The 72,089-nt window shown below is 37.2% G+C and overlaps 2 protein-coding genes and 2 long non-coding RNA genes across 4 annotated transcripts; 2 read left to right on the top strand and 2 right to left on the bottom strand.

Moving 5' to 3' along the window:
- Positions 1 to 27,835: 27,835 nt before the first annotated feature.
- LOC147472736 (uncharacterized) lies at positions 27,836 to 30,707 on the top strand. The gene is made up of 3 exons (XM_086588322.1): positions 27,836 to 28,952; positions 29,047 to 29,150; positions 30,252 to 30,707. The coding sequence occupies exons 1-3, from the start codon at positions 27,836 to 27,838 to the stop codon at positions 30,705 to 30,707; spliced, it is 1,677 nt and encodes a 558-aa protein (XP_086444448.1).
- Positions 30,708 to 32,978: 2,271 nt separating this feature from the next.
- LOC147472735 (uncharacterized) lies at positions 32,979 to 33,471 on the bottom strand. The gene is made up of 3 exons (XR_015210705.1): positions 33,272 to 33,471; positions 33,125 to 33,203; positions 32,979 to 33,044 (listed from the first exon to the last, which is right to left on the bottom strand). It is a non-coding gene; the product is annotated as an uncharacterized LOC147472735 (long non-coding RNA).
- Positions 33,472 to 38,105: 4,634 nt separating this feature from the next.
- LOC147472734 (SUN domain-containing protein 2-like) lies at positions 38,106 to 45,540 on the top strand. The gene is made up of 2 exons (XM_086588321.1): positions 38,106 to 38,912; positions 45,268 to 45,540. Exons 1-2 carry the CDS (start codon positions 38,106 to 38,108, stop codon positions 45,538 to 45,540), a joined length of 1,080 nt encoding a protein of 359 aa, XP_086444447.1.
- Positions 45,541 to 46,054: 514 nt separating this feature from the next.
- LOC147472733 (uncharacterized) lies at positions 46,055 to 47,749 on the bottom strand. Its single transcript, XR_015210704.1, has 2 exons — positions 47,634 to 47,749; positions 46,055 to 46,367 (listed from the first exon to the last, which is right to left on the bottom strand). It is a non-coding gene; the product is annotated as an uncharacterized LOC147472733 (long non-coding RNA).
- Positions 47,750 to 72,089: the final 24,340 nt, after the last annotated feature.

The raw sequence follows: 72,089 nt of genomic DNA, 5'->3' as shown, positions 1-72,089 counted from the left end.
CGTGATTCGGTACCATCCCCGACCAATGTGCAATGGTCTAATAATAAATATTACCCTTAGTACATATGGTATGGCTGACAAACCACCCAAATCACTACATAGAAAACCGATCGGGTTGTCTGAGTGGAATCCATTGTCCGCGACGAACTAGGGAAATGTCCGGATATCGCATATCACGACTCTCTTTCGCACCACGTGGTGCTAAGGGGAAAAAAAAAAGTATATACATGTTGAGTCTTTTACGCCGATCCTCAAGACGAATGTGAGTCTTTTTAACGCCGATCCTCAAGACTTAATCCCAACTTGTGGGAATAACGAGGACGATGAAGTTTATCCCGCCGGGCCGCGGGTGTCGAAAATAATATACCTTATACCGGCCATCTCGGATAATAGATCAAGACCGACGTAAGCCATGTCGATAATTCGATCATACACCACCCCATCCTTCTAAGCACGCCGCTGAAAGCAAAAAGTACTACGCACCATTACCAATTGAGATGGGTGAGATTTACACCAAATGATGAGTTGGAGTTCGCTAAGGAAGAGAATAGGCGGAGGAGAATGAAGGATTTGAAATTTTGCATCCATTGTTTTCCGTGAGGCACGCTTTGCTCGATTATCGTAAGACATTTATACTCGGCCCGGGCAGAAGTTTTGTGGGACTAAGTGTTCGGGCGGCCTTGCAACCACACACTCTAGGATTTGTAGAAAAGAAAATAGAAGAGGGCCCTGCTACCTAATGGCGACTTTTGTTTAAGCCAATCGAAAAAGTACACCAAATAATGTATTAGTCTATGTAGACTAGATCATTGAAGAGTCTCTTCGACATCCGGAGAGCTTAACTCATGATAATGTTTAAGCGCTGGCCATTTTACTTCAAATTCGGCTATCATCATTTATACGTTTTTCAAAGGATAGCCCCATAAGGTGTGACAGAGACAATTGAAAGGACGCACCATCGAAGTTTTAATTTTTCCGAAAAATATGTAATCTCGAAGTTGTACATCAAAAACTTTTGACCCACTTTGAAATCTTTTCTCAATATGTGCTTGTCATGCACTCTTTTCATGTTGGCTTTATAGGATTCTCGAGATCATATGCATCCTCGAATTCCTCAAGCTCATTTAACTACAATTTTCTTCGCTACCGCCACGTTAGTATTATAATTGAGGCTTTTGATGGCCCAGCGACCCGCAGTGCTCAAGTTAACCGGCAGATGATAAGGTTTTTCAAAAAACGAGGCAATAAGGAGACATCCTTATAGGTGTCTTAAAGTTGTTACGTATGCCCACAAGGCATCGATAATTGTAGAGACCAATCTTTTCTAGATGGATTGATGCTTTTTCCAAAATGGATTTGATCTCTATTAGAGACTTTACTACTGACCATCACTGGTTTGAGGATGATATGGAGTCAGCTTAATTTTCATACAAGGACTCCATATTTCTTTTTACTAAAGATTCAAAATTTTTATCAGAGAAATGTTTTCCCCATCACTAATTATAGTTTTGGAACACCAAATCGAGAGAAAATATTTTCTTTATGAACAAAACGACCGTTTATGATCATTAGCACGACATGCCAATGCCTCAATCCATTTTGACATAGTCAACTGCTACTAGTATGTATAGGAAGCCATATGAATTTGGAAATGGACCCATGAAGTCGATGCCCCATACATCAAAGATTTCCACAATTAAAATGGGATTTAAGGGCATCATATTGCGTTGAAGTAATATCGCCCTAGTCTGGCAGCGATTGCATGCTTTGCAATGCTCATATGCATCTCTAAACAGTGTTTGGCCAATAGAATCCACATTGTAGGACCTTGGTCAGCAGTTTTCTTACCACTAAAATGACCACCACAAGATTGTTCATGGCAGAAGGATAACACATCATTGTGTTCCCGGTCGTGAATGCAACGGCGGATTAGTTGGTCGGGAACAATACTTGAAGAGGTAGGGATCATCGAAATAAAATTTCCACGATGGATAAGAACTTTTCCGTCATTACGAGGACCAAGATGAATGGACTTCTTCCGGTAACTAAGTAATTTACTATGTCGCATTGCCAAGGGGACAAAAAATAGAGTACAAGTGTTCATCCGAAAGGAATCACAGGATAGGTTCGATATCGATATCAACATCAGCGACAAGTCGCGGATAAATGGTTTTGCAACCACATTTTTGCAACCTTTTTATCTCTAATTTCTAGAGTAAACTCTTGTAAAAGGAGAATCCATCGGATCAACCTTTGTTTTGCATCTTTTTCGCTTAATAACGGCGAAGTGCCATGGTCGCGTGTAGACAATAGTTCGAGAACCCACTAGGTAAGGACTAAACTTATCCAAAGCATATACAATGGCGAAACTCTTTCAGTGGTGGTATAGTTACGTTGAGCTTCATTAAAGGGTTTTACTCGCATAGTAAATGACAACTGGCTTATCTTCTTTGCGTTGCCCTAGTAATAACTCCAATAGCATAGTAAACTGCATCACACATTAATTCAAAAGGTTTAGAATTATCGGTGGTCAATTATGGGGCCGGTAGTTAATGCGGTTTTAAAATCTCAAAGGCTTGTTTGCAATTGAAACTGAAGTAAAAATGGCATCTTTAAGTAGGAGATTGGTTAAAGGTCGAGCAACCTTTGAGAAATCTTGAATAAATCTCCTATAGAAACACCCGTGTCCTAAGTAATGTAAGATGTCAACCGATTTTGGTATAGGAAGTGAAGTAATTTTTTCTATCTTAGCTTTGGAAGCTTAGATTCGGATCCTTTGAAATGATATGTCCTAAAACTATTCCTTTTGTAACAATGAAATGATATTTTTCCCAATTGAGAACAAGGTTTTCTCTTCACAACGTGTAAAGACCTTTTCAAGATTTGATCGGATTCTATCGAAAGAATCTCCATATATTGAGAAGTCAGTCCATGAATACTTCCATAAAGCGTTCAACCATATCACTAAAATGTGAAGCATCAGCGTTGGAAAGTACAGGTGCATTGGAAAGGCTGAAAGGCATTCGTCTATATGCAAATGTACCAAATGGGATGTGTGAACGTGGTATTTTCTTGATCGGTAGGGTCTATGACTATATGAAAATAACCTGAATAACCATCAAGAAAACAGTAAATATGCATGACCGGCTAAAGCGTTCGAGCATCCGATCGATGAATGGAAGTGGAAAGTGATCCCACGGTGGCGGCATTAAGTTTGCGATAGTCAATGCATATTCGCCATTTCAATGGGATCTGGCGAAATGCATTCATCTTTATCATTTAAGATTTGTAATGCCGATTTCTTGGAACCACGTGTGGGACTCACCCAACACTATTATCGAAATAGGGTAAATAATACCCATCATCGGGTAATTTTAAAACTTCTTCTCGTTATCACATCTTTCATGGTAGGGTTTAGTCGACGTTTAAGGGTTCACGCGACGTCTTAGCATTTTCTTCAAGGTGTATCGCGATGGGTGCAACACAGTAGGTTCAATGCCTTTAATGTCATCTAGGGATCATCCAATAGCTTAACGATGTTGTTGAATGACATTAATTAAACGAGCTTCACGATCGTCGGTCAATTGTGAAGAAATGATAATGGGTGGCGACCATCGGATCAAAGTCAGACATATTTTAATTCGAAGGAAGAGGTTTTAAATCGGGGGGCGGGTGGGTATTAAAGATTCTTGAGGAAAGTCATCATCCATGCAAGAAAACATTAATGTTCATCCAAGTTCTTTGGACATCACAATAGTAGGGTCAAATAATGGTATTGACTCTAATAACTCATTTACTTCTTGTGTATAATCATCGTCCTCAAACTTCGGATTTGCTAAAGGAAAGAAATTGGTACACTTCATCTTACGGAAAAGAGTTTGTTAAATACTCTTTGCGTAATGTCATAACAACCGTTGACCTCACCATCAATGTCGGGCTTTGGAAGTTGTTTCATCAACTTGAACACATTTACCTCGACCGAAAGATTTCGAAGGACATGGTCATAGAACCATCCCTATAGTTAATAAGAGCATTAGCGGTTTGCTAGGAACGGACGTCCTAAGATGATAGGAATGGAATCACATGCAACTTACAGATCCAAAATAACAAAGTCTACGGGATAGAAGAAGTCTTGGACTTTACAAAGGGCGTTTTCCACAATTTCTTTTGGATACTTTATGGAACGATCGACTAATTTGTAGAGTCATTGTGGTAGGTTTAAGCTCATGAAGACCTAGTTGTTTAAATAAGTAATATGGAAGTAAGTTCACTCTAGCTCCTAGGTCTAGTAGCACGCGAGAGCCGTATATTTGTCACCTAAGGTGCATGGAACCGTTGGTCTACCGGGGTCCTTGTATTTGACTATACCATTGTGTTCGGTGATGGATGGAAACCGATTGGGTGAGGAGCGCTTGTTGAGGAACATTAGTTCTCCTTTTGTGGTGCACATATATTTTAGTAATTTTGCATGTTTTGGTAATAGTTTTAAGGCATCGAGAAAATGTAAGTTGATTGTCAAATTTTGAAAAGTCTCGAATTCCAACAAAAATTCTCATCATGTTTATTCTTTTGTTGCGGAGGAAAGCGGTGCCTTAGGGCTGAATTTGGCAAGGGGTCTACTTGCTTGTTTCCTACATTGAGTTGTTGACTTTGTTGGATCACGGGGAATCCTCCGTGTAGGTTCATTATTAAAATAGATTCATTGGACCTTCAGTTCCTTTGGTTGATTATCCGGCATCGTATTTGATTGTCTATAGTTTTTCCGGATCGTAGAGTAGTAATTGCATGCACCTCACCTTGGTTGGGGGTGCTTATACCAGTGCATTGGTGAGTTCAAAGGTCGTGTTTCTTTGGTTTAGGGTTTGGAAACTGCTTGTCTTGGAAACACGCCTTCGACTCTTTTCTTGCGCCAATTGTTGAAGTGATTGTTGGATAGGCGTTAAAATTTGAGACTGTTGGTTCATGTAAGCCAAGAAAGTCTCGTTTGTCCTATCCGTAGCTGGGTGGCAGGTTAAGCAAGTAGTAGTTCTCGATTATTGCTTAGAAGTTGTGATTATAGTTGGGATCTGGATTATTTGGAACAAGGTCATGGTTGGTTTGATAATTATCATTGGAATTATTTTGAAATTGACCTTGTTGGTATTGTTGATTATTTCCTTGGCGGTATGAAATAAAATTGTTGGTAGGTCGAGCGAGTGGTTAGCTTAAAAACGGAGGAGCCCCCATTGTTAGTTATTTTGAAACGCCAAGCGAAATTCGGATGTTGTCTCCCGGTGCATCGGGAATGTTGAATGCACATGCCTCCTTCGATTGTTGAGTAGGGGAAGCATATAACAAGGGACAATATGCATCGGGATGGTCAAGACTAAGACAAAAGGACACATGGGGCAATGTCAACGCGTTTATGGGGTTTTGGTAGTTGATCGTTTACTTGAAGCTGCAAGGGCATCTACTTTTAGTTAGGGATTCTATCAAATTTTTAATTAGGGATCGGGTTTTACCTAAAAATAGATGTGGCCTTTGTAACATTGTCCTTTGATGACCTAGGCGATTTCGGTGTTACCCGGTGTGTACCTTTTCGGCTTGTTTTTCAAGAAAAGTATAAAAGTAGCTCCTTTGTCCATGAAGCAACCTCCGTTATTATATCAAGAGTTTCTTTTTGATGATCGAATGCAGACCATTAAAGAATGAGCGAACAAGGGCGACTTTGTCTAGTTGGTGGTGAGGACATTCTAACGGAAGATCGATTGAAACGACTCCATGCTTCCGTAAAGGATTCATGAGGATTTTGGCGAAAGAATTGAATTTTTGAAGCATTTTCGGTTGTTTTCTTCGAGTGTAAAATTGAAGCATGAAAGCTTGAACTAATTTATTCCATGTGTCTATCGATTGTGGCTCTCGCTAGCCAAATTGGCGCTTTCTCCGCTAAAGTGAATGGAAACAAGCGGAAAGCAAAGAGTTATTCCTTAGAGGCGGCCGGATGGTGAAATGTTGTGGCCACTTGTTGAAGCCTGCGAAGATGATTGTCACGGTTTTTCGTGTTCCAAACCATGATATATAGGTAACAAACTAAAACTTTTGGCGGGGATCTGAAAATCACCGACAATGTCCTCAAGTTTGATCGCGGGGAAGAAGGTCCTTCCTATAATGCGATATAGAAGTCCCATGAGGGCTTCTCGGTAGTGGAGGATTTTTCGGCCATAACAGCCAGTTAATGGCGACGAAGGATCTTGATGAAGGTAATTAACGGAAGAAAGAACAATTTTTAGGTGAGAACTTACGCAATTGCTTATTGTATTTTCTTGACGATAGGTATGTTCAAATTCTTTAGTGGAACAGGACCGTAATCTCATGCAAGCATAAAATTAGATCTAATTGATAGAAGAAACTTATTATTACTTGAATTTTATTATTATCTTTAAGTTGTAGGGAGTTGAACAAGCGTGGGCCTAAGTTAACGCTAGCGTAGCGATTGAAGCTAGGAATACATGTTCATAAACCAACAAACCGGGTCACAAAGAGATATATGAGAGGTTTTTCGTGCAAAGCCGCGGTTCTAATTAAAGTAACCTCAATCTTTCAAGTTTCCTAGACACCGTTGGAATATGATTATGAATAAGATTTATGGAATTAAAATTTATGCAAGGGCTTAATTTATTTATTTATTTTTTTTTTTAAGATTTATGCAAGGATGAAAATATAAACATGCAAATACGATCTACTCATACAATACTAGATGCAGTAGCATGTGAAGATACTCTACTCATACGTATAGCTATACGAATAGGCAAGGTTGTGTTATCGATAAATACTTCCATACGTACAGGCAAATATACATCAGTAATATGTATATGTACGCTAATTTGTAAGTCGATATTACGTAGACGTATATCAACAATAACAGGCAAATTTGAATCACTCATACGTATCAAAATACATTAGCATGTGAATATAGTATACGTATGCAGATAAATACGACAAAACTAAACATACAACATATTATACATAAACTAAAATACGACTCTTGTATTGCATAATATACTCATTGAGATTGCGAGTGTCATATAGAGAGCAGCTTTACCCCGTAGGGTTTAGAAACAACTTACCCAACTCAGATTTTAACCCTCGTTGGAATGTTCTCCTCTTTCTTGACAAAATCGACTTATTAGACAATACCGTTAATGCGTATCGAGAAATACTAAACATGCAATAATAGACACTTATACATATAAATATAGATAACCATGCAAAGCGGTACCATTGGTATGTACATATACATTAATATGCAATTCATACCCACTTAATCGCGATATATAAATATTCTGAGGTGTATTAACATGATTCATGCATATTTCTAGCTTAAAGGCGTAAATAATAATCCATAAACTATTACATTATACTACATACATGGCATTCATGCAAAACACTAAAAATAAAAACAACACTAAAAATTTGGAACCTGTAGCTTCGGCTAGTCCGCCAAAGAAATGAAACAAACGTTTCAATCCGTTGACGTGATTAATCCCAAAAGATATTCGAAATTTAAGGTACAGGTCCAGAGAGTTAGGTCTGGATATGGATCAGGATTTAGCAGTGGATGTTGGGGCTATTAGATGAGCAGCAAATGAGCAAAGTGACCCGCGGACGCGAGTTACACTAGCGGACCGAGAGTCCCGAACCAGCCGCCGCAGCGTGTCAATTATGCCACAATGAGTTCAACTTTTCACAGAACTCTTATAATCGCCTGCAGTGTACTTTCCCAGTCCTAACTTTTGGTACCTGGAAGTACAGCAAAACATCCATGAGTGATCAGGTCTTTTGCGAGACAAAATGTGAAAATAAACCAAAAACGTAAGAAAGAAATGAAAAGGAAGAAAGGAAGAGAGTGGGGGTTCCCCCTTGATGCAACTTCCAATCTGTAGCACAAGTCCTATGCCTTTAGAACAGCAGCGACGCCATTTTGATATTCCTCTTTCTACCACGTTAGTTATTGACTCTCTAATTTGGCGAAAAATGCGAATTCAAAGTTTCCTTACTCACGATCTTCGTGTTAAGTAAAGATTAAAGTAAGGATTGAACCAACCTAAAGTCTAGGACAAACTACAACTTGGTTTTTATTCTTAGGGAACTAGTGAGTAAGTTTAATACTAATACTAGGTTTCTTTACTACACAAACATTAAAAAACATTAAGTTTCAAAATTATACAACTAAGACACAATAAAATTTACTAAAAAAAGGTGGAGAGTTAATCCTCCTCATGTGAAGATAACTTTTGTTGTTGATTTTAATAAGTTCATTTTATTCTTCCTAGAACTCATAGACAAGTCCTAATAGAAGAAAACTTGATCCTAACATGTATGGCTCATCTCTAAGCTCATACATGCTAGCAAAGTGGAACCAAAGCAATGACTTATCTCTAAGCTCATCTTTGATCCCTAACTAGACACTACACCAACTATCATTTTGGGATAGGATGTAGGTCTAGTTGTTCTTCCTAAACAACTTACCAAACCAACAACAAACATTTTCCCTCACATGAGTTTTATTAACTCCCCAAAAAGGGAAGTTAGCTCATGATCCTTGGGATAAAGGATTACAAGTTAGAAAGTAACAAAAAAGAGAGAAAAAGGAAGAAGAAGACTAACTATCTAAACTCACTTGCTTTTGATTTATTTCACTAGAAGAAAACCCAAGTTTCCTCCATTAAAACTATTACAAGCTATTTCTTACAAAACTAAAAACTAAATAATAAAAATGACTAAGGAACTAAAATAATACAAGGTAAGGAAAAAGTCAAGGGAGTAAATGGAGTGTCCCTCCTTGTTTTGTTTTTTCTCCATTTGAGAGAAATCTCATTTCCTCCCACGTGAAACATCAAACCACATTTACTTCATTTTATCCACCACATTAAAACAAAGTGACACCTTGCTTTTTTTTTTTCACTATTAACACCTAATCTAATTAATTACATGCAAGGTGTCAACTTTGCACCAATAATTTGTCATTTTTGTCTTGACATGCTCCATGATTGATGACTCATCCAATCTTCGGGCCCATGATAATGGGTCCTATATGCGAGTCGGTGGCGGTTCGGTCTTTGGGCAATTTTACAACTTCGATCTATCGTAGAGTTCATCATACGATTGTCCGAGCGGACTAACTATGTCGATTCGAGTCTGGTTCAAGAGGTAGGAGCTTTGGAAGTTTGATGCTTAAATGCGGTTGGAAGAATTCATATATATCGTTGTTCCCGTGCTTTATCGCAGGTTTAAATAATATTTCCATGTTTTCTGCGAATACGCAAAAGTATGAAAACATATTTATTTCATGATTATTAAACACATAATTAACCAAATTTATATGTCTCAATGGGGTTTCATAATACACTTTTGGGTGCTTATCAAGAAGCAACCCTACTTGTTACAACATTCTCTTAAGAAGATATCAAAGATGCACTCTTTGATATGGATAATTATAAAGCCCCTAGGCGGGGCGGCTACCACCTGACTCTTTCTTCCAAGTTTAGTTGGAATGTGGTTGGGGAGGATTTCACTAAAGCCATTATGTTTATGATGCGCTCCAATTTTGTCCCTAATGGTATAAACTCTGCTTTCTTATGTTTGATACCTAAAATCCTCAATCCTTCAAAGACATCGGACTACAAGCCTATTGCCTACTGTAATACCATCTACAAGTGCATTACAAAAATGCTTACCAAGAGAATGAAGCCTCTTATGCACTCTTTAATCAACTTGAATCAAGCTGCTTTCATTCCTGAGAGATCCATACAAGACAATCTGTTGATTTCGCATGAGCTTATGAGAAAATATAACAGAAAAGGCATCTCCCCTAAATGTTCCTTGAAGGTTGACATTAGCAAGGCCTTTAACACTGTCAGTTGGACTGCCACTGAGAGCCTTCTCCTCTGTCTCAACTTTCCACAACCTATGGTGCAATGGATCAAAATGTGTTACTCCACACCTTATTACTCCATTCTTGTGAATGACTCTCCTAAAGGCTTCTTCAAAGGCAAGAGAGGATTACGACAAAGTGACCCTATGTCCCTTTACCTTTTTGTGCTCATCATGAAAATCTTTAGTATACTATTGAAAGAGGGGCTCAATTCCAGAATGATCAATGCTCATCCCAAATGCAAGCGGACAAACACAATCAATGTCTGCTTTGTTGGTGATCTCCCTCTCTTCTTCAAGGGAGATATGCAGTCTATGCTCACTATTAAGGTGATCCGAAACACCTTTGCTCAAGTAACTGGTCTTAATATTAACAACTCCAAAACTACTCTCATCACTGGAGGATTGAATCTTGAAGAAAGTCAATTCCTGGCTAACATCATAGAGGTTAACCTTGCTCAGCCACCTGTCACTTACCTTGGGCTACCTCTTATTTCTTCTCGGTTTGGCATAAGGGTATGCCATCATCTCATTGAAAAGGTTACTAACCGTATTCAAAATTGGAAGTCAAGGTGTCTTTCTTATGCTGGCAGACTTGAATTAATTCACTCGGTTCTCTCATCCTTTCATGTATACTGGGCTAGAACCTTTATTTTGCCATTTTCTATCCTTGATAAGGTCACAAGAATATGTAATAGATTTCTATGGAGTGGGCCTAAAATGGAAGGAAGCATGCACCATGCAAGTAGGGCCAGAACTGCAATGAGTAAGAAAGAAGGTGGGCTTGGCATCATGAATCTTAGGCTCTGGAACAAAGCAACATGTCTGGGGCTGGTTTTCAAACTAGTGTCTAAAGAAAACTCTCTCTGGACAACATGGACATGGCACAACCATATTAAACATCAATTTTTCTAGCACCTCAAAGCCCCTAAAGACTGTTCATGGGTATGGCGCAATATTTTGAAGTCTAGGGATGATGCTAAGAGGTTCATTAAATACAACATCTCAATGGAGAAAACACTCATAATGCGGTATGACCCATGGTGCTCACGAGACTTTGCTTATTGACATGCACGAAGGCTAGAAATCTTTTGCATGTGCCTCTTGATGCTAAAGTCGACTCTTTGCTCTCTGGGGGGTCTGGAATGATCATGTTATGTCTCTTCCACTGGGACCTCTTTAAAACATGATTACGGGTACAAATATCAATGATTCCTACATGAAGACAAGATTATTTGGACTCAAGTTCTAAAGACTATTCTCCTCCAAATTGGACTTATGAAGCTATAAGAATCCCTAGAGAGAAAGTGATTTGGTTCAACCTTTATGCAGGGGTGTAAACTTGTCATGCCCAAGCATTCCTTCCTTTGCTTGGCAATTACTTGCCAATAGTCTTCCCACGCTCAAGATAGGTGATTAAAAAAGTCCTTCATTCCTCAATTTGTTGTTTTGTGTAACATGGCTAGGGAGAACTCACATCATCTCTTCTTTGATTGCCAATACTCTATGTACATTTGGAGCTCGTCAAATCTATGTTAAGCGTCAATGCATCAATTTTGAGCTCAAGCGGTGAGGTGGCACCATATCATGAGCATCTGTAGCTCTAACTTCGGCAACCGGTGAGATTATCGAAAGCTTTTGCTTGTCGGCCTATAAGCTTCATTTGGAATGAGAGGAACCGAGAGGCGCTTTGAACATAAATCAACTGCCATGGCCAATTGTCTATACCAATCTCATGAACACCATGAAGGTCTATCTGCAAGAGCTTTTAATTTAGGTGAAGCTCAATCCAGATGCAAAGTCCCTCTTGGACAGGCTTGGCATCGAGGCTTCCTACAAACAATGCATTTAATCCAGTTGCATATGGACCAAACTGAAAGTGGACACTGTCAAGCTCAACTCGGATGCTTCACTGACTGATGATCACACTAGTACTGGAGGTCTTATCAGAGACTCTAATGGAGAAGTACTTCTTGTGTACACTGGCTTAGGAGGAACTAGGTCAGTGTTATATCAAGAGATGAAAGCCATTTATGAAGGATTACTTGGTTGCGACTTGATCCAAAAACAAAAAAAAATTAGTTGCTTCTAACTCCATGAATGCAATTCAAATCTTGATGGGAAAGGAACTAGCGCCTTGGTACTACTGGGACATCCATGCGGCCATCAAAGATGTTGTTTCTAGGATGCAAAAGGTGGATTTCATTCACGTTTTCAGAGAATGTAATCGGGCGCTGATTACTTGGTAGCTCTTGAGATTTATAGTGGCTGCAACTACTTTGTACCTTTGAAGCTAGACTCAAGACATTGTGGGTGAGGACAAAGCAGGACACTTGTATTTGAGACGTTAATTAATGAACAGGGGGGTCTGTAACCCCAAGCTTGATTAAAAAAAAAATCAATAGTTATATAATTTATTTAAGCCAACGTCTTCTTTAATTGATTCTCGTTATTCCGCTAAAATTGGAAATTATAAAATTCAAAAATTTAATTGGAATAAGTCGTAATTATTGTTGCTGAAATTGTAGTTTTTGAAATCCTTAACTATGACTAAATGTCTAAATCCCACAGTGGATGACACATAAAATTGATCAAACTTTATTTGTTAGGCCCATATATATATTGCATACAATACAATTTTATTTGTTTTAGGTGTACACCTGTACTGTTACTTATTTTATGATTAGTTTACATTTTTTTTCCTTTTTTCTCATTCACATGTGTGGTTAACAAATGCATAAAGTAAATGTTCAAGCAACTCCATTTATTTTTTCCTTTGTTCTTTCATAGTTTCATTGTCATTTTCTAAAAAGAAACTTTGTTATGTTAAACTTCACCTGATATTAGTGTGAAAACTATTCTTTGCGGTGTAAGAGTTTTAGGAAAATCGTTTTTGGCTGAAACTATTGTTTTTAGCAATTTAGTTTTTTGTCTATTTTTTTTCCATAATTAGCAATATTGCTTAGAAAAAGTTGGAGACTCTATGAAACTTTAGATGGGATTGGTTCTTTATTTATATCCTACTTGTTCGTAATTAGTAATAGAGTTTAGAAAAAACTGAAGTCTATATGAGTGCTCCAAAAAATAAATTGGTGAGGGTATAGCTATAATATATATCTAAGGATTTGGATTTGGATTTTTTTTTCCCGTAATTATTATTAGAGTTTACAACAAATTGGAGACTCTGTGAAGCCTTGAAAAATAGAGTGAAGAGGGTATAGCTATAACTAAAAAGTAGACACGTGCATACGTACTGACTCTTTTAAAAATGTGCTCAACAATCATAACAAATCGTGATTCTTGTTTTCATCGCTAACCTATTTTAATTTTCTAACAAATTGTTTTAATCACGTCTTAAAAACCCGTTTTAATTTCTTAACAAATTGTTTTAATTAAGTTTTAAGAACCCATGTTTTTTTAATTAGGGGAGGAATCCCATTTTAATTTGAAAATAAAGAGTTTTTATGCTACTATTTGAGTTTTGGTTTTAAAAGGAAAGGAGATTCCCGTTTGAAGTTGGATTCTAAAAGGAAAAGAGTTTCCCTGTTTTAAGTTAATTATTAAGTTGATGACGTGGAATTTTAATAGAGCTTGAAAAATACCTTTTGTGGAAGCTTTAATATTAAGACTAGCTTGTAGGCCCATGCATACGCACCAGCTCTTTTGAAAACATTTAGTTTTTTTTTAGAAAATTGGGACTACCGTTTTAATTTTATAACAAATTGTTTTAAATGAAGTTTTAATTAAATTTTAAAAACCCGTTTTTTCAATTGGGAGAGATATCCTGTTTTAATAGGAGAATAATTCATGTTTTAATTAGATAGGCTAGATTTTCCCTTTTCAATAGGGAGAAATTCCCAGTTTTAATTAGAAGTGTTAGAATCTTTATATATATATAATAGCAGTCCCTTTTCCTGCTCTCTGAGGGTGTCCACGTAGGCTAATTTTAAGTACCCTTTTTACTCACGAGAAATCAGGATGGATTAAGAAAAAAGTAGAGAAAAAACTGGCCGAACCACTTAAAAAGTAAAGTGGAGAAAAAAACTGCGATAGATGTCTCCCCACTTAAAATGGAAACCCCACCTCAAAAATGAAGCATGCTTTTTAGGAACTGCAAGTCCAACAGCGAGCACTTTTGAAGAAGCTTCCTTCTACTACTCTTGGCGAAAGTGAAGAAAACAACATAGATTAAGGCTAATACCAAGATTGAGGGGCCAAGCGATCGGTTGAAATCAACTCCGAGCCAAGTAGCTCAACTTCATCTCTTCGGGTAATGAAGTTTTCAAAATCATGCAGTTATGCCTACTTAATTTCATGTATATTATCTATTGAATAGGTAACTTGATAGGGTTAGTTAAATTTTTTTAGCACTCTAATTTTATTTTGTGCCTCACATATTTTAAAGGCATGGTTTTTCTTTTCATCTCTTGCAATCGTTATCCTACTTTCGGCCAATTCTGGAAGTTCTATTTGGGGTGTTGTCATTGCAGGTTTGTTTTTCATTTAATTTTACATCTTTTTTCTTTGTTTTATCGATGGTGAAAAAAATGAAATTAAACTAGGAGAAATTGTTGGGAAACACGACCATGTTTGTAAACTTAAATTGAAGGGTTGGGGTGGGGAGGGATGATTACTACGTCTATACATGTCCATGAAGGCGGTGATTGGGCACGGGGAATGGGTGCAAAAAGCATCGAGTGCTTGAGAGGGACTCGAGTATATGGATTAGTTTATGGTGAAATAACAAGTTCAAGGTGGATTGCTATATATTTTGCAAGTGGAGTGATTCCACAAAATAGTTAGGTGTGGGCTGACACTCTATTGATCAAGTGTGTGTAGATGACTTCCTTTTCCTTATCTTTATTTATTTTTCAAATCTTTTTTATCCTACTTTGAGAAGGCTTCTTCCGTATTTCGACATTATGTATTTTTTTTTTTCCACTTGTTTCTCAATTGCCTCCTGGTTTCAATTGTGCGGTGATTTGAAAGTGGTCTTTGTTAATTGCTCGCCTCTGTCTTTTTTGGCTGTAATCAATTATCTCGGCATAATTTAATATACATTTTTCCAAAATGTACAAGTCATTGCTCGTGAGTGTGAAAAAGTTTGTTTAGTTACATTTGGCTGTGAGACATATTCTATCATGAAAAGTATAATTAGAAATGAAACTACTCTGCCTGACAATGAAGTTGGTGGGAGGGCGAATTTAGCGATGTAACTTAAGCTCTCTTTCACGAGAGCTCGCCTCTTGAACCGTGTAAAGTTTGTTTTGTAAACTTATTTCGGTTGGGATCAGTTTTGAGTCTGGTGCGTTAGCTAAGAATATTAGCCTTTCAACATTGAACTGAAATCTTTGATTCTTGCGTTGGGTTGGGAAAGTGAGCTGGAATGGTTGTTTGGGGAAAAGACTAAGATAACTGGGACATTTCCACTCGAAGAAAAGGGTTAGACAGGTTATGTTGAGAAAAGACAACTGCTTTGGACGGACAAACATATACTCGGTTGAGGTTGGTACTATTTCTTGTCTTTATTCATTTAGAGATTCCGACATCTTACATCCTTTCTTCTCAAATAAAACAACTTGTAATGGGTAACAAGCTGTTTTGTAATTCTAAATAATATGATTCTCATCGTAAAAGTGTTGCCACAGAGCCTGTAGGCATCTAGAAGATGAGTGATCATCTTTATAAGAAGAGAGAAAGAAAGGCCGATGTGATCATTGGATCTCTAATACATATACTTTTTCTGAATTGACACATGATAATGTATTGATTCCTTTTCATTGTAAAACTTCTTTAGCGATGGCGAAAAAACTAACATTGTTTAGTTCTCTTTTATGAGATGCACTTCAGTCATCATCTTACAAACATGCAATTGTTTAGCTTTGTTTTGTATCCAAATGGATAGTAAGAAGTTCATGCAGTTGGTTGAAGAGAAAAAAGCTCATTTGAAATGGGAACAAAAGCTTGAAGCCATTTGTAAAAGCAAAAGGCGATCGTGAAACAAAGGAGGCAAAGCTGAGAGCTGTTATAAGAAAAGAAGATCTATGTCGATTTCGATGATGATGCGAAGTGATACCGATGAAGTAGGGAAAGAAGGCTAAAGAAAAGGGCCCACAAGAAGTACCGAAAACATAGTCATTTAGACTCTTCATTCCAGCGTGAGAAGGGAAAGGATAAGAAGTCAAGCGAAAAGCTTATGAAATGCTCATCAAGTTCAGGTAATGACAGCGGCAATGATGGTTATGAGAGTGACTCACGGGGAAGGCGAGGAGGAGAAAGAAGCGAGTCTAGAAGAAGAGTCACAAAGATCGGGTTTTGATATCAAACTCCGACTCTTGGACTTTCCAAGTGATCATGTTGAAGGCATGACCAAATATGGTCATGTAGCAAGGCACCGAGAAGAGGGAAGCCACGGACATCAAGTCTCAAGATCTGATTCTAGCCCTTCATATTATACCGATAATCCACGGCGGGGATGGGAAAAGTAAGAGACATGGATCAAGACAACACAAAAAGAAGATAGTCTACTGATTCGGACACATCAAGTGATGATGGTGAGGATGTGTCAAGGGATACTCATAGAATGTCAAGGGATACTCATAGAAGAAGGCATCACAATAGGAGGCAGAAGCACCAATTTTCTCTTCTTTTTGAGACTTACGGTATTGTCGATGGAAGATGGAAAAGGTGGTGGTATTTTGATGAAGGATTTTGTTAGCTATAATTCTTCCAATAATGGCTTATAGTTCTTGGCTTCTTAAAATGGGATTTCTCTCTCTTTGGTTCTTGAAGTTCTCTTTCTCTTGAACTATTAGTGAAGCGAGTGTTTGTTTGTATGATGTGAAACAAAGAAGCATACATGTTGACACCGCTTTTTTTAAGGTAATCCAAAGCAATAATTTGTTGAATGTAGCGTGGAATAGGTGTCGGATGGAATTCTCTTACGGGTCTGTGTAACTTAACTTAGAAAAAGATTGCATTTTTATATGTTTTACGTAAAAATGTCATGCCCCATTGTGAGTTAACTTCGGTGATAATGTTTGAGTGAGTTTTGATATGTTACTTTTGGTTTTAATGCGGTTGTTAGTTGAAGAAGAACTTGAATGGTTATCGAACCAAGGCGCATTTCTTGAGATAGAAATGTTTGATATTCTTCCTATGAAGCCTAACAACAATGTCCCAAAGAACCGAGTCATATATCGGTTCTTAGGAATAGTGACGGTATAATTAGTATTCGGTGCAAGCAAGAAGCAAAGCGAAGAAGACGAAGGCGGAGTTTGTTTTCGGACTTTGCAGGTCGACAATGGTGGTATCAATATGAACCTAAGAAGAAGAGTGCAGGAGTGACAAGAATGGCGGGAATGGCCAATTCGAAAGTGGCTTGGCGATGTCTGCATTGCCAATCGAAAAAAGACTCCATAATGGAGAGCAGGGCAGCTTGGCCCGAAGACACTTTGTAATGCATGTGGTGTGAGGTACAAGTCTGGCCGTCTATTGCCAGAGTATCGGCCAGCGAGTAGCCCGACTTTCTCTGGTGACCTGCATTCAAACTCTCATAGGAAAGTATTGGATATGAGAAAGTAGAAGCAGAAAGATGTGATGTTCTTGCCGTCTTTCATTTAGAGGTAGGTAACGTAGAAATGTGTTATTTGGAACGTAGGACTTTTGTATTGAATTGATATTTTTTAGTTATCATCTTTCTAATGGATTTTAGCGGTTTTTGAAAAGAAAGATTTTGTTGTTACATTTTTTTTCCATATTTAATTTTTGTCTGTCACAGTATTTCACTGTGACAATAAATCTGGTAGTACCACACTATCTACCACCTACTAAGGCACATCCAAATTCTGCGACATAGCTTTGATTGCAATCCAATCAAGCATGAGCAAGACAGAAAGTCTTTGTACACAAGAAAGAGATTTCTGCATGGGAATTTGATGTCCAAAAAACACCTTAAAATGTCGGGGCGCGCGTATTTTCACCAAATCAAGGTTTTCGCAGTTGCTTGGGACATCAACTCTAGGCCGCGCCATGGTTTCTTTATAGTGATCTCTGTCAAAATGATTTGAATAAGCCCGAAAGGTCGAAAAGATTATGTAAAATGTTCATGCTAAAACGTTTTTTCAAGCTACTGTGTTCAATATTGGGTGGAGACTACCCTTCTATATTAGTAAAGGGCAAATTGTTATAACGTGGTGAGGGTTCACCTAAAGGACTAACTAATTAATCAGGGAAAGTAACAAAAAAAAGCCAGTTGATGCAACAAGAATCTGTTTATAACTTCCCAGTCCCCTGTTTCGGTTAGGAATGCCTGGAAGTAAACAGAAATATTGATAGAACAGGTGATGCATGACTAATGAAGAAGAAAGTTGGTCGTCTCAAAACACACTGGAGGTTCAACTCAAAGTAAAATTTAAGTCATCATCAAAATCAAAGATGATTAGTGGCTATAAGTGGATTGTTAATTGAAGACATGGGTCTACAAGATTTTAGTTAAGCAGATGAAACAAGTTTTTGCTGATAACAAAACAGCACCTGCTGAGTGAACTTTAACTTGGCAAGCTTTCAATTAACACACATGACAAATATAAATTATGGATGGCATCCTCCTTCTGTCCAGTTCTTATGCAATCCTAACAATAAAGACTTCTATCATACAATAGAAATAACATATCCCAGCTTCCCAAACTGACAAAACCACATGGAGGAAACAGGTTGGAGCAAAAGATATTCACAACTGATTTGCCGAACTCAATACTTAACGCCCCAAAACTATCTAAACGTTGTCTTGCAGCACCTATATTTTACTTCATTTTGACATTGATTGGTTGATGTCCACAATGATTAGTTGATGCAGCTCAAGACAATATTTTTTATTTTGTAGTTTCAGTAGGTTGCAATAACAACACAATTTTGAATGAGTGAAATGATAGGAGATAATTATATATTGGAGATGATGTTGTGGTTAAAGGAGAAGAAAGGATAGTTTAAACTTTAAACATAGGGGTATATTGTGTATTTTAATTTTGAGGCAGGGACATTATCAGTTGTTGGGATGAGAATATTGACACCCTAAAATGATGCTGATATCAATGTTCCTACCCTCTTCAGATATTTCAATCCTTCAAACTCGCTGAGATATTAGAAATGTATCATCGTGCAAAAAAGAGTAGAATTCTACATTCAAAACGAAAATTTACCGAATGTGGCTAAAGTTTTAACAAAACAAAACTATATTATTTAAATAGGAAAGATAATTACCACCTAAGGTATGTATGTTAGGCAACCCCCACATGTTCTCATCTACAAAGCTATCGTCGTCATTATCACTACTATGGATCCTCCAAGACACGGGAGGCCATTCTAATTTACAAGTTGTTCTCTTTGCTTCAACTGACAAACTTGGACCTATAGCAGCACCATTCTCCATAATAACACCCATCTTCCATGCCTGCCATTGCAGAGTAAAAAACTGCAAGTAGCACCTCTTCTACCTCATCGGTACTTCCTTCAAACGTTGAAGGAGCGCTGTCTGAGAACAGTGTTCCAGATTTATGAGGAAGCAATAAATAGATATGGTATGAGCCAGCACGATTGAAGAATTAAATACAGAATTTTACAAGAATCGTAGGTTGACATCTCTCCATCCCAAACCAGCCTCGAGCATCTACACGAGAGCAAAAAGATATTACCTCAGCATATTTTATGATTTTATCCCTTAAACATGTGTTAATTTAGAGACTGAAATACAATTCCTTAGGACTCTGTTTCGGCAAACAAATGATTCACTTTAAAGGAAATCAAAGTCCTCAGAAATGATATATATAATTTTATGACAGGAGGCGGAGGCTTCTTAATAGGATCAACGAAGTGGTGCATACTGTTGGGGATTACACCAATACCAATCGGTTCCCCCACTACACAGATAACTTATATGAACACACTTCAACTCTAGATAAATCTCAAATATCACAAACTACCTATACTAACATGCCCAACTCGCTAAACAACTATCAACAACAAATAATAATGTAAAAGCGGTTAACAACAAACCACAACACAAAGATTTACCGTGGTTCGGCAATGATGCCTACTTCCACAAGAGCGGTTCTTAATAAAATGGGAAGGAAGATTACAATCTCTCTTTTCTGGTCTCTCACCTTACTAGATCACTCTTATCTCTTTCTGAGGGGTTGTATATCCGTAAAGGTTATCTCTCTTTTGTTTTAGTCGGATTCCAATCCCCGACTTGTTTGGTTACGTTAGCTTAGGTTTTCCAAAACCTTGATTTTGGTTTTATCTCCAAAAACCAAATTAGCAGATGGTCTTGTAGCAAGGGCCCACGAAAATTAGACTGGCTTGCTGGTATCACTCTGGCGAAGTCAGCTGAAGACTGAACTGGCTTGGCGCTTTCACTTTGGCGCTGGTTAAGCCACTATGTTCTTGGAGCTTCGGGCGCGGGCGAGGCGCCTTCTCTTGGCTGGAAAGCGCTCGACGACCGGATGTCGAGTTTGCCCGTTTACGTCGGTTCGGTTTCTCTCCTCATGTGAGGGATAACTCGACAATCTCCCCTCCCGAGCGGTGAGGGGGCTACCTCATGCAATTGCCAAATCAGCGGGGAGGAGTGTCTTCGCCATTCGGCAATAGACAACAAACATCAAACTTACCTTTCGGTAAGACTTTGGTCATCATATCCGACCCGTTCTTGTCGGTATGGATCTTCTCGATACACAAATGCTTGTCTTCGAGTACTTCTCTAATCAATGATAGCAGCGTGTATGTGCTTGGATCTAGAATGAAAACTTCGGATTCTTGCTTTCGAAGTGGATGGTATTTCACACATCACGTAGAACTACAAACTGTTTTACGCTTTAGCCCTAGTTCGTCGAAGAACCTCTTCATCCATAGCAACTCTTTGCAACACTTTCGGTGGCTGCAATATGCACAAACTACGTAGTGGAGAGGGCAACACACTTTTGCAACTTAGATTGCCAAGAAAGCTGCTCCCCTGCCAAAGTAACCCGGATAACCGGAGGTGGACTTCATCAGTCAACATCACCGCCATATGCATCGATCGGTGTAGCCTTCAAGTAAGGGCTTACTTCCACCAAAGCACAAACATGATTTGGAAGTGCCTTTGAGATATCTCGATATCCACTTAACACCTTCCCAATGTTCTTTACCCGATTTGTGAAATCGCTTACCACCCCAATGGGCGAAAGCAATATCGGTCTAGTACACACCATGGCATACATCAAACGCCCGGCTGCGGATGCATAAGGAATCTTTTCCATCGACTCTGCTCATGCTCACCTTAGGACACATCTCTTTGGTCATGCGGGCCGGCCGCAAAGCGGACAAACGGTGAAGCCGGCTTGATCCATGTTGAATCTCTTGACACCTACCGATGTAGCTTTCTTGAAAGCCACAACTTTCCACTCTTTACATCGCGAGTGATCCGCATCCCAGTATCTGCTTTGCTTGACCCGGATCCTTCATCTCAAAGGACTTACTCGAGTCTTTCTTCGGCTTGGATATCTTGTTGATGTTTGGGCCAACTATCAACATATCATCCACATCTGGCAATAGCACTATGAAATCCCCATCGAAAATCTCACGAACAAGCGCCACAATGATGATGGAGGCGGACTTCTTGTATCCTTGCTTCACCATAAAGGAATCAAACTTTATGTACCCTTGTCTCGGTGCTTGCTTGATCCATACAAGCTCTTTATCGGCTTGCATACTAGGTGCTCCTTGCCTTTGACCTCAAACCCTACGGGCGGTCCATGTAGACATCTTCTTCAAGGTCTCCATGAAGAAAAGCTGTCTTAACATCTAGTTTGCTCAACCTCAGGTTCATACTTGCGGCCATACCCAATACCGCTGGGATAGAAGTCATCTTCACTTCGGGAGAGAAAATCTCATCAAAGTCGATCCCTTTCCTTTGGCCGAATCCCTTCCTGACAAAGGCGAGCTTTGTGCCTTGGGTGAGGATTATTCTCCTCATGCTTGACTTTTGTATATCCACTTATTCTTGAGAACTTTTCTCCCCGTGGGTTTCTCAACTAACTTCATAAGTGTGATTCATGCAAAGAATCCATCTCGTCATGCATGGCCTTCAACCACTTTTCTTTATGCGTACCTTCAAGTGCCTCTTGATAGTACATAGGTTCTCCACCATCCGATAGTAGCGCGTGCATTATGTGGTGGATACTGGTTGAAGCTATTCTCCTCTGTCGGACCTCCTTTGCCCCGTCTGGCGGTGCACCGGGAGGATGCACTACTGCTTGCTCGGTGGTGGTTCATGCATCTCATCTTCATCTTCTATACCAATAGGTTCTATCCCATCATGAGCAATAGGATTCTCATCATGAGGCTTCAAACTCATGGTTCTCTGCATTCTCGATGCCTTACGCGCGCGTTCCGCGGTAGGAACTTACGGTTACGAATCAACAAGATCATTGGTGAAAGCTTGTAGCTTCTCACCCTCCTCAAAGTCTGCTATGGTTTGGTCTTCTAAGAACCACAACATCTCGACCGGATTACCTTCTTGTTAATCGGATCATAGAGTTTGTAACCAAACTTTTCATCTCCATAACCCGGAAAAATGCCTTTGCTTGGCTTTGTCATCAAGCTTGAATCTCTCATCGCCGGAATATGCACAAATGCCCGCACCCAAATACCCTCCAGTATCCATAATCAACATCTCTGCGACCATACTCTCTGCGGATAATCACTATTGAGGCTTTCTTCGGTGACGGGTTGATCACATGCTGCGGTATGCGCATTGCTTCTACCCGGTAGCTTCTAGGTAGCTTAGAGTGAGATAACATGCATCTTATCCTCTCTACAATAGTGCGGTTCATTCTCTCTGCTATTCCATTCATTTTGCGGTGTCTTGGGAGCGGTGCGCTCATGGCGAATCCCATGACTCGGCAATACTCTTCAAATGGCCCAATGTACTCACCCCATTATCGGCGAATACACTTGACAACTTCCCGGTCTCTCTTTCCACCCATCTTTGTGGAATTTCTCTCAAACACGCCAAGTACTTCATCCTTGGTCTGCCCGGACTATAGGCCCATATCTTTCTTGACGCATCATCAATGAATGTCAAAAGTCTGAAAACTCCACGGTGGGACTTCACTCTCATAGGACCACGTAAGTGCGTGTGCACTAGTTCAGGGGCGGTGTCGCTTTACGTGAGACGGGAATCTTTGGAAAGACACCTGTGTTGTTGCTTTCTACCAAACAATGAGTACATGTATTTAAATGTGTACCTTTAATAATGCGGCATGGCCTTTTGCTTAGCAAGAACTTCCATCCCTTTTATGCCCGTGTGACCGCGGTCTCTTTGTGCCGCGATTCGGATGAAGCTTCTTAACGCGCGCATTAACTTACGCTTTACACAAACTTTGTGTTTTGTAAAAAGAGCAAGTTTTCTTTCCTCGGCTGCTCAATGGAACCTCTGCTTTCGGTTTCCATACCCGTTACCAAAGCGAGTTTACAAAGCCATCATCATCTAATTTCCCGGCCGAAAAATGGGCTTAACGTATGTCGAGGGGGACATGTCTTACATCCTTGAGTGTCAAGGTGTAGCCGACATTGGTTTCTACATGAACATCTCGATGCCTATAATCTTGAGGCTCGGCATTTACCCATCCTCACTTCACCATATTCACCACAACCGTAGGTAGTGAAAATCCCGATGCGATTGTGGCGTGATAGGATGCTCTGTATCTATCACCCACTCGTATATCGACATGAGGTACTTTCGGGCGGCACACACCACAATCGACCACAATTCCCACTAGGTCGCCGACTAGTGCGGTAGTATCTCGCTTTGTGTTTCCGTTCCTCGCACCATGTCTTCATGTACCGCGGTTATTCTTCTCATCCTCTTTGATTGTTACGCGACTCATATCGGAAGTGGCCTTTGGTGGCACAATAGTAACATTGCCTCTGCGCTTAGGAGTTCTAGCTTCACCCCTAGATTTACTTACATCATCACCACAGAGCGAGATGGTTTTACGCCCGACCTCTCCCCGTTTCTCGTGAAAGGACCTGCGAGTTAGAAGAGCTGCTTCTTGCACTCCTTCTAGTCTCCTCATTCAACAAAGGCGTGGTAGCCATCTCCATGGTAACAATTCCATCCTTTGGCTGCTCCATGTAGTAAACTGCTAATGTCTCCCGACTTTCGGGTAGAGAGCCTAATAGAAACAAAGCCTCAACCGTCTCCCAAATTGATCTTCATCAAATGCATCGATTGATGATATTACGTACTTCATTAAGATGCTTTCGGACATTGAAGAACCTTCTTGGTGCCGTAATGCGCAAACTTCTTAACGACTAGCACTTTGTTTCCACCGGCTTCCTCTCATAAAGGTCTTGAGTTTCTTCCATAGGCGAAGGGTTTGTAGTCTCTTAGGCCACATGGTGAAAGACAACGTCGTCTATCCATTGTCGAATGTACCCGATAGCTTTTACGTCAAGCTTTTTCCCATTCGGCCTCATCGATCTTTTACGGTTTTACTCCTCATTCTCGATGGGAAGTGCCAAGTCCTTTGCGATTATAGCAAGTCTTCCATCTTGGCTTTCGGATGGTGTAGTTCTTCCTATTCGGACTCATCATCACAGTGTTCACGGAATGGTCCATCTCTACAAGTTATTTAACCTCAAATCTTCTCTCGGGAATTTAAATTCAAACACCGCCCGACAAAGATTCGGATAACACCAGGCTATTCTAACCAAGGCTCGATACCACTTGTTGGGGATTACACCAATACCAATCGGTTCCCCACTACACGGATAACTTGTATGAACACACTTCAACTCTAGATAAATCTCAAATATCACAAACTACCTATACTAACATGCCTGATTTCGCTAAACAACTATCAACAACAAATAATAATGTAAAAGCGGTTAAACAACAAACCACAACACAAAGATTTACGTGGTTCGGCCAATGATGCCTACTTCCACAAGAGCCGGTTCTTAATAAAATGGGAAGGAAGATTACAATCTCTCCTTTCTGATCTCTCACCTTACTAGATCACTCTTATCTCTTTCTGGGTTGTATATCGTAAAGGTTATCTCTCTTTGTTTTAGTGCGGATTCCAATCGCCCGACTTGTTTGGTTTACGTTAGCTTAGGTTTTCCAAAACCTTGATTTTGGTTTTATCTCCAAAAACCAAATTCGGATAATCTTGTAGCAAGGGCCCACGAAATTAGATTGGACTGGCGCTGCGGCTCTGGCCTCTGGCAGCGAAGTCGCTGTGAAGACTGGCCTTGGGCGGTAGCTGGCTGGCGAATTAAGCCCTATATTCTTGGAACTATCGGCCTTGGTACGGGCGCCCTCTTCGGCCTAGGTGGCGCTCGACTTACGGATGTCGAGTTTGCCCGTTTACGTCGGTTCGGTTTCTCTCCTCATGTGAGGGATAACTCCAACACATACCTCCGCGATCCTCCAAAGTATTATACGCTCTGTACCACTCAGATGGCGAGAACCAAATCATCGGGCTTCTTCCATATATAAGCTCTAAGCGTGGCTAAGCTCATTTCTGGGGACAAGACACGGAGAAGCAAAATGAGACACATATGACCTTGACTTCAGAGGGCGGTGAATGTCGGATGCGCGACAACTAGATAATATTTACTAGCAACAAACAAACCTAAAGCTGTCTATCAATACTTGAAGTCCGCTTTCAACAGTTACCTATTAAAGTAAACTTCGAGAGGTTTTCTGCAAAGAGCGAACTACTTAAAATTTTCATTTAGACATTAAAAATCAGAAATGAAGTCTCATACACATCATATAGCACACAAAAAGGTGAACTCATATACAAGAGGTCAACTGCTTTTTTTTTCCGGATCCCCCTACATTGCTCGGTCTTTACCCATAGAAACATTTTGCAACAAACATTGGTGCGGCTTCAAAGACTCCTCGCACCATATGCACATGAGTATGTCACTTCAAAGCATAAACACGGCATGTATATTCGTATTTTAGATTATGGTAGTAAGGTCTCAACCGCACACTACGATATCTGCGATCTATAGGAGTGGGCGAAAGTGAGCACAACCACAAAGTTTTAAGATCACACTTTTTTTTCTTCGAGAATCTAACCCTATTTAGGTGCATATCAATTTCGATTTACTCCTTTACCTCGGTGTAAACAACCTTGACAAAAATTGTGCCCTTCCTTGACTTCACTATTGATTTTTTTTTTCAAGTGTAGCTCACGAGTGTTTTATATTTCTACAACTCCTCAGATTCCTTCGTTGGAGTATTAGACACTCATCTGATGAACATACAAAAAAAAAAGGTGGTGTGGATTGAACACAATTAGGTTTTGATGTTCAATCTTTGGTGGCGTACAAAATTGCACCTATATCGTGTTAAGATTTCATTTTGCGGTGAAATCTTAACACGAAGCTAGCACAAACATGAACAGCTATTATATAGGATCTAGGAATAGGATCTGTTTTATCTTGATGAAACTAGGAATTTGATTTTGTTTCACACTCTTTATTCAAATAAGTAAATAACCTAATAAATTACTACAACTCAAATGTCCAAGGATAAATTTAAGAAGTCTTATGCAATTAAAACTCTAAAGCTAACTTCAGTTCTTACACAATTACAAATCCTATACAATTAAAAGTTTAAAGGTAACACAACACTAACAAAAGTAGTAAACTCCCCAACGCCTTAGCACCTCCAAGAGTTTTAACACCCCAAGCACGGTTGTCAATATAAATAATTCCCCAAACACCGCAACTTAATCATAGCACTGATTATATCCTAATGCTTCCAATATAATATTTATCACGGCCCAAAGGAGTCTTTGTCCAAGAACACAATTTCTAAATCATTATTAGCTCTGGTAAATAAAGCAAGCAGCTATAAGAAGAGTTAAAGCTTTAGCCAAAGAGAGGAAGAGTTGTTCAGGTTTACCTTATGGATGACGAAAAAATATATACCTCCAGAATTGCTCGGTACAATAGACGATGTATTCTTGCACTGAAAAAGAATAATGGTACGAAGTGTTAATTTTTATTTTATACACTTGATAAATATTCTAACAAAATAATATATTGAAGGGTCTAACATTATGCGAATATATTGAAGGTTCTAACCTTATGCGTCATAGAAGAATTATGATGTCTGCAAATACAAAGAGCAACCATAGAGAAAAAGTGTTAAAAGAGTATAGAAGAAAACATCCACAGACTAATGGAATATCAAAGTCACAGCGGTATGTAACTTGAGAAATAAAAACTACCGTTTTTATACTCTCATTTGATTTTAAGATATTGTATAGATGTAAGTAAAGCGATATCTATATTTTTCTTTATGCCTTTATTCTGAGAGGAATTGATACATGAGGAGAATTAAATGAGCAACAGAGCAATCATTTAAGCAATAGTCTTGGTATGAACTTACTGATTTTATAATGACACAACAATTTTAATCTCCTTTCCACAAGAAATGGCTAAAATTGACCCTTTTTGGTAAAATTCTAAAAAGCAGTCAATGTTGAATCTACAAAGGAACAGATTTGCTAAAATATTTCGCTTTAATCGAAGTCGTTTGTTGGCTTTAAAGAAACGTAATCGTTTGTTGGCATCCAAGGAAAACAACTTGCGTTCAAATAAAGGTAAAATTGTATTTTATATTCCGTTGAGGATTAATTAGAGTTTTTGAAATTTCATATTTTTTATTACACAGGCCAAATAGGTACTTTGAATCTTACAGATGCTATGCGCCTTATAATGACTTCAATATCTCAAATCACAAATATCAGTGAAAGGAATAAACATTTGCAAAAGCAAAAAAAAATTCATCGTGATCTAAGCAAGTATACTAACAATGATGGTATGTGTTTTCATCTTCAATTTTGATATTTTATTCAAAATGTTTGCCAAATTCACAACTACTTTTTATATTTTAGGAGTTCATGACTTTGGACCACCAACTGAAGAGTGTATGTACTGTGGAGCAATTCTTTGGGAAGAAGAAAGAAATAACAAAGGAAATTCATCTGTTCCAACATTCTCTATATGTTGTGGAGAAGGAAAAGTTCAACTTCCACTATTTGAGACTGCTCCTGAGTTTCTTAATAAACTCTTAGACTTGCAAGGAGGAATAAGATCTACTAAATTTAGAAGATATATACGGACATACAACTCCATGTTTCAATTTACTTCTGCAGGAGGGAAGATAGATAAGACTATCAATGATGGAGGAGGTCCTTTCGTTTTCAGAATAAGTGGGCAAAATCATCATAAAATTGGGTCTCTTCTTCCATTCGAAAATAAGCCTCCTCAATTTGCCCAGTTATATGTATACGATACTCAAAATGAATTGAAGAATAGGATGCAAATATTCAATGAATATAATGAACTTCCTGATCCTGCAATTGTTGATGGATTGATCAAAATGTTTGATCAACACAATAAAGTTGTACAGTCTTTTAGGATGGCTAGAGACAGATTTAAAGAAGATGAAATGATTGATGTCCGCCTAAGACTTATTAATTCTCGACAGAGTGATGGAAGACAATACAATCTGCCAACTGGCAATGAAGTTGCAGCTTTAATTGAAGGGGATGGGTTTAATGTTAATGATTTTAGGGACATAATTGTTGAAACTAGAGGAGGTTTGGAGAGAATAAATGAATTGCATCCTAAATTCATGGCTTTGCAATATCCTTTAATGTTTCCCCGTGGTGAAGATGGCTATAGACCTGGGATTCCTTATAGAAGATTTCCTAATAGTGAGGAAAATGAAAAAGTTTTTAATATAGATGATCATAAAAGAGATACGGTTAGTATGAGACAATATTGGGCTTTTAGACTGCAAAGAAGGACACTAGAAAGTCGCCTACTCTGGATAGGCGTATGTTTACGTCAAACAGTCATTGTTGATGGTTATACATGTATAGAAGATCAAAGAATGTGTTGGTATCGGACACACCAAGAAGAAATTAGGGCTGATTTATACAGCAATGTGATGGATGCAGTAGTCGCAGGTATATAAGTAATATTATTTAATTTTTAAATTTTATTTCCATTAGCTTATAATTTGTTTTAATCTATCAATAACCCGTTTTAAAATAAACACAGGTGATACTACAGCAGCATCAATTAGTAAACGTTTGATCCTTCCATCAACATTTACAGGAGGCCCTAGATACATGATGAGACCTACCAAGATGCTATTGCCATATGTATATGGGCGGGGACCACCGATCTTTTTATTCTTGTGACTTGCAATCCAAATTGGAATGAAATTCTTAGTTATCTACAAAAGACCACGAACTATTGCCTAATGATGATGTTCGGCGTTGTGTGTCGAAAGTATTCAAAATGAAGTTGGAGTGCATTATGAAAAGATTGCATTATGGAAATCATTTCGGGCAGAGAGTCATTGCGAGGTTATAATCACATACTTTTTTTTTTTTTATAGAATAGATAATGTCCAAGAAGACTATAAATTGGCGTAGAGGAAAAACCTACAAAATGTGAAACAATAGTTAATAATTTATTCATAAATGTGGAATTCATGTTTGCTATTAACTGTAAAATGTAAATTTATGTGTTTTAACATCCTATATTTAGGCAGGGGAGAACACACATACTAAGCTGTTATTATTTTGAAGTCCGAAGCACCAATTGAGCTATGTGTTTTTATGGAAAACAGTGCATTGTGGCTAAGATAATATATAGTCAAAGTTGTTAGAAACCAGATCACGTAATGAAGAGGAGATGGGAGGAAAAAAGAAGGAAGCTACCTTCACCGGTGAAAAAACACACTAACTGTTATTATTTTGAAGTCCGAGCACCAAATTTTAGAAGTAAGAAGTCCGAGCACCCCCACGGGCATAGTTGGTAAATGCTACAAGATGATGCAGTTAGACCTTCGGAGATACTCAAGAATAACTCCCCAATGAAATGAAAACTGTCCTCATAGAACTTCGATACAAAAGCGGAACTAGCATCCATCTAACGTAAAACTACCCCATTTTTTGTTGTGTCCAGTGTCATTTACTTAGTTAATGTACTTTTAGTACCCTTTTAAATTCAATTTGTTAAGATTGATGCTACGGTTTGTCTCATTTTCTCGAGTGATCCATCTATTTCACTTCTTAATAGGAAGATATATTTCTTACTTATTGATAAGATCATTTAAAGACTGCTACTAAATAAATTTTTTCTTTGTTGTGTATAGTATTGCATGTTATTGAATTTCAAAAAGCGAGGGACCGCCACATGCTCACATTTTATTGTTTTACATTAGGAAGATAAATAAATTTTTCTTTTTTGTGCAGTATTGTATGTTATTGAATTTCAAAAAGCGAGGACTGCCACATGCTCACATTTTATTGTTTTTACATCCGGAAGATAAAGCTAAAAGTGCTTCGGATATAGACAAGATGATATTAGCTGAATTGCCAGACAAAGCCAGTGAACCTCTACTGTATGATATTGTAGTCCAAACAATGATTCACGGTCCGTGTGGTGGTGAGAAGAAAAGGGTTCTCCATGTATGGACACTAAGAAGAAGAAATGTACAAGGAAATTTCCAAAGGATTTTTGCAGTGAAACGACATTTGATGAGAAAGGTTTTGCAGTTTATCGAAGGCGAGATAATAAAAGAACTGCAGTGGTGGGCCGTCAAAATCCGGTTGAAATTGACAATCAGTGGGTTGTTCCTTACAACCCTGAACTTACCAAAGAATTTCAGTGTCACATCAATGTTGAACATTGTAACCGTTCACGGATGATTAAGTACTTATTCAAGTACATTTCAAAAGGGCAAGATCGAGCTCACGAGGTATTGTTGAAGAAAATAATGTCTATGACCAAGATAAAGGGTCGTACATCAAGTTGATGAGATTAAGCACTATCTAGACTTGAGATATGTATCCGCATCGGAAGCAAGTTGGAGGATTTATGAATTTGACATCCAAGATGAGATCCTACGTTGAAAGAATGAGTTTCCATCTTGAAAATCAGCAGAATATTGTTTTTCGTGCAAATGGGGATCCAGCTGAAATTGTTGCAAGTGAAAAAAGACAAAAAACTATGTTCACTGAGTGGATGCGTATTAATGAAAAAGACTCGAGTGGAAGACATCTTACATATGTTGACTTCCCTTTACAATTTGTGTGGGACAGAAATGCCAAGGTTTCAATACATTACAATTTCCAAAGAAAAATTTATATTTGAAATTACATATAAAATTTATATTTATTCATAACATACATATTTGTTAATTTTTTCAGGAATGGAAAAGAAGAAGCCAAGGATTGAAGATTGGAAGAATATTCTATGCTCAGCCAACACAAGGGGAAAGATACTATATGCGTATGCTTCTAAACATTGTAAAGGGAGCTAGAAATTTTGAAGAAATCGACTGTTAATGGTACTCTCTATGATGATTACAAGTCGACTTGCCGTGCACTTGGTCTTTACAAGATGACAATGAATGGCATCTTGCCATTAAAAAGCGGTGAATGGTCTTCCGGTCGATCATTACCCAGTTATTTGTAACACTCTTAGTGTTTTGTGAGTTATCAATGCTATTGATATGTGGAACTGCCATTGGGAGTTACTATCTGATGATATCTTAAGGGCTAATCCAAATTTATCTAAATCGGAACTTGAAAGGAAAACACTTCTTGAAGTTGAAATTCTAATGAACGAGAATGGGTGGAGTCTAAAAGATTATAAGTTTGATATCCCGTATGGATGAAGAGGAAAACGAATGATACAAGAGGAACTAAATTATAATTGCAATTTACTTTCCTCACAGTACTTACAGCTTCATGGTGGATTGAATGTTGAACAAAAAACTGTCATGGTTGTCAATCCCAGGTATGGAAGTGACCACTCTGAGAAATGCATCCATCCTCTCCACTGATTGCTCCCTCTTTTGAAACAACATATCACATTTTTCAGATACTCCTTATCTGATGAAGAAAACGAAAAATTTGGTTAACCAATGACCTCAACCTTCAATTTAGAGAGCATCTTGCCGCTTTTACAAACCGCGGTACAAGTTTTCATTTGGTAATTTTTAGGTGAAGAATTAGTAATAAAGATTCATTTAAGAGCCTCCAAATTATATAGTTACCACCACGAGCATGTGCTATCTTTACAATCTTTTCAAATCCCATCTCTAAGTCTTGGTGCGGAACAAATATTGGCCGCCAATCTCCATGCCATACCTTAGGAAACCAACATATCCAAGTTCCTCAAAAACAGAATTTTGTCATGTAAAACCCGGTTTGATCACGGTGATTGGCAACTCACTTGAAATAATTACTTAACAAAGGAATCATTTTGCTCGTGGTGGGGCGTGATAATCACATAGAGATTTCGAATTGCCCTTTCGGCTTACGTACCTCGAAGTAACATCATGATGTCGACCGAGCTCAAGGAAAAAGGGTTAGAATAAAAGTAATAAACATATTACCGCTAAAGATGGAGGACATACGGTCGGAATCCGGCCATCACAAAACAAATGCTACTGATAGTCCACCACAATTGAATATGAAGTCCTGTAATCTTAATTTCCACAGCTATAAATGAAAAACCAATTTGACATATGTGAAGAGAAAAAAGAAAAAGCACTTACTGGCGATATAGGGACAATGTTAAGTCGGAATGAATTTTCCCTGAGAAAGGAGCATATCATAAAGAAATCCTTTTGGCAACAAAGAATCCTATATGACCTTTAAATACTGTGAGGAAGAGCTTACCTTGCCATACTCTTAAACTGTGTTGCGCTGGTACTGCAAAATGGAAGCCGTACCCGAGTCGGACACTCCATATTTTAACTGAAAATGTCGTGATCTGCGAGTGTCCCCGGTGTGTCCGGCCCGTGCCCGTGCAACACGGACTCTTAAACCATTTTAACAAACACGGATCACGGAAATGGAAGAAGTATCGCACATTGAGATTGGGTCATATGGTATAACTCTTATGCTCCATCTTTTTAATTTGTGTCGATACAATGTGTATGGATATAATGAACCCGAAGCGAGAAATGTGTTCAAATAACCATGTCCAAGGATCAGGTCGTGAAGGTCCACTGTTTGAGATTGAAAGTCTTCCACCTATGGATTATAAAGTATAAACCACCACAAGTTTCTGGGTTAACTAATTAAAACCTATAAATCAGAAAAACGATGCATACAGTCCTCATGAAGATAAGCAATACATCCACTGAAAGAAAAGCCATCACCAATAGAAACAGGTGCATCAATCAAATAATCCTGGCACAAAATCAATAGCAATTTCAGTTTCAACAGCAGTAATAATGAAAATGAGTGAAAACCAATACCTCTTTGTCTTCTTTTTTCGCTTTAGAATTCAGTGTGAGCTTTTTCCTCTCAAACTTGAATTTCAATGGAGAAGCTGAGAATCTAGAATGTCGAAGGAATGGAGAAGGAAACGATACATTAGCTTGAGCTTGAAACGCCATGAATGCTGAAACTTAAAGAGTCATGACGTTTCAAAAAATAGAGAATGAATTTTCATGGATAGGATTTCTTTGGTTTCAAATTTTTATCGATTTCAAATGTCGAGTGGCGATTAAGTAGTGCAGTGAAGCGTAGGACCACTAGATTCTTGACACGATAACCTAAACCCCAAGCAAGTTGATCTGAATCAGAATTTCACTTGAGCATTGAGCTGCACCAGGAACAACCTTAGACCTGGTTGCCCATTCCATAACAGACTTCCCGTCGCCTAAAAAATGTGAATTAGAAAATTAAGAGAAAAGCTAACAATCCAATTCTTGAGAACACATCCACATAATCAGATACACATCTTACCATGAAGATTGGAGCAATTTAGTGTGAAAAAGAGGTAGCAAGTCAAATTTGAATAGAATTTGAAATACAATACCCGCTTAAAACATATATTACCAAATTTGTTGGGCCTAGGCCCAACAGTAATAGTAAACTTAGAGGTTTCTAAAACCCAAAAGCTTCTACCTAATTTAAAAAAAAAAAAAAAAATCTAATTTAAAATAAGGTGATTTAGCTTTAGGCCGTTCCAATAATATAGGTATTTGCGTTGGACCCACATTTTTACATTTCTTAGCTTTATGTAACCCTATTGTTAGTTAACCATCATTTACCAAGTTTGACCATCTATTGTGGTGTGTCTGGTGTTATGCCCTTTCAAAATGCCACAACTACCCCTCACACGTTTTTCACGTGCACACACCATAAAACTCAAAATCCACATTTCAAATTACCCAACACGTGTCATAATCCTGGGTCCTAATAGAGTGGAGACTGCAAAAAAAGAGAAACTCGCTGTTCCAAAATATCAAAATTTAAGATATATACAAAACTATAATCCTACAAAAAGTGAACTTCCAATCACTTAGTAAAACATAATCTATTAACCTAAAAAAAAACAATTGAACTACACATATCGAAAAACCAGGTAGCCTATTTTCTTCCTCTTCTCCATTATTTACAATTATTTATTGACTTCATTTTATTATGTCTATTGCAGATAATGGCGTATGAAAATTACAGCTTAGGTAAAAAAAAATGTTAAAGGAAATTCTAGAAGCAGAACTTAACATTCAACAAGATCCAGTCTACAACACAAAATTAGAGAGCGGACGATTCAAAAGCACTGTAACATTAAAGGTGCCGAAACACTTTTTCTTTAACAATGAAGACATCATTGTTAAAGAAATTGATGGAAGCACCACATATTATGTTGCAAAAGCAGAGGATTCAGCAGCTTTTTACACAATACAGTTTATAAAGGATGAACGTGATATGGAAATTGAAGACTTTAATTTCAAATAACTTATGAAGAAAATAATAGAAGTTGAAGAGAAACAGAATCAACTCGACATCCTCAAAAATATTATGCTAGATTGTTTGGTTGATGATAAACACAACAAAGATAAAATATATTATCTCGAAGAAAAAATTAAAGGAATGAAGGGCATGGAGAGTTCCATAATAAAGAAAAGAAAACCATGAGGATTAGTACTTGAATACCAAAATTTTATTATGTTGGTCACATAGTATTTTTTCTGTTAAACGCTTATTTTAAACTTTAGATATGCATTCATTTCATTTATTTACTTCATTTGTAGCAAAATAATGTTGTTTTGAAATATATTTGTAGTTAATGTGCTATTAGAACTGCAACATTACAAAATAAGTCTTCTGATTTCACTGAAGTTCATGCCTGAAACAAATGAACCTAAAAATAGACGGACATTAATTCAAATTTAGTGGAGGAAGCAATGAAAAATTAAATCTTATAACGAGTAGTTAAGTGGGTCAAACAGCGCATACTTGAGGATTCCGAACATCATCTCCCAATAACTAAAAAAAAACATATTTAGAAATATATATGGGCCTAAAAGAATGCCTAAAGATCAAGAATAATGCTCTTTTATCTCTTTCGTTTTCAAAGATCGTGAGTAAACCATTTCTCATATACTCTACCAGTAGCCAAGCTATATCCAATAATATAAGCATATGCCATAGTATAAGCTTTTTTCAAACTTGCAAAGTATCAAAACATATTATATTTCAAAACATAAAAAAGTGCCCTCCAAAAACATAAAAACTAACACCAAATTTTTAAAACTAACAAAACAGCAGTTAGTATTTCTTAACAATATCCAAAGCTACCATATGTGCTTCATTATTGGACTTTGCTATACTTTTCTGTGTTTGCAACACCACACAGTTGTCTTCCAAATCCATAATCTGAAATATTACTCCTGACGCAGATCCACTACTAAACCTGTCAAATCAAACATAAAATATTCAATTCAGCCAAAACATAAATTAGGATAAAGATAACACCCAAGGCCCCAACACATGCACATATACAACTCAACCCATTTTGTCTCTTAAGTATCTCAAGCAATTGGACTAAAACAATATTTAACTAAAGAAACTTACCCATCCATGACGTCTACGGTAGTAGATAAGTAAGACTACAACGAATATGAAACCAAGAGAGCAGAGAACGACAACTAGGAGTTTAGGGGAAATGGTTTTGTGGCTGGAGGTGTAAGGAATGATGACGAAAGAACTTCTACACTTTAACCGAAACAAACTTCAAACATCATAAATTCTTTTTTTTTTGTGTGTTTAAACAATTAAATCTCAGTTAACGTCGTCTTTCAATGACAAATAAAAGAAACAAAATAAACCGAAAAAACAAAATTGAAAATAACCAAAGACCAAACCAAAATAGCATAACCTATTTCAAAGCCCATTTGAAGCTCATAGACAAATGTTTACAATATGTCTTATTTTCAAAGCAGTAAATTTACACCGAGCCACTTATTTAACATTTTAACCTACAATTTAAATCTACTGATGTATCAAAACTCCTAATAAGTGCAAATTTATACATCAAAGTTAAGATAGTTGTTAATCCTAATAATTCAAAATTATGCCCTGTTGGCAAATGACACCGAGTAATATATGCGTGCTTCTTTGCTCCATAGGCAAACATAAAGATAGACGTAAAGTGCACAAGGAGGTAACACTTGCCTAGAATGCATCAAATTATTCCCTCCCTTCCTTATAAATTCACCATTCCTTATAAAAAACCTCAAGCCAAGTTCATCAACACAATGAGGCCGATTGATTTCAAGATGGTGATAAAGTGCCATGGCCAAAAAAATATTCACGTTGGTTTTCTTACATCATCTTCTATTTTATCCTAGAAAAAACAATGAAACATGCATAGAAAAGAGGAAATAAAACTTCAATTCACTTGAAAAGTGAAATATGAAAATCAGTTATTGTCTCTTTTACAACAAGTTATCCCATAAGATCAATACACAAGAGATGCATTTATAACATTTATTAAATGCGGTTTTGCTATTCGTTGCTTTTACTTTCTGCCATTACAAAATTTTATAAATTTACACCATTTACATTAAAAAACTGAAAAATAACATCATGTCCAATCAACAACAAGTTTTATATACAACGAAAGAGTTGTGGGATAATGCAACCCCCGAATAACCTTTCTCCTCAAATCCTACAGTTTTCGGCCACCTTCAATTTACACCTCTACTCTGTCAATAATTACTTATTTCCCAATTGATTTACATAAACACACAAAATATAGGCGATAATGGATGTAAACTTGAAAAGATTAACACTTTTTTTTTGCTAAACAAAGAAGAAACTATTACTAAATGCTCAATCATAATTTATTCATTGTGTAGCCCAGTATAATTATCTAATAACTAGATTGAAGCAATATTACGTGACAGCGAGATATACTAATTAATGATATTCATAAGAATCACATAAAAAATTAAGTGAAAGCCAATATAAAATCCATATCTCATAGCTCTACATATAACATGTGGATAACAGTTACACAATCGAACTTGAGAAGATAAAGAACCGTCCACATAAAAATTAAGTAAAAGAAAATATAATATGCATATCTCATAGCTCTACATAGAATATGTGGATACTTGTTACACAATCGAACTGGAAAAGACAAAGAACCACCCACATAAAAAAACAAAGTAAAAACCAATATAATATTTATACCTCATAGCTCCACATAGTTATTATAATTTTCATAATAATTTAATATAACGGCACCCGTTTAGAGAACGGGTTCGAAAACTAGTTTGTTTTAATAGGAGACGAATTCCTGTTATAGTAGGAGATGAATTCCCGTTCTAAAAAGAAATATTCTCGTTTTTCAAATATGAGAGAAATTTACGATTTAATGTAGAATTTTAATAGAGCTCGAAAAATACCCATGTAGGAGCTTTAATATTAAGATATAGATATAGATATATATCTAAGGATATAGTAATAGAGTTTAGGAAAAACTGGAGTCGGATATATCCATAATGTGAGGGTATATCTATAATATATATCTAAGGATAAAGATAAATATTTGTTTCCTATTTTATCTCTTACTTTTTCTTAATTAGCCGTGTGGAAACTTTAGAAACAATTCCTCAATTGAAGGGTATAACTATAATATATGTATGGATAAAAGTAAAGATTTTTAACTTCGTACTCAAGTCGGACTCTTAAATTTTGTTCACATATTTTCATATTTTCTGGTTCTGAAGTTCCAACAAGAAGATAAAAAGTATAGTATCGAAAAGATTTTGAGGAAAACAAACGCGCGCCATGACAACCAACAAGACAACCTCTTCAACTTGTGATCGTTGTAAATTAATTGAGGCTAAAACGGCTGCTGATGAAAGGAGGCGGAAACAGTATCAGGCTGACTTTGAAGATTTTGATGCTTTATTGCATCGTTTTATATTCAACGCACATGATCGAAAACCCAGATGGAGGCACTACACTTTGGTTTCCCTCAAGTTTCTCTTGGTTCTCGCAGTTTTAGGTTTTATATGCTTCACATTTGTTTATTACTGTGAACAGTACAAATTATTATCATCTGAAATTCCTGATATATGTCAAGTTTCCTCGGACGAGTGTTTTATTAAAAATTTGCAAAAAAGTATGAAACTAACTCAAGATAGTGTTGGTAGTTTAGAAATTGAATTGGAACAAATTCGAAAGAGATGTCTGTTTCTAGAATCTCTTTTGGAGAAGTTTTTAACAACTGATGGAAACTACAACGTTTGGCATAGTAATACTGGGTTCATGAATGATAGTGGTATGACACATGATGAAATTCAGGCCTCTTCATTAGAGGTTATTGGAGGAATGATGGAAAAATTTCAAGGCGGGGACTATGCGTCTGTCTCCAGTGGTGGTATGGTAGTTGCGCATTCAGAACGGTGGTTTTCTGATAGGGACACTATTCAGAAGGGCATTTTATTTACTGACCCACGAAAGATTTTGGAGACAAGTTCCGGAGACCCTAATGAGTGTTTTTGTATGAAAGGGAGTAGTGGCTTTGTCGACATCCGACTAGGCACACCAGTTATTCCTGAATCTATTACCTTGGAGCATTTTGTTATAAAGGTACCTCTTTCTTGCTTCGTTATTATCATGTTATAATTGATGTTCTGTTCTCATAAACATACTATATTAGCATTTTGGTTTTGTTTTGTCATTTGTCTCTTGTCTGCATTTAAAACTTACAATCTTGTTTTGGTGCATTTGCGCCTTGCATGGCCTTGGATATACATCTGATATTCTGTTTATTAATTGCCCTGTTATGTACGGGTTAGTTAGTCGCGTTACCTAAGTTATAACCGGTAGTTCAGTAGTTCCTATTAATATGTTTCATGTAGCGTTACCAATCTAGACATATAACACTGTTTGAAGTCTATGGGATTTTCGATCAAAACATGTCTCTAACCCTACCAAAAGTTATATTTTTCAAGTCCATGGGATTTTCGATCAAAAAGGGCAACTAACTTTCACTTTTTGTGTTTTTTAAAATCAATTTGGGATATCCAAACCACAAACTAGACATATATATTCAAGTCCATGACAACGCCTAAAATATCCAAGTCGGACGATAGTTGCGCTTTATGAAGGGGACTAAATTAACTTCGAAACAATTTGCAATCTATAAGCTCTTCCAGTATACTTCTGTTTTGAGTTTAAGGCAGCAGGCAATGGCCTTTGCATTTGAGGTGCTTCTTGACAGCCCTTCCAATCCTTATTGGTTGGAGATTCACTTGCCATAAAAAAAATATAAAAAGAAAAAGAAAATCTGATTGGCCTCCATACACTTGTTGTTTCATAAGCTTTAAGCTTTTGAACCTGTTTGTTGATATCTTAGATATGCACCTACATAACATAAGAATTTATTTTTGGTCATTTGAACAAGAATGTTCCACCTTCATAAGGCAATAAAGAGGCAAGTCTGAGCATTTTGGCTTTTTTGTAGTAGAACGATTTCTTTTGATTAGTCCCTCCTACTAGGCACCAGTTATACTAAATAACAGAGCATATAGTATCTGTTCCATTCATTAATTAAGAAACAGCCGTGATTCGACCTATGATAGGTTGTAATGTGTGGTGTTATAATGCCGTCGTCGCAGGTTGGTGTTACAGGTTCTTCTAGTAGTTACCATTCTTTAAGTGAGCAACAACAAAATAAAGCTATCATCTATTTTGTCTTACAATTGTTTTCTTTGTAATTGTTTTGGACGCGCGCTTATGCTAATTTCTTATATTTGCTCTTTTACTACCTAATATATTGTTGGGCGTCCCTCTTTATGAGGACCCAACTGGTATTAGGTCACTCATAAAGGGCACTTCAAGATTTTCAAGATTTAGAATAGAACAAAAAAGAGAAAACTCGAATTGTTCGGGTTGTTCATCTTCCTCTTCTTCGCGATAGCTCTCAATTTCTCCAGAGAATTCTTCAATGGCGGTTAGGTGGACTATAAAAGGAGAGAAGACCAACAACTATGAAGCAAGTCAAGAAGTCTCTCATTCAAGTGTTTTTTCACTCACTAGCTCAAGATTTGTGACGATTTATCCATAGAAATACAAAGGTCAATTCTCTTGTCTCCATTTTTCATTGTAATCTACTCTACTTGTTTGAGTAATAAATATTGTGTTGTAGTGTATCCCCATTTAATTGAAACATTGAAATCCCAAATATCTTTTGATATTGGAAGTTCTCTCATTAGAGAAATTGTGTCGCGGTCGCGCTCGTGATTGAGTTTTGTGTTGTTGTTGTGTCCTCCGTGGTTTGTGCAAAGTAGTTGTTTAGGGTATTGTTTTCTTAACGGTGGTATCGAGCCGGGTTTAAATTAGTAATCTTGTACAAATCATGGAATCAACTACAAACTTCGAATGGTGAGCCCGAATGGGGCAAACTACACAATTTGGAAAGCAAAATGGAGGACTTATTAGACCGCAAGGATCTTGCAAGCACCCATTGAAAATGAGGGGCAAAAACCTGGCGACAAAGTGTCAGCCGATTGGAAGAAATTAGACCAAGAAAGCAATTGGCTTTATTCGGCCAATGGATAGATGATAGTGTATTTCATCATGTCTCAATGGAGACGCCGGCGCACTTCGCTTTGGAAGAAATTAGAAGGGTTGTATGAGAGAAAGATCGCTGGAAACAAAGCTTTTGATTAGGAAGCTTGTGAATTTAAAGTATAAAGATGGCACGACAATGACCGAGCATCTAAACGAGATGCAAAGTATTGTGAACCTTCGCCTCCATGAAGATGGTGTTAGAAGGCTAATTGCAAGCATTGTTGTTACTTAGCTCGCCGGAGAGAGTTGGGAAACCTTATTTGTGTCTCTAAGTAACTCTAGTCGGATGGAGTTATTACGATGAGTCAAGCAACAAGCAGCTTATTAAATGAAGAAACAAGGAGAAATAGTACTAGTTCATCTCACTCAGAGGCACTCATTACAGAAAGCCGGGGGAGAATCCAAAATAGAAAACCTCACTACCGTGAAAGGTCAAGAGGCAGATCTAAATCAAGACCACGGAATGAAGTCGGTTGCTACCATTGTGGCAAGTCGGTCATTACAAAGAGCGAGTGTCGAAAGTTGAAGAAGGAACAAATAAAAGAAAAAGGAGGTCATAAGCATGAGAAGGATGTTACGGCGATTACATCGGATGGGGAGGACATCATATTGTTCTCTAACTGTGGAGATGCATGTCTTAGTGTCACATGTCATGATAAAGATTGGGTGATTGATACTGGTGCATCTTACCATGCTACACCTCGTAAGGAGTTCTTCACATCTTATAAGTCCGGTGATTTTGGTGTAGTGCGAATGGGGAACAACGACGTTTCTAAAATTGTCGGAATTGGGGATGTGTGTATTGAAACTAGTGTTGGTTGCACATTAGTTCTCAAAGATGTACGTCATGTACCAGATCTTCGCTTGAATCTAATTTCGGCAGGAAAGCTCGACGAGGAAGGCTACATTAACCAATTTGGTAGCGGTGAATGGAAGCTCACTAAGGGGTCTTGTGTGGTGTCACGAGGAAAAAGATGCTGCACTTTGTACAAGACACAAACAAAGCTATGCAAGGGCTCGTTGAATGCAGTTGAGGAGTCCTCAACTGAGCTATGGCATAAAAGGCTTGGTCATATGAGCGAGAAGGGGCTACAGATCCTCGCCAAAAAAGACAAGTCTTGCCTAACATGAAAGGTGCGCGATTTAAGTAGTTGCACACATTGTTTAGTTGGTAAGCAACATAGAGTCTCCTTTCATAAGAAGTCTATTACAAAGAAATCTAATGTGTTGGAGCTAGTTTACTCGATGTTTGCGCCCTATGAAAGTCAAAACGCTTGGTGGTGCTTCTTATTTCGTCACTTTCATAGATGATGCTTCTAGGAAAGTGTGGGCATATGCCTTGAAGACTAAAAATCAGGTGCTTGATATATTTAAAACTTTCCATAGCATGGTGGAAAGAGAAACGGGAAATCCATTAAAGAGTATCCGCGACCGACAATGGCGGAGAGTATATTGGGCCATTTGATGACTATTGTAAAAGTCATGGTATTTCGCATGAGCAGTCTGTTTCCCAAAACTCCACAACATAATGGTGTTGCGGAAAGGATGAACCGGACCATTGTCGAAAGAATTAGGTGTATGCTCTCACACGCAAAGCTGCCAAGAAGTTTTTGGGGGGAGGCAATGCGTACGGCATGTTATTTGATTAACTTATCCCCTTCGGCACCTTTGAATGGAGAAGTACCAGAAAAAGTATGGAGCAGCAAAGATGTTCACTATAAACATCTAAAGGTGTTTGGTTGCAGGGCATTCGTGCATATTCCTAAAGACGAAAGGTCAAAGCTCGATAAAAAAGCAACACAGTGCATTTTCTTGGGATATGGTGATGAGAAGTTCGGATACAGGCTATGGGATCCAACTAATAAGAAGGTGATAAGGAGCCGAGATGTGGTATTTCTTGAAGACCAAACTATTGAGAACTTTGAGAAGCTCGAAAAGCTTGAACCCTTTGTCAATGATCTCATTGACTTAGAACCACTTGTTCCTCCTGTGGCAGAAGGAAATGATGGCACTGGAGCTGTCCAAGGACATGAATTAGAAAATCATGATACAAGTGATAATGAGCAAGAAGTAGAGCAGCAAGTTGAATTGGAAGTTCAGCCCAATGTCGAACAAGAAGTACAACCACCTCAAGAACCGCCAATTGAGGTGAGACAATCAATTAGAGGGCGACAACCATCAAAAAAGATATCCTCCAATGAGTATGTCATGCTCACGGAAGGAGGTGAGCCCGAATCTTATGAAGAAGCTATTAGCGATGTGCACAAGACTGAGTGGCTGAAAGCTATGCAAGAAGAAATGGATTCCTTGCATGGGAACAACACTTATGATTTGGTTGAGATGCCTAAAGGAAAGAAAGTACTCCGAAACAGATGGATTTACAAGATAAAATCAGAAGAGAAAAGCTCGCGACCGAGGTACAAGGCTAGACTAGTCGTGAAAGGTTTTGGCCAAAAGAAGGGTGTAGATTTTGATGAGATATTCTCGCCCGGTGGTGAAGATGACTTCAATCCGAAGTTGTATTGGGATTGGCAGCAAGCTTGAACCTAGAAATTGAACAACTAGATGTTAAAACGGCGTTCCTACATGGTGATCTTGAAGAAGATGTGTACATGGAGCAACCAAGAGGATTTGAAGTCAAGGGTAAGGAGAATTTGGTTTGTAAGCTAAGGAAAAGCTTTATATGGGGCTGAAGCAAGCACCCCGACAATGGTATAAAAAGTTTGAATCATTCATGGTAGAGCACGGGTACAAAAGAACAACCTCAGATCATTGTGTCTTTGTCCAAAAATTTTCTGATGGTGATTTTATCATCCTATTATTATATGTCGATGACATGTTAATTGTTGGACAAGATACTAACAAAATTACAAGGCTGAAGAAAGAATTAAGTAAGTCATTCGCCATGAAGGATTTGGGTCCAGCTCAACAAATACTTGGTATGCATATCTCCCGTGACAGAAAACTTGGGAAGTTGTGGCTATCACAAGAGCGGTACATTGAGAAAGTACTAAAAAGGTTTAATATGGACGACGCTAAACCAGTTAGTTGTCCACTTGCTAGTCACTTCAAGTTGAGTCATGATCAATGCCCTTCAAGCAGCAAAGAGAAGGAAGAAATGGAGAAAATTCCATATGCATCAGCCGTAGGTAGCTTGATGTACGCCATGGTATGCACACGACCAGATATCGCCTACGCAGTTGGTGTAGTGAGCCGATTTCTTTCCAATCCCGGGAAAGAACATTGGGCAGCAGTAAAGTGGATCCTAAGGTACCTCAAAGGATCCTCTAGTGCTTGCTTATGTTTTGGAAGTGAAAAACCTATGTTAGAAGGCTACACTGATGCGGATATGGCTGGTGATGTGGACTCTATGAAGTCTACTTCAGGGTATTTGTTTACATATGCAGGGGGAGCTGTGTCATGGCAATCTAAACTACAAAAGTGTGTGGCTCTATCGACTACAGAAGCGGAGTATATTCTCATTCTGAGAGGTGCAAAGGAAATGTTGTGGATGAAGAAGTTCTTTTAAAGAACTTGACGTGAAACAGGGAGAAGTATGTCGTATATTGTGGACCGGTCAAAGTGCCATCCACCTTAGCAAGAATCCAAGCTTCCACTCCAAGTCGAAAAACACATCAAGGTGAGATATCATTGGATCCGAGATGTACTTGAAGAAAAGAAGTTACTACTTGAAAAGGTACACACCGATAAGAATGGATCCGACATGATGACAAAGGCATTACCCAAAGGCAAGCATGAAGTCTGTTGTTCCATTGCAGGTTTGGGTATGGTGGTTACCTCCTCATAAATCGGGAGGGGGAGTTTGTTGGGAGTCCCTCTTTATGAGGACCCAACTGGTATTAGGTCACTCATAAAGGGCACTTCAAGACTTTCAAGATTTAGAATAGAACAAAAGAGAGAAAACTCGGAATTGTTCTGGTTGCTCATCTTCCTCTTCTCGCGATAGCTCTCAATTTCTCCAGAGAATTCTTCAATGGTGGTTAGGTGGACTATAAAAGGAGAGAAGACCAACAACTATGAAGCAAGTCAAGAAGTCTCTCATTCAAGTGTTTTTTCACTCACTAGCTCAGTATTTGTGACGATTTATCCGCAAATACAAAGGTCAATTCTCTTGTCTCCATTTTTCATTGTAATCTACTCTACTTGTTTGAGTAATAAATATTGTGTTGTAGTGTATCCCCATTTAATTGAAACATTGAAATCCCAAATATCTTTTGATATTGGAAGTTCTCTCATTAGAGAAATTGTGTCTCTGTGCTGCTTCTGCATTGAGTTTTTTGTGTTGTTGTTGTGTCCTGTGTTTGTGCAAAGTAGTTGTTTAGGGTATTGTTTTCTTAACATATATTAGGTAGCCTCTGTCAGGTCTACTGCTCCAAAGACGTTTCGCGTATCTGCGTGGCATCAAGAGCATGATGTTGATTTGTCTGCCTTGGAGGAGAAGTACTTGGCCGAATTTCTTTATGATCTCGAGAGACGCAATGCTCAAACATTTGTTCTGGACGTATTTGTTCCTAGTTTAGTTGATAGGATCCGTCTTAATTTTGATTCCAACCATGGAGGTTCTGGAACTTGCATATGTCGTGTGAAGGTACATGGTCACCAACCTGACTCAGTTGCATGATTGTCGATGTAGTTCTCACGAGGAATTCCAACTTACCAACAGTATTTGTTTTCCTTTGTTAGCACTGTTATATGGTCAGCCTTTTTTAACTGAAGCCCCTGGGTAGATTCTTTTACAAATATTATAATGTGCACTTTTCTTTGGTATATACTAATTGATTTGTCTTAGTTGGGCGAAAGAGTAGTCTAAAGCCCGACTCTTTAGCCTCTCTAGGATTATACAATACACCAGATACGATCTTGGGGCAGCTTTCTATCTGACTTTAGTTGAACTTCTTAATCTTAGGTCGAGTTTGATTCCCCTGGGAAACTCACTTTTAAATTTAAAACACGAAATATGAGCATGCAAAGTTGCAATCAATTGTTGTGGGAAATAGTAAACAAGGGGAGCGGCAGAATAATTCTTCAGGGAAGCTCATGAAGGTTGGCATAACTTCCCCTGCATGCTCATGATATTTAAGGGTTTCCATAGGAATTTTCCAATTCCCACCGTAAGAATTAAACACACCATTACATTGGCTCTGACGGCTCTGTTCTGTATTTCATTAGTCAAATTAAACTACTCTGCAACATTTATGGCTATCTGGCCAAAATACTTCTTTCATATTTCAGAAGTAGAGATTGTAATTCAAAGTATTGTAATCCCTAATAATCTGAGTACCAAAGTATTGTACCAAGGTCAAGATCCCTCATAATTTGAACAATAAATTGGTTTGAAAGCTTCTTGCAACCCTAGATATTTTTCTTCGGCATCAATTCTATCTGCAAAAACTACCTCTATGCATCTGCATCTCTCTCTCTCATCATCTTCACCCAGGTTATTCCTTCCTGCAGGAACAGCGCACAAAATACGACTAATGTCACCATTACATGAACTTAACTATTCAACAAGAAAAAACAGGGTAAATAATTACAAATGAGGATGCAGAAATCACAGACACGGGCAGAAGGCTGGAAAATAATGTTCCGGAGCTCTTAGTGAAATATGCCTTATCCCATAGGTGACAGTGACTGGAAATTTAGAACATTATTTTCCACCTGACCACGACTGTTTCTATTTTCTGCATGCAGAATATAAGATGATTACTTTCACCTATTGATCCTCCATCTACTAAAACATTACTGTATTTACGGTTTTATTTTCCAAAAGGGGGGAAAACTTTTCCATAATAACATGGAAATATCTTGCATTGGATCTATCTATTAAAGGGATTTCATAATTTGCTAGTTGGAGGGTGATATCCTCCTACCAGAGGGGGGGCACAGACTGAAGACAAAGGTCTGGGTATCCAAGGAAAGAACTAAAACTAAAGCGACTAGAACAATAAACTATTAAATGCATACAGCCCATCAGAAGCATAGACCAGTAACACCATGAGCGGAAAACTTGTTGCCGAGTTCTTAAATAAAAATTAGTCGCTACAACAAGAGAAACAGAAAAGGGTGCAAGTGTGCAACTCCCCCAGTGGCAGTGCAGCAGCAGGAGCAGGCTACGTAGGCAAAGAACTGCAGGTTGTCGGCTGCAGGGGCAGTGCACCAACAACAGGCTTTAGTGCTGCCCTAGGACAGGTTCCACCCCAAATTAAAACTTGAATTTTTAGCTTTTTTTCCAAATTGATTTTATGAAGCAATTTGTGCAGGTCTTAACAGTTCAAGTTGTTCCATAAATTCACTTTGGCAGCTTTTATTAAAGCTAACAAAATCTGATAGATGGATAGACGGATGTAACTCTGTTTTAAAAAATAAACAAAACAATAAAAAAATATTTAATATATTCGATGCATATGAGGGAGCTTGTATTGATATGATAATTTGCTCAAAAGTCTCAAATCTAAGGGTAACTTGAGTTAACAATCTGAGTACAAAACACTGATGATGTAGAGCTTAAAAGGATAGAAAGGGACATTAAAAGGCATCCATGCCCACCAGGAGAGATACTCCTCTTACATTCACAGGCCGGGTATTAGAGATTAAGTGAACAACTCACATAGATTCAACAAAATACAGCCCAACACACAAATATCAACAACAGCAATATAAAGATTCAGTAAACCACATACATAATAATAAAACACTAGTCTCTTAGACTCTTACCATCTATCGGATTTCTGCATTAGGTACGCCCTCATCCTGCTCCAAGTATGTAACGTTGAACCAAAGCAGAATATCTCTCAATATTGTTTCTGTGAACTGCAAAAGTGAATATGTATGCTTCTAGTGAGCAAAAACTCAGAATGATAACATGAAAATAATAAATAAGAACTCAGAATGAAAATAAAAACGGGTCTGGAACAGGTAGTTAGCATATTGGATCGGTTCTGGATCTTAAAAATCAGAACCAGACTCTTATTGGATTGGTTCTGGATTAAGTATGTACCGAACCATTATAGGCCTAATCCGATTAAAATCTCTAGTCTTATTCTTCCTAATTTTCCTCCACCATATATTTCTATTACCGCAACATTGCTATATTTAAAGTTCCAAAATAAGATATACAAAATACATATGTAATATTACGATATGTTTTTTACATAATAAAAATATAGTTTCTATCTAAAGGAAAATCCTCCCTTACAAATTTGGATTTCAAATAATTTATTATGTCTTTTGGATTTGTGTACCTTATTTTTGTATTTAGCAAAAAAAAAATATTTAATATTTATATAACGAAAATTAGGATCCAATTATAAAAAACTCGATACACCGGGTTGAAATTGAGCTTATTGGTTCAGAACGGATTGGATCCGGAATCAAAAAAAAGTTTTCAGTTCGGTTTTGGTTCTCTAACTCAAATATATGTTCAGGTCGGGTCCGGTTTTGGGTCTGTATTGTTGAAAAGCGGATCGGTTTTGGATTTGCATATATCCAGACCGATTCAACCCATTGTCAGCCCTAGCCGACATCTATCATTAAATAGGTCGAATTCCATCTTGTTTTGACATCTAAACACAATGACTTTTTAGAAGTAATCATCTCCTATAGCCTTGGCAATGGCGTCACCAGTGTGTGGGTGTGGAAGCTCTCGGAAATTGATATATAATCTTTTTGTGAAGCTTCCACTCTTTGTCAATAAAGTGAGCGGTTAAGACCATATACCTCAGATTTTGGATTGAAGTCCATAAATCTGTTGTGATGCATATCCTAGAAGGCACCAACTTCATACACGTACACTTTCAACTTGATTCTTTCTTCATAAAACAATTTTAAGTAATCCTTAGTTCTCTAACTCAAATATCCGTTCGAGTTGGGTCCGGTTTTGGGTCTGTATTGTTGAAAAACGGATCGGTTTTAGATTTGCATATATCCACACCGATCCAACCCATTGTCAGCCCTAGCCGACATCTATCATTAAATAGGTCGAATTCCATCTTGTTTTGACATCTAAACACAATGACTTTTTAGAAGTAATCATCTCCTCTACACAACACTGTCTAAACACTTGCAAGTGTGAAGGACTACTCCTCACATACTTGACACTTCGACGAAGGCGTATGATTGTATCTTTAACCTCCTCAATTCCATCACCAACGACAAGAATAATAACATGTGCAAAACACCTCACATGAAAGAACTCACCACCAAACAACAACCCATTTCTCTTGTTCAATCTTCTTTTCAAGTCCTCAACACATGAATCATTATTTTTTGCATTATCAAGTGTGATGGTCATTACATATTTTATACCCCACTCTAATAGACACCCCTCTATAGCCTTGGCAATGGCGTCACCAGTGTGTGGGTGTGGAAGCTCTCGAAAATTGATATATAATCCTTTTGTGAAGCTTCCACTCTTTGTCAATAAAGTGAGCGGTTAAGACCATATACCCTAGATTTTGAATCGAAGTCCATAAATCTGTTGTGATGCATACCCTAGAAGGCACCAACTTCATACACGTACACTTTCAATTTGATTCTTTCTTCATAAAACAACTTTAAGCAATCCTTAGTTATGGCTGTTCTACCAACCACATGAAACTTAGGCTGAGTTTCTTCACAAAACAACCTAAAACCTTCATATTCTACAAAACTAAAAGGGAGTTCATCGACAATTACCATTCTTTCGCAAAGGGCTTTCGCGACACTTTTTCTTGGTTAAACCTCCAATTAGAAGGCTGGCCTTGTTTAAAAGTAAGTGTTGTTTGAGTTTTGTCTCCTTCATAACAAGGAAACTCTCTACATTTCTTAAGATGATTAAATAATTTTTTGGTTCCATGAGATGAAGGTGCAGTAACCGGTTTATGACAATAGTTGCAAATACCTGTGCCACTATATTTGTTGGTTCCCTCTGATAGTTGTTTGGCAAAGTGATTCCATACGAAGGTCCATGGTGTCCAACTAACCCAAATTTTAGACCTGTTTTCTGCTTCTTCTGACTTATACCTTCATCGTCATTATTAGCTACTGGACTAGAGTTTTGCTTCTTATGACTTATAACATCAGCACTACTAGCTACGGGAGTATCATTTTCATCCATGGCTGACAAATATACCTACACAATTCAAGCACGCATATATTATTTCAATTGACCACTCATGAATTTAAAAAATTGCATATTTTCATACAAATACCAAAATTTCGAGCAATATTTCACATAAATAGTATAATAAACAAAGAAATAAACTAAAATACCTTCTATACTAAATACTAAAACTCAAGAAAGAGAATGAAATCAACTCATCAATAGCAAAAGGATAATAATACCACTGCAAAAAGATCAAAATGGGAAAATCATTAGAATTTTTTTTTTCGATAAAAGAAATTAAATATGTTGTATTTTCTTCTTAACCTATGAAGGTATACAAATGGAAATGTCGGATTATTTCAGACTTTGAAAACTAGAATTACAATTTTATCCTTAATCTATATTACTGGCAAGTGGGATTTGTAATGACATGGATCACCACGTTCTTGGGCTATACATTTTTGTCTTGTAATAATGGTTTGTGGAGAGAGATGCCATTAGGCAACGAGCTGAGTTGCATTCAATAATCCTACTTCACTAAAACACAATTGTTTTTTATTTAACCCAAGTATGATTAAGTGCATTTTTCACATTTCTAGGCAAAATATATATAATCACACGTAATATATTTCATGCAATTCACCAATAAACTTTAAGTGTATCAGTTAATGCAAATAAGAACTATTTCAGGTGTCAATGCAAATATATACTCCCTGGTATTGCTGATTGTCGAAAAAAATAAGAACTATTTCGTGGTATCCATTGTAAAATCAGATGACCTCCTTAGAGCATATATTCCCAATGCAGGTGAATTTGAAGGGAAATAGTAACTTGCATTGTCACTCTTATGAGCCAAAAAACAATGGTGCAATGCAATGGTGACTATAGACGTAGCTCTTCACTATGTAACAATGAGAGTATGCACTTGCTACCTACATAGCTCTTGAAGTTGTGAACTTCAAAACTAAACTTTTATTCTCAGATTGTGTTTTTTCGATTTTTTTTTGCGGATTCGGGATGTTTTATTCCATCCCGTGATGTTTTTTCGCATTTTTTTAACATCCCATCTGATGTGTTTTTTCGATTTTTTATTTATTTATTTATTTATTTTTTTACATTCACATACGGAATGAATGAAACATCCCGTCCAAAGTTTAAAGTCACATTTATATTGTACAACTTTTGGTAGCTTTTCACCAACAAAGTAGCTATGAGGGGAAATAGTTCTATGTGGCGTTTATCTAGAGGTAACAAATTGCTACTTGCATTATATTGAGATTGCTCTTATATGAAGAAAAACAAAATGGAGCTACGACTATATATAGCGTAGGTTTTTGTCTTTTTTTTAACTGAAAAGTTTGACTCTATATCTTTGCCGATGTCAATTAAATTTATTTCTTTCAGCTAATCCTCAGGGTGACGTCAAAATTAGTGGCAATATTACTTGTAAATAGTAGTATTGTCACACCCCCAAATTTCCAAAAAATTAAAATAGGAAATTATTCAAGATATAAATATCTCAATCAACACCTTATTCAATCATCTGAAAACCCAGGATGAAGCGAAACCCTAATAACACATTCTCTTACACGACATTAAAAATCTGAGATCAAACTATATCAAAAGAACAACTCTTTATTCACGAATTCAAGAATTACTAACCAACCTTATTACATCTGTATCAAAACAAACTGTACACTCTAGAAAACTTAAACCAGAAAGACTCCAAGTCCGAATCCAAATCAAGCGTCTTCATCCACTGCATTATACCATCTATGTTTTCAAGAACACACCCACGATGCAAAAGAAAGCAAACATAGGTCAGCAAATTGAATTTGCTGGTATAAGGAAGACTAAATACAAAATAGTATAACAGTATGCCCAATCTTTTAAATCAAGAAATATACTATTACAATCATTTCAACTTGGAAGACAATTTAGTTCTATTTTCTCAAAACGGCATGTAGTTTCTTCCCAAGTAAGATTTCAATCCCAATATACATTTCCAAGAAATCTCATATAATAGTAAATAACTCAAATCCCCAAAATAACTCAAATCTCAATCCCCAAATTTCATCATTTTTCACTTTCCAAAATAACTCACAACATAAATACCAATTACAATCTACTTATTAATTACACATATGATAACTTAATTAAATATGAGTTTGATACATCTTACCTTTAAGCCAGTCAAATTTCAATTTATAGTCAAACCTCATTTAAGACATTGAAATCTAATTGATAAAACATGGTTTGTCCCACATATTCGAGGAATACCACTTATCATAACACTAACAGATCATTCATGACATATTCAATGAATACCTTAGGTCATTCCCACCACATTCAAAGAATATCCATCATAACACTAACAGGTCATTCATGTCACATTCAATGAATACCTTGGGTTATTTTTGCCACATTCAAGGAATACCCATACTAACACTAACAGGTCATTCGTGGCGCATTCAATGAATACCTTGGGTTATTTTCGCCACATTCAAGGAATTGAATACTCATCATAACACTAACAGGTCATTCATGGCACATTCAATGAATATCTTGGGTCATTTCCGCCACATTCAAGGAATTGAATACCCATCATAACACTAACAGGTCATTTATGTCATATTCAATGAATACCTTGGGTCATTCCCGCCACATTCAATGAATACCTTGGGTCATTCCCGCCACATTCAAGGAATACCCATTATAACACTAACAGGTCATTCATGGGACATTCAATGAATACCTTGGGTCATTCCTGCAACATTAATTCAAGGAATACTCATACTAACACTAACTTCATGACACATTCAATGAATACCTTGGGTCATTCTCACCACATTCAAGAAATACCCATCATAACACTAACAAGTCATTCATGACACATTCAATGAATACCTTTTAAACAACCACAATCACGTACACAATTTAATACTAACATTGTACACATATAGTTATTACAAAAACTAATATATAATATATAATATAATGGCTGCACTTTTGCTCAAAGCTGTCTACGTATCCAAATCTTTCAAGATTTGAATCAAGCCTTCGTAGTTCTTATCAGCCATATAGTCAAAGTCAAATAACAATAATAATTCATGCCTTAAGGTTGCACACTTAATTTCCCTTTCATTCCTCAATTATATATATATTAAACTCAAATTTTATTGTACCCTGTCACGTGTTATAACATACATCTATACTAATATTTAGTGTATATGCAACAGTTGTATTTGGAATATAATACAAATATGAAATTAAGCAATCAAGATTCAAGGCACCCATATGTCTAAGTACCATCATTTATCTCATTTCAAAAAGAAAAGTGAACTAGAGCTCACCTAAAAGAAAACATGGTAAGTTATATAGCTAATTTGCCAAAGCAATAACTTTTCCTACAGTCATCCAAATGATACACCACTTGATTATATGAAAACTGTGATAGTTATAATTACTTTTTCATATAGAACTCGAAGTCTTAATGTCATTCTATCTAGGACAAAAAAATAGTTCAAACTTGGTAAAAATCCTAATTTTCAGCAAACTAGAATTCTGACGCGCTATCTTCCGGAGACCATAACTCTTTCCACAGGTGTCCAAACGTGACAAGGCTTTTTGCATTGAACATAAGACTCTCAGAACTTACTCTTTTATGTTTTACAAAAATACTAACTCTCACTCTAACTATATGAAAACTGGACTCGAACACAGTGCACAGAAACTGATTTCTGACGCACTGTTTTTTGTCAACCAAACTTCCAGATATCATAACTCTCAACAGGACTCAGAATGTGACGAGGGAAATTGGGCTGGAAGGAAGAATCAGAAAACTCACTTTTGCATGTTTTGTCAAAAATCTGAATCTGACCTTAACTTGGTGAAAACGCGATTCCAAAACAGGCACAGATCCTGATTTCTGCAAATCAGAAAATTCTGACGTGCTAACTTCCGAAGAGTGTAACTCTTTCTACATAAACCAAAATGCTATGAGGCTTTTTAAGTTTGAAAGAGGATAGCTAAAACTTATTTAACATGCTTTAACCAAAACCTATATCAATTTCTAAAGACAATGAAAATCATCTCCAAATCAGACAAAATTCCTGACTTGAATGAGAACAAAACAACACCAATATTGGAACAAAGTGTATTCCCATTTGAGTACTTATCAAATTTAATAGAAGGGTTCGTGTTCATGTAGTATCCTTATACACCTAGAAAATGGTTCAAAACTAATAGATAGGTTATACTCATGCGGCACATTAAAGTCAGACTTATAACCTTGCAAAATTATTAGGTGGGGATAAATACAAAGGGTGTTGTACCTCCTGGTATTCAAAACCCGATTCTGCCATGCATGGAAATCATATATCATGACTTATTTTAATATAATAACCAAATCCACACATTCCTGTTTAATTGAAGTTAACAATTCTTAGCCACAAATTAGACAATATATATATAACAAAAAGGAAGTTAGAGAACCCACCACCAGAAACTAGCATGTGAAATTTGCTAACCAGAAACTAACATTGAAAATACCTATCAAAACACGTATATCAAGAAAGGAATCTTGGCATCGGTACTTATCTCATGCATCAAAATCAAACAATACCCTTTAGTTAAAATAGTAATCTATAATCCAAAGGTTCTAATAAACCATTTAAAGAAATCAACATCTTGCAGATTACCAAAGACCACTTAACAATCCGTGAAAAAATCTTGATCTAGCAACTGTGAACCTTGCGACAGAAGCATAGTATGGCAAATTGTCAACCTTGGTAAGTAACATATAATATACAATATATGAATTTGATAAAATTAATTAATACCTTTTTAAATCTCCAAATCCATTAAATAAAATGCATAATTACTACAAATTATGTGATAATCAAACAATAAAATTTCAAAAGAAATAAACAAGTTTAGACTACTCACTTGAATTGAAATATTGAAATCTTTAGCATATGTAGTGAAAGAAACTGGCAAACTCTCACAATCGTAAGCTCTTTCTCTCTCCTTCTTTTAGAGCACATATCTTTTCTTTTCTTTTCTCTTTTTTTTTTGAAACCCCTGAAAATATCAAAGAGGGAGCAAAAGAGGGTTCGGTTGTAACCAAGCCCCTTTTCTCTCTCTTCTTTTATCTTTATCTTTATTATTATTATTATTATTATTATTATTATTATCACAATTAGGGGTGATTTCGGATCGGATCGGATTAACCTCATTCAAAACTTTTTCTGAATTTTTTCGGAACCTAATATGCTAGCCAAATTCGATCCAATTTTTTTTCGAATTCAAAATATATTTCCAATTTCAGAAATTTTGGAATAACTCGGAAATTTCAGAATACTTGGTAATTTTTCACAAATCTCTTTACTTTCAATTATTTTTGGAAAAGAAAATTTGACATCACTAAATTTCAAAATATACAATAGCAGTAAAACACTTTGGAACTTCAAAAAAAAAACAAGACTTTACATGTAAGGAACTAACAAAAGCCTAATACATGTTAGGACCTAAAAGTCTTTATATGTCAGGAGCTAAAAGCCTTTACATGTTACAAACCAAGACTTTATATGTTAGGAGCTAGCCTTTACATGTTACATGATAAGCACCCCAAACTGTAATATAAAACCCCGTAGAGACATAATGTTTTGGTTAATTATGTATTTAATAATCATAAAATAATCATATTTTCTTGCTTTTGCAGGTTTGAGCAATTAACGTGAAAATGAGGATAAAAGCCAGTATTTAAGCACGGAATAGGGTGTCTACATGAAGTTTTCCAATTTAGCCCACGTGAAGCCCAACAAAAGCCCAGAGAAGCCAAAAGGACAATTTCAAGTCAGAACAAGATGAACGTACTGAAAAACATCAAACTTCAGAAGCCCATATCTTCTGAACCTGGACTCCAATGGTAGCAAGTGAACCATCAGAATGATCAGTGCGACAAGCTCTACACTGGTCGAAGCATGATAGACCCACTATGCAGACCCACAGAATCTTTTGATCAAGCTCACACGTCAAGCTTCAGCACAAGTCAAGCTGCATTGAAATGAATCAAAGACTTTTGTGCATAACTTTGGCACAAAGTCATCAAATGGGATTAGGTGGCACAAGATTAATTAGGTGCACAAAAGTCCTAATTGGTGGCATGATTAGGTGGCATAATTTTGGAAACAAAGTCTTGCTTGATTAGGTGGCATAAAGTTTTGATTAGAAAAAAAATCAAGGTTTCTCATTTAAGAGTGCAGTTGGATGGTAGAAATTCATGTGGATGTAAAGAAAATGAAAGCAATCTCTTGCTTTAAAAGAGAGGCTTCATTAGCAAGAAATAACTTTAATTTGCTCCATTAGTTAGTTTAGTTCCGGAGTAAAAAGTTTCCATGTTTTTAGTTTATGGTTTTGTAAGTTAAGCTTGTAATATGCTTTCAACTCTATATAGTTAATTAAAATCATTTAAGAGTATAAAGTAGAATCTTCTTTTCTCTTAACATATTTATCATTTTTATCTCCTGATTAGTGATTTAGGAACATGAGCTAAAACTCTCCAACTATCTTTCTCTCTATTTCTCTCGTTAAGTTTAGTAACTTGCATATCAAGTAACGTAGCAGTAAAGTAGGTTAAAATCAAAAGTAAAAATCCTGCTCACATAATTCCTTTGACGAGAAATTTCCAGTTGGTTGCTAACTAGAGTTCTAGCCTTTTGGTTTGGAACGAAACCCCTGCTCAAAATAAATTACAACGTGCATGTGAGCGAGGTGTTTGAACAAGTATACTCGAGTGTGTTTAGAACCATTTTTTTACACGTGCAAAAGTACATTTATCATTACAAACCAAGACTTCACATGTCAGGAGCTAAAAGCATTTACATAACTTCAAAATACCAAAAGCAATATCAAAATCCACCTGAACAATTTTGGTTCCATTCAATATCTACTATGGCAATATGATATGATATTGTACAAAAATTCAAAACCTATAATATATTCAGCCAAGCGTCCAAGAAACCATCACAAAATTACAATGTTTCATTAGCCAATGTGTAATTGATACTCCAATTCATTTACTTTTCCTATTTATCAAAACAACCAACACCCACCAACAACCTCCATAGCTATTAGTGTAGCACGCACTGAACACATAAAAATTGTATAAGAATCCACAAACTAAAAATCTGGATGTTGAACTTAAAAGTAAGAAACTATACAAAGTAAAAATATAGATTAAATAATCGAAGTTATAAAACTTACAATTAGGATGACTGCCCTTCCAAAATATAATCAAGTAGTTAATCCAATTGACAACGATCTCAATTCATGTCAAGCAACTATAATGACAAAGCAAAACATACAAGTTTTTAGTAAACAATAATAGAACAAGAACAAAACCAAAATCAGGTTGAGCACAATATACCTTCCTCAATTTCTTCAAGTATAGCAAGATTTTCTTCAACCTCAATTGATGACAATGAGGTTCTTAGCCAATCTTGAGCACACACCAAACTTTCCACAACTTTTGGAGTCAAAGAGCTTCGAAATGGATCTAGAATTTGGATAGTGCTAAAAGGCATAAACCCGATGTTATAGGAATGGTTAAAACATCACGTGCCAACATAGCAACTGCATGATTGGTTGGAACCATCTCTTTCCACCAAGCTAATACATTAAAGACTTTTTCATCCCCTTCTACAACACTATCACCCAAGAACCTATCCAAATAATTTAAAGCTTCACTAATATCCTTCTTCTTCAACTTGCCCTTAAACATGTCTTTAGACAAGAGACACTTATTCACCTTCCCAATAAGATTACTCCCCTTATCATTTAAAATTCTAGATTATTCAATTTCTTCATTGGAAACATATTCTAGTTTGTAATGGATATAAAGACGAGTCATCAAAGCTTTTAACTCATCACGGAATTTTTCCACCACTTTCTTCCTTGCCTCATCATCATGACCAATTCTTACTAAGCAAGTGTCATACGAAAACTCCACATATTGCATTTTATATCGTGGATCCAAAACTATTGCAACAATCAAAATCTGATTTTGAGTTTCAAACTTGCAATAATACTTATCAAACTTTAAAGCAGAATTTTGACTTAACCCCCCAAAACTATGTAGTGTTTTGACTAAACCCTCCATTTTAAAAATCATTTGAGTTTCCCCCCACTCCGTTAAATTTGTATGTAAGAGATGTTGGTATTTTACATATTAGCCATTTTACCCTTATTGAAGAGCATAAATAATTTGGAAAAATCCCTCAAACAAGGATTTATGAAAACCTCCAAAGTTGTGCTCTAAATTGAGTGCGAGAGAGAGAGAGAAATAACGATCAATCTAACATCTAAGCTAAAACCATTTGTAACCCTTATTATCTTAGTTGCCCACTTACACCCAATCTAATGGTTAATGCTCAACAATATTCTCTCTAGCTTCTTTCTCCTTCATCATCTGAATACTAACTATTTATGACAAGGTCTGGTTCACTTCCGTTTCAAGAGATGCAATTGTCACTGTTGCCATTTGGAGGATAACTCGGTTAAATATTTAGGGGAACCTTATTAAGATTATTAAGATTCGTGTGGGGGGAGAAGAACAAGACAGGGAACAACATCAGGATTGATATGCGGGGACTCATTGTGGGTATGCCATCAACCATACTCTCTTTGGTTAATGTGAAACCTCTTTTGTGCATTAAGTTTTTGTCTTTTGCTAACAACAAAAGGGTTGACTAGGTTTTGGAAAGTTCAGTAGTGGAAAAGCACACAAACTTCTTCAATTGCAAACACACAAACACTAGTTGGCACAAATCATCATTCAATTCACTCTCTTACCACTTACCAAATTGGTTGGTGCTAAGAATTTTGTGCTGGTTATGAGGCCACGAATGGGAAATTGTCTGGCTTCGGCAAGTGGGTATGTGCGAGGTGTAGCAGCTAGTATGGTGCCAAAGGCTCCGGTTGCTACTTATAAAGTGTACTGGAACACTAGAAGTTATGATCTTGATATTCTTGCTGCATTTGATGTTGATGTGTGTTAGATGGTGTGCAAAGTTATTTCGCTTAGCGTAGGTGTAGTTGTAGAGCCTCTTATTATTTGGATACTATTTCGATTGGTGCGTTTGCAGGAGTTGATCATGGTGTGTTTGTGTCGGTTTCGGGCAAGTAATGGTGGTATCACTGTGATGAATGTTACGCCGTGTGTTTGTGGCAGTTTGGTTTGGAGAAGAACTGTGATGGAGAAGACAATGGTTCTGGGTTAGAGTTTGGTCCAAATTTGGTTTAAAGGGTAAAGTTGGCAATATGGAATATATTGACCTAACGGTAACATATAATAGATGAGTATGTTTGAGGGGGGTGGTTAAAAAAACACATTATCACTAGGTAAATGATCCATGATCAGATATTTTAACTTGTGCTAACTCATCAAAATACGTGTTAGAAGTAATATATTTGGAATCGAAACACGTTTTGTTAGATCATAAAATTTTCCAAGAAAGTGTGCAAAGCTTTTAGTTTCATCCAATCAATATCCCCATTACACCCCTGCTTATTTACATTACAATCAAACCTATAATTTGGATCACACTCATCAAAACCTTTTCAAATCCATTTGCATCTATCATTAAATAGGTCGAATTCCATCTTGTTTTGACATCTAAACACAATGACTTTTTAGAAGTAATCATCTCCTCCACACAACACTGTTTTAAACACTTGCAAGCTTGAAGGACTACTCCTCACATACTTGACACACTCCGAAAGGCATATGATTGTATCTTTAACCTCCTCAATTCCATCACCAACGACAAGATTAATAACATGCATAAAATACCTCACAAGAAAGAACTCACCACCAAACAACAACCCATTTCTCTTGTTCAATCTTCTTTTCAAGTCCTCAACACATGAATCATTATTTTTTCATTATCAAGTGTGATGGTCATTACATATTTTATACCCCACTCTAATAGACACCCATCTATAGCCTTGGCAATGCGTGCCCGGTGTGTGGGTGTGTGGAAGCACTCGGAAATTGATATATAATCCTTTTGTGAAGCTTCCACTCTTTGTCAATAAAGTGAGCGGTTAAGACCATATACCCCAGATTTTGGATTGAAGTCCATAAATTTGTTGTGATGCATACCCTAGAAGACACCAGCTTCATACACGTACACTTTCAACTTGATTCTTTCTTCATAAAACAACTTTAAGCAATCCTTAGTTATGGCTATTCTACCAACCACATGAAACTTAGGTTGGGTTTCTTCACAAAACAACCTAAAACCTTCATAATCTACAAAACTAAAAGGGAGTTCATCGACAATTACCATTACTGCAAGGGCTTTGCGACATTTTTCTTGGTTAAACCTCCAATTAGAAGGCTGACCTTGTTTAAAAGTAAGTGTTGTTTGAGTTTTGTCTCCTTCATAGCTAGGAAACTCTCTACATTTCTTAAGATGATTCCATAATTTGTTGGTTCCATGAGATGAAGGTGCAGTAACCGGTTTATGACAATAGTTGCAAATACCCCTGCCACTATATTTGTTGGTTCCCTCTAATAGCTGCTTGGCAAAGTGATTCCATACGACATAAGGTCCATGATGTCCAACTAACCCAAATTTTAGACCTGTCTTATGCTTCTTCTGACTTATAACTTCATCATCATTATTAGCTATTAGACTAGAGTTTTGCTTCTTATGACTTATAACATCAGCACTACTAGCTACGGGAGTATCGTTCTCATCCATGGCTGACAAGTATACCTACACAATTCAAGCGCGCATATATTATTTCAATTGACCACTCATGAATTTAAAAAACTACATATTTTCATACAAATACTAAAATTTCGAACAATATTTCACATAAATACTTTAATAAACAAAGAAATAAATGAAAATACCTTCTATACTGAATACTGAAACTCGAGAAAGAGAATGAAATCAACTCATCAATAGCAAAAGGATAATAATACCACTGCAAAAAGATCAAAATGGGAAAATCATTAGATTTTTTTTTTTTTCGATAAAGGAAATTAAATATGTTACGAACTATAGAAAAACACATTACTTGATCATAATCTCCTTCCAACTTGCAACAAATCAGTAAGATAATTAGAAATAAGATTTGCATTAATGAAAACTAAAATAAACTAAACAATTATAAAAAAAACCAATAGTTCTTATGGAAAGCTAATGATTTCTACTTACCAAGGACGAAAAAAAATGAAAAGATCTCTTGTAAATGGTGAGGGAGAGAAGTGTTTGAGAGGAGTGAAGAAGAGAGGGAGTCAAGTAGTGGCTAGGTTATGTTGTTTGTTTTGTTTTTGGATGTACGAAAACTAGAAAATGAATGAACGGTCGAGATCTAATCAAGTGGACAGTGGAGATTTATTAGTTTATAAGTACATATTTTCGAAATAAATCTGCAATAATATCAGAAATTTTGGATCGACTATATATCAGAACTTTCGGATTGGATCAGTTTTTAGAGTTATATCCGAATCCGATCCAAATTTTTTTTCAGAATTTTTGGAAATCGGATATCGGACCATGAAAACTACACCCAGAGCCAAACCAATTTTGGGTCGGATTTCGGCAAAATCGGAAATTTGGCAAAAAGAGACACCTCTAATCACAATGCACTTACAAATTTGGCTATTGCCCTTACACTAATATTGCTCCAATAATGTACTCACAATGCGGCCCGTACACTATGAGCTCTCTTAGTTGTGTCTAGTTTAATTCACTAGTCTCGTGGGGTATTTAATTATTTATAGACTCCCAATTGCCGAAACCGTGAGAATAGTTGGTTTCCAAAACCAAACCTAAATAAACCATTATAGGATACGTGCTGGACAAGGAGACGTATTGGTTTCCAATTCCAAGGCGGGTTCCTTATTTCTAGTTTCTAATTTGAAACTCAAACGTTTCTAACCTATGTGATAACAAAAGATATTATAGAAAAAAAAAACATCATAACAAAAGATAATGGATGATGAGAAAGAGGTGACTTATTTGGAGACGAGCCTTTTACGGTCTTCATCCTCATCGTTGTTTCAAGTTGGAGATGGGGGAGGAAGAGAAAGAGGGTAAAGAGTTGTCTGATTTAAAGGTAAAATGCATTGCATTCTTTGCTCGATTTCGAATATGAACGAGTGAAGAAGTTGTTTATCAGTTTTAATGACGGCTGCACAGCTCCCACTGTTAATTAGTATATGATCAATCCTGGCAATAGCAGCGATGGTACTAGCATGTTATGTTATTGGAGTCTGATTGCAACTGCCAACACATGAAGCCTTATCCAAATCGGTTTTGGTTTTGATAACCATTAGTTCATGGATTTGGTTATATATTAGGACCCTATAAGTGGAGTTGGTTATCATAACCAACTACTACACATTATCCTTATCTCAATCAATTTTAGTTTCCCTTTTGCTTTAGGACTTGTATTAGATGGGAGTCTATAAATAGAACCCCATCCTTAGAGTTTTAGAATCACACATTAAAGAGAAACTTGAGAGCATAGATTACAAATTAGGTGAGCTATTTTGTGAGTGTTTTGTGTGAGATTGATTGAGAGAGATATATTAGTGTTTGTAACTACTTCTTGATAATAGTGAATTATGGTGCGCTTGTGGATTAAGGCAATTCCCTTACCACGTATATCTGTGTGTTCCTTTTCTTTGTTTTTTTCTTCTGAGTTTTCTAGATTCTAAATTCGTCGTGTTGGTTGGGGTAGATCCCTAACAACTAGTATCGGAGCGTAAGGTTTTACTGTGGATCTTGGGTATTGATTGTTCCTGTGTGAGCAATGGCGAATGACGAAGAAAAGTTGAAGATCGAAAAGTTTGACGAAACAAATTTTGGATTTTGGAAGATGCAAATTGAAGCTCATCTATATCAGAAAGATCTATATCTTCCATTGATGGGATCCAAACCTGAAGCAATGGCTGTGGATGTTTGGAACCTGCTTAACAGAAAGGCATTTGGTACAATTCGGTTATCTCTGGGGAAGTCAGTAGCATTCAATATCAAGACCGAGAAGACCATTGTGGATCTCCTGAATGCTCTCTCTGCTATGTATGAACAACCCTCTGCTGCTAATAAGGTACATCTTATTATAAAGCTCTTTACTTTAAGGATGTCTGAAGGAGATTCGTTCAAGGAACATCTCAATAAGTTCAATAAGACCAGGGGTCAGTTAGAGTCTGTTAAAATATCTTTTAGTGATGAAGTTAGAGCTTTGGCCATTCTTGGTCAGGATGCCGCAAAATTTGGAAAGCTACGATTCTTTGCCATCGGTGGCTCTACTTGAGTAAAACTAAGTTAAAGTTCGATGATATAGTTAGTATGATATTGACCGAGGAGATCCGAAGTAAATCGGATGTTGCTTCAACTTCTGAGTCTGCATTGAGTTTTGAAAGTAGGGGTAGGAGTTCATACAGGGATTATGATAAGAACATATCTAAATCCAAAGGAAAATCTCAAGTTGATATATCCGAGATAGATTGCTATAATTGTGGCAAGAAAGGACATTACTCTTATGATTGTCGGTTGCCCAAGAAGAAGAAAGGTAAGAAACATGGAAAGAAGAAACTCCAAGAAGCCAATGTGGCTGAGGTGTTAGATGATGCATTAATTTGTTCTATGGAGAGCAGAGACGACTCCTGGGGGCTGGACTCGGGTGCTTCATTCCATGCGACCTCAAATAAGGATATGATAGAAAGCTATGTTCCAGGTAATCTTGGTACATTCTATCTGGGTGATAACAAGCCTTGCAACATTGCTGGTAAAAGCAATGTACATATCAAGATTGATGGGTCTGTATGGAAGCTAAAAGATGTAAGGCATGTTCTGGATTTGAGGAGAAACCTAATCTCAGTAAGGTAGCTAGTAAATGAAGGTTACACTACCCATTTTACCGGTGAAAGTTGGAAAGTAGCAAAAGGTGCATCGCTTGTTACACGTGGAAAGAAAGATGGTACTCTCTATTTAACCACTAGTGGTTGTGGTTATGTTGATGTTGCTGATGACAAAGAAGATCCAAACATATGGCATCGTAGACTTGGCCATATGAGTGAAAAAAGAATGCAAGTCCTTCATTCATAAGGAAAGCTACCAGGTTTGAAGTCCACTGGGATAGACTTATGTGAGAACTGCATATATGGGAAGCAAAAGCGTGTTAGCTTTCAGAAAGTGGGAAGAACTCTAAAGCAGCAGAAGCTTGAGTTGGTTCACACGGATGTCTGGGGTCCTTCATCTGTCTCCTCTCTTGGTGGTAAGTAATACTTTGTAACTTTCATTGATGACTCTACTAGAAAGGTATAGGTTTATTTCTTGAAGCAGAAATATGAGGTTTTTGATGTATTCAAGAAGTGGAGAGCTATAGTTGAAAATGAGACACGGTTGAAATTGAAGTGTTTGAGATCTGATAATGGTGGAGAGTACAATGATACTGGTTTCAAGGAGTATTGTGCTGAAAATGGTATTCGGATGGAGAAGACACTGTCAGGGACACCTCAACAGAATGGGGTGGCTGAGAGAATGAATAGGTCATTGACAGAGCGTGCCCCATGCATGCGTATACAGGCAGGGTTACCGAAACTGTTTTGGGCCGAAGTAGTTAGTACAGCAGCTTACTTGATTAACCGTGGGTCATCAGTTCCATTAGATCACAGGTTACCTGAGGAGGTCTAGGGCGACAAGCAAGTAAGTCTTTCTTATTTGCAAGTGTTTGGATGTGTGTCATATGTGCATATCAGTGATTAGTCTAGGGGTAAACTTGACCCTAAATCACTGAAGTGTGTATTCATTGGATATGGTGGTGATGAGTTCAGTTATCGATTTTAGGATTAATATAATCGAAAATTATACGGAGTAGAGATGTGGTATTCAATGAGAATATAATGTACAAGGACATAAATGACACACATGTTATTGGAACTAACTTTGTTGACTTGGAAGACACTGAAGTTAGTCATGGCACAGTGCAACAACATGTTACTAATGTTCCACAGTCAAACACAGAAAGTGGTGATGAGGTTGCTACATCACAGACTCCAGCTCCGACCAATGATCTTAGGAAGACTTCTAGGCAATATGTGCCGAGTCAAAAGTATCCCACATCCACTAATGTGACTTACTTGCTCCTTACTGATGGTGGTGAACCCCGGTGCCATGATAAAGTAATGAAGGTAGAGGATGCGAGCAAGTGGGAGCTTGCTATGAAAGATGAGATGGACTCCATCATCACAAATGAGACATGGGAGTTGTCTAAATTACCCATTGGAAAGAAGGCCTTGCATAACAACTAGGTATACAGAGTAAAGGAGGAGCATGATGGCTCTAAAAGGTACAAGACCAGATTGGTAGTCAAAGGTTTTCAGCAGAAGCATGGTATTGACTACACTAACGTATTTTCTCCAGTGGTAAAGCTTACTACTATCAGAATGACTCTGGGTATTGTGGCAGTTAAAGGTTTACATCTAGAGCAGTTAGATGTTAAGGCTGCATTTCTTCATGGTGACCTAGATGAAGAAATTTATATGCACCAACCAGAGGGTTTCATCATGAATGGTAAGGAGGAAATGGTGTGTAAGCTGAAAAAAAATCTTATACGGTTTGAAACAGACACCAAGACAGTGGTACAAGAAGTTTGATGGTGTCATACAAAAGAACGGTTTCTTCAAGTGCAATGCTGATCATTGTTGTTACTACAAGAGGTTTGGTTCTATTTATCTTATTTTGTTGCTATATGTTGATGATATGTTGATAGTGGGTAGGATATGAATGAGATTAAAAATCAAGAAACGGTTGGCAAGTGAATATGCTATGAAGGATCCAGGTGCAGCTAAGCAAATTCTTGGGATGAGAATCAAAGAGAGATAAGGAGAAGGAACTTTGACATTGTCTCAGGTTGATTATGTTGAGCGTGTTATTCTAAAGTTCAACATGAGTGATGCTAAACCTGTTAGCACACCCTTGGGTAGTCACTTTCGATTATCTAAGGAATAATCTCCCAAGACCCAGAAAGACATAAATTTCATGGCTAAGGTACCATATGCCTCAGCCATTGGAAGTCTAATGTATGCAATGGTTTGCACGAGACCAGACATTGCTCAAGCAGTGGGAGTTGTGAGCAGATTTCTTAGTGATCTTGGAAAACAACACTTGGAGGCAGTTAAGTGGATACTGCGCTACTTGAAAGGCACTACTAATGTATGTTTGTGTTATCACAGAGGTGATATAAGACTGCAAGGTTATGTTGATGCAGACTTTGCAGGAGATATTGATCGCAGGAGGAGCACCACTGGTTATATGTTTACTATGGGTGCAACAGTCGTTAGTTGGATTTCACAATTACAGAAAATAGTTGCTTTGTCTACTACAGAAGCAGAGTATGTTACAGTCGCTGAGGCTAGCAAAGAGATGATATGGCTCCAAGGCTTGCTGGAAGAGTTAGGTTTGATACAAGAAGAAAATGTGTTGCATTGTGACAGTCAAAGTGCAATACATCTAGCGAAGAATTCAGCATTCTATTCGAGGACTAAGCATATTGATATACGCTACCATTTCATCAGGTCGCTTTTGGAAGATGAAGTAATAGTACTTGAGAAGATTCAAGGAAGTCGGAACCCAGCTGATATGTTGACTAAACTAGTGACTATTGAGAAACTGAAGCTCTGTTCAGCTTCAGTTGGTCTTCTAGCTTGAGGATCGTTGTTGAAGCACACCATGATGCACCAGTTATATAAGGAGTACAGTTACTTTGTTTATCAGTCTCCAAGTGGGAGATTGTTATGTTATTGGAGTCTGATTGCAACCGCCAGCACATGAAGCCTTATCCAAATCAGTTTTGGTTTTGATAACCATTAGTTCATGGATTTGGTTATGTACTAGGGTTTTTTCTTTCTATTTTTTTAAGAAAGATTCTTTTTTACAGAGAGACTAGCAAAAAAGAATCCACTAAACTTATCGAATTAAACTCTCATTGATGTATTGTTTCATCGAAATCCAAATTACGATGTAATTTTCTTGTTCCTGAATAGGCCTCCTCAATTATTTTAGGTTTATGTTCTACTCCGGGTAAAGATCCTCCCTATTTCAATTTGCACATATACGACAAATGATCCCAATACCGCTTTTTTTGGTACGCCATTTTTTTTCAATTCATTTCATGCCTTTCTTACGACAAATATTCGATGTAGTCATCATATTATTTCATTGATTGGCAGTTTGAGATCGCCCATATGCTATAAAGTAATTACTTATGATACAACTAGTAATCATACATATATTAGCAGTTGGGTATTTTTTCGAACGAACTGGATACTTCATTTTATTGGTCCAGCCAAGCCAACCATAAATTTTTTATAATGGAAAATATATATTAATATTGATCTTGATCCCCAAAAAATGGATCGAATTGGACTTCATGCTCCAAATTATTGATGGTTCAAGCAATCTTTTTTGGGCGAAACGGAGGGTATCTCGATCGGGAGAGAGAATGGGAAAATCCCATATGGCCCAATATGTCTGACAAGTCGCACTATATGTCAATCCAAACTGCATCTTTCTCTCCAGGACTCCGAAAAGGTACTTTTGGAACACCAATAGGCATCAACTGAAAAGAAAGGGGATTTAAGTACTATATTTTACTTTGATGTGGAAACGTAATGTCATATTTTACCCCTAGATTGGAAAGTTCATAGAGTAAGATGAAATGAATAAAGGAAAATTATTACGAATGGGTCAGGCTGTTCGAATGATGAACAAGTATCGATGCATTCGCTCATAGAAAATGGGACCAACCCCCCATTGCGTATTGGTACTTATTGGGTATAGAATAGATATGCTTATCTTTGTTCCTACGAACATAATTGTTCCATTATTACCAACGAAATGGAATTAAATTAATATTAACCCCCGCTCCGAAATAATCCACCGAAAGGGAGAGGTCCATAACATAGTCTTTTCCAATGCGATAAAGTTACATAGTGTCTTTTTTTCTTTGATAAAGGGGTATTTCCATGGGTTTGCCTTGGTATCATGTTCATACCGTCGTATTGAATGATCCCGGTCGGTTGCTTTCCGTACATATAATGCATACAGCTCTCGTTTCTGGTTGGGCGGTTCGATGGCTCAATTAGCGTTTTTGATCCCTCGACCCCATCCTTGATCCAATGTGGAGACAAGGTATGTTCATTATACCCTTCATGACTCGTTTAGGATAACCAATTGCGGGCGGCTGGAGTATTACAGGAGGGGCTATAACGAATCCAGTATTTGAGTTATGAAGGTGTGGCGGGGCACATATTTTGTTTTCTCGGTTTGTGCTTCTTGGCCGCTTATCCGGCATTGGGTATATTGGGATCTAGAAATATTCTCGATGAGCGTCTGAGGCAAACCCCTCTTTGGATTTGCCCAAGATCTTTGGAATTCATTTATTTCTCTTAGGGTTAGCTTGCTTTGGGTTTGGTGCATTTCATGTAACAGGTTTGTATGGTCCTGGAATATGGGTCTCGATCCTTATGGATTAACTGGAAAAGTACAATCTGTAAATCCCGCGTGGGGTAGAAGGTTTTGATCCTTTTGTTTCGGGAGGAATAGCCTCTCATCATATTGCAAGAGGGTACGTTGGGCATATTAGCTGGCCTATTCCATCTTAGTGTCCCCCAACGTCTATACAAAGGATTACGTATGGGTAATATTGAAACTGTCCTTTTCGATTACTATTCGATTACTATTGTTGTTGTCTTTTGTAGCTTTTGTTGTTCTTTGGAACTATGTGGTATGGCTCAAAGAACTACCCCGATCGAATTATTTGGTCCGACTCGTTATCAATGGGATCAAGGATACTTCCAAAGAAGAAATATATTGAAGAAGGATTAGTCTTGGGACTAGCCGAAAATCGAGTTTATTAGAAGCTTGGTTTAAAATTCTCAAAAATTAGCTTTTTTCTCGATTACATTGGCAATAATCCAAAAAAGGGGATTGTTTCGAAGCGGGCTCAATGGACAACGGGATGGAATAGCTGTTGGATGGTTAGGACATCCCGTCTTTAGAGATAAAGAAGGGCGTGAGCTTTTGTACGTCAGATGCCAACTTTTTGAAACATTTCCAGTAGTTTTGGTAGACGGAGATGGAATTGTAAGAGCCGATGTTCCTTTTAGAAGGGCAAAATCAAAGTATAGTGTCAAACAAGTAGGAGTAACTGATTGAATTCTATGGAGGCTACTTCGATGAAGTCGGTTATAGTGATCCCGCCATCGTGAAAAAATATGCTAGAGGCGTGCTCAACTGGGGAAATTTTTGAATTAGATCGTGCTATTTTGAACTCCGATGGTGTTTTTTCAGTAGCAACCGAGGTGTTGGTTCACTTTTAGACATGCTTCGTTTGTTTTGCTCTTCTTTTTTAGGACACATTTGGCATGGTGCTAGAACCCTGTTCAGAGATGTTTTCTTCGGTATTGACCATTTGGATGCTCAAGTGGAATTTGGAGCTTTCCAAAAACTTGGAGATCCAACTACAAGGAGACAGTAGTCCGATACAACATTGCTCTTGTATTTTTAAGCCTCCATTAGATTTTTATTTATTTAACTTTGACATAGAGTCCCAGAGAAATCTTGATTTGAATCACCGCTCTTTCTTTGACTCTTGTCTTTTCTTAATCTGGGAGATGATCCCAAATGAACAGGTGTGGAAGTTATAATTGTAAACCACGATCGAATTTATGGAAGCTTTGGTTTATACATTCCTCTTAGTCTCGACTCTAGGAATAATTTTTTTCGCTATATTTTTCCGAAAACCACCCAAGGTTCCGACTAAAAAGGCGAAATGATTTTTGATTATCTTACATTATCTAAATTTAAGTAAAGTAATGAGTCTTAGGTGGAGTTGGTTATCATAGGCAACTACTACACATTATCCTTATCTCAATTAGTTTTAGTTTCCTTTTTGCTTTAGGACTTGTATTAGATGGGAGTCTATAAATGGAACCCCATCCTTAGAGTTTTAGAATCACACATTAGAGAGAAACTTGAGAGCATAGATTACAAATTTGGTGAGCTATTTTGTGAGTGCTCTGTGTGAGATTGATTGAAAGAGATATATTAGTGTTTGTAACTACTTCTTGATAATAGTGAAGTGTGGTGCGCTTGGGGATTAGGGCAATTGCCTAACCACGTATATCTGTGTGTTCCTCTTCTTTGTTTCTTTCTTCTCAGTTTTCTAGATTCTAAATTAAATTAAGTGTTGGTTGGGATAGATCCCTAACATAGCACTCTTTTGACTCCGGTTTGCACAATTCTTTACCCTGAAATCCGTAGAAGTAATGCATCGTCGCACTTGGGTCCAAGATCTTTATGATGGGTGGTATTACTCGTGGAGATCGTAAAGATCCTAATTATGAGGGTTCTTCCGATGTATTCTCGTTTGATACGAATAAAGGCAATGACAATGACAATTTTGAATGGCGAAAGGAGGACGGGCACTTGCTTGCCAAAAGGTGCGACTCTGCGCTAGTTGTTACACATGGCCAAATCTATGTGTTTAGGTCTAATTTTTTGAATCCAGAACCCTGGGCTGAGGTTTTTTACCCAAATTTTAACACATCCGCTTCCCTTCCTGATCCTTGTCAAGAGGCCATAGTTCGCACTGATGCCATTCTTTCGGCTGTTGTTGCTAATATGGATGAGATCTTTCTGTATCAGACTAATTGCTTAGTCTGTTTCAACGTGAAGAACCGGTATTGGACTCAAATTTCCACTGCTCTTTACATACCAAAACGTTGGGTACTAGAAACCCCATTGTTGATGATGTAATGTTTACTTATTACATGGGTGATGTGTTTGCTTACGATTTAACTGAACAGAAATGGTTGTCTGAACTTGACGATGGACGTGTTCTACACTTGGGAAATGGAAAGTTTATTGTGCTTTGGTACGACAACTATGAAGAAACTGAAGATTTTGAACAAATTTGCATTCGTTGTTTGACCTTTCGACTTACCAAAGTCACCAACCTCGGGGAAGCTATTTCCTAGCTGATGTCCAGACACAGTCAAATTATATTATTGGTGGCGTTCTAATTTCTTTTTTCTTATTGAGAAAGAAAATTAATTTGTTTTTTCCAAGTTTATTTCTTTGTTTAATGATAAGTTACGTTTTTGGTCCTGTAAAAGTTTGTTATGTTTCATCTTTCCAATATTTTAATTAAATTGAGGCCCGAAAATAAAAAAATTATGTGCATGGGCAATTACATCTTTACTTATCACTAGCTACTGTGCACGTGGTACCTACGTGGGATCTACGAACTTTTTTTTTAATTTATAAACATTAAATTACTATTTTGCCCTTAAAAAGTTAAAAAAATAATAATAAAATATGAAATAACGAAAATACCCCTACGTCCACGCACATTCCCTGCTCACTCGACCCCTCGTTTTTCTTTATATTAAAGATATTTGAAACACACGCACCACATATGTCCTATTTCTATTAAGCACGTGTTTTAAACCACAATGAAATACCTCAATGAACTACAACTAAAAACCAGTCCCCATCAACTATGAATGTACTTGCAAAACATAACACCTTACCACTCATAAAAAACAATGAACTACAACTAAAAACCAGTCCCCATCAACTATGAATGTACTTGCAAAACATAACACCTTACCACTCATAAAAAACAAGGTGATGAGGTTGGACATCTGGCTTATCGCTTAACCAAGTGTACTGATGTTTGCTATAAATATTAATTTTGAGGAGAAGGTGGAACTCACTGTTTTCCTACTTCAGAAGTTTGATTGAAGCGCTGAGAAGCAAAAAACTAAACAAGTATCTAACGATGAAAATGATTTTCAGAAAAGGTCACTTTACAACATTAGTGGCAGGCCCCGCTATTGCCTGCCAGAATCTCAAATTACTTCTTGTGATTTCTTCTCAATTTTAAATTATTAAGGTGTTTGTGGTGATACCTTTGTGTTGTTGGTTGAAGATCTAATTTGTGTGTGTCTTAAAATGGTTATTGTTATATATTTAGTGTTACAAGGCAAGTTTGTA

The sequence above is a fragment of the Coptis chinensis genome, unplaced genomic scaffold (assembly GCF_015680905.1).
Source record: "Coptis chinensis isolate HL-2020 unplaced genomic scaffold, ASM1568090v1 utg9063_pilon_pilon, whole genome shotgun sequence".
NCBI classification, from domain to species: domain Eukaryota; kingdom Viridiplantae; phylum Streptophyta; class Magnoliopsida; order Ranunculales; family Ranunculaceae; genus Coptis; species Coptis chinensis.
This window is presented reverse-complemented; position numbering and strand designations above follow the sequence as displayed.

What these genes read in the sequence shown, in the direction of transcription:
- LOC147472734 (XM_086588321.1), top strand. Translation starts at nt 38,106, where the DNA reads ATGACAACCAACAAGACAACCTCTTCAACTTGTGATCGTTGTAAATTA. An exon ending in TGGAGCATTTTGTTATAAAG is followed by an intron (nt 38,913 to 45,267) that starts GTACCTCTTTCT and finishes AACATATATTAG; the next exon opens with GTAGCCTCTGTCAGGTCTAC.
- LOC147472736 (XM_086588322.1), top strand. Translation starts at nt 27,836, where the DNA reads ATGTTTGCCAAATTCACAACTACTTTTTATATTTTAGGAGTTCATGAC. An exon ending in GATGGATGCAGTAGTCGCAG is followed by an intron (nt 28,953 to 29,046) that starts GTATATAAGTAA and finishes AAATAAACACAG; the next exon opens with GTGATACTACAGCAGCATCA. An exon ending in CCAAGATGCTATTGCCATAT is followed by an intron (nt 29,151 to 30,251) that starts GTATATGGGCGG and finishes TTTTTTGTGCAG; the next exon opens with TATTGTATGTTATTGAATTT.